Source organism: Rhinolophus sinicus, chromosome 9 (assembly GCF_057876585.1).
Source record: "Rhinolophus sinicus isolate RSI-liver-muscle chromosome 9, RSI-T2T, whole genome shotgun sequence".
NCBI classification, from domain to species: Eukaryota; Metazoa; Chordata; class Mammalia; order Chiroptera; family Rhinolophidae; genus Rhinolophus; species Rhinolophus sinicus.
In genome coordinates this window covers 9882886-9954974 of record NC_142509.1, presented here as the reverse complement: position 1 = coordinate 9954974, position 72089 = coordinate 9882886, and the positions used below count along the sequence as shown (strand labels likewise).

The 72089-nt window shown below is 41.5% G+C and overlaps 1 protein-coding gene across 1 annotated transcript; it reads right to left on the bottom strand.

Annotated features, from left to right (window-relative positions):
• Positions 1-24300: 24300 nt before the first annotated feature.
• Positions 24301-62719, bottom strand: SNX19 (sorting nexin 19). Its single transcript, XM_019713974.3, has 11 exons — positions 60498-62719; positions 58581-58719; positions 57462-57562; positions 57225-57344; positions 55236-55366; positions 53708-53804; positions 53041-53221; positions 50461-50590; positions 26709-26893; positions 25602-25689; positions 24301-24534 (listed from the first exon to the last, which is right to left on the bottom strand). The coding sequence occupies exons 1-11, from the start codon at positions 62181-62183 to the stop codon at positions 24402-24404; spliced, it is 2991 nt and encodes a 996-aa protein (XP_019569533.3). The 5' UTR covers positions 62184-62719; the 3' UTR covers positions 24301-24401.
• Between the last annotated feature and the right edge of the window lie 9370 nt (positions 62720-72089).

The following is a 72089-nucleotide window of genomic DNA, read 5'->3' as shown; positions in this document are numbered from 1 at the left end:
TCCTATGGCTAACTTTCCCTCATTATCGTAATAAAAAACACTCTCCTAGTTGGAGATTAAAGATGCTAATGAGACATGTGATGCATGAAGTAGCATGTAGGTACACTGCACAGGCGCAGTGCAGGACCCGCCTCAACATACCTTGGGGAGGGAGAAGGGAAAGAGAAAAGAGGGGCCTCTAACCCCAAGAGCCTATAAAACCAGTGCACCTGTCGGTAAGCCTGGGAGCCACATCCATTCTCTTTCGGAGCAGGCGCCCTTGGTGCATCAAGCTTTCATTTTAATAAACTTTTCTCTCTGCAAACTGTTTCACCTACTCTCTTGATTTCTATCCTGAGTGGCAAGGAGCCCTGTGCTGGTAACATCTCCATGCTTCCTTTTCAGTAATGTCTCCCAAAATACTTGGCGGCCAGGAGGGGGGAAATTTTATGCTACTGGCATTGTTTCTTATTTGTTTGGTTTTTATTCTAATTAAAAATTATTTCAAAATTAAAACCAGTAGAAAATTAAGAGCTCAAAATCTGTTCAGATGAATTATCACATCAAAACAGGTTCTAGGAAGAGTTAACTATTAGACGTCAAATATATTAACTTTCCAAGTGTTAATTCCATTTATTTTCTCTCTCTGGGACTCAGTTTCCTTCTTTGTACAGTTGGAGGTTGAACTTTCAAAAGACCTTTACAGTTCTAATGCTCTTTGATTCTTTGAAAGGAAACCCTTCGTCCCAAGGGTACTGTGTGTCACACTGTCACACATGATGGTTCTTACTTTACAGAGAAATGTTCATTTGCTCATTTATTTTTTTCATCCATTCAAATTATAGTGAGGGCCTACAACATTCCTGATACTGCTGTAGGAACAGAGCACAAGCTGTGGATAAAGCGAAGTCTTGGTCCTCATGGAGCTTGCAGTCTGATGCCCCCCTCCCCCGCCCACACACACACTCACACACACACACACACACACACACACACTCACACAAATTAAAGATATACAAGTATAGTGTAATGTGATATAGTATAGTATAATAGAATATCATGGCAGCTGGTAGTAAATGCTATGAAGAAAAATAAAGCAGGATACGGATTATAGGACGGTATTTTTTAGGCAGAGTGGTCAGGCATGTCCTCTTTGAGATGATGGCGTTTGGGCAGAGACAATGGAGTGAGGGAGTGAGCCCCTGGAAGTCCAGGGAAAGACCATCGCCAGGCCTAGGGAAGAGCAAGTAGGAGGGCCGGATGCAAACATGCTTGGTGTGTTGGAGGGAGACACGGAGACCCGGGACTGAGAGGCCACATTACTCGCATTACTGGATTCCATCTTAGGTTTTGATGCTAAGTGTGAAGGGCTGCCATCGGAGAGCGAGTCCGTTCTGAAGGAAGAGTCAGTGTCGTGAGCATGTTGCTAGGCACTGGGACTACCGAGGGATAAAAGACGGTCTCTGCGCTGACGGACCCGGACCCCGGAGCAAACGCGCACTGACCCATATGTGTGACGTTAAAGGCCGGTGGGAGGCGCTGTGTACCAGGATCCAATGGACTGTGCAGACTCAGGTTCTGAAGGCGCTTCCAAGCTCCTTCCAAGGCGCCACGCCCAGCAGGGGAATCAAATCTGGACCTTGAAGAAAGAGCAAACTGCAAAGAGGAAGCCTGTCAGTTAAGGAAGCAGTGAGCAGTACGGGGTGGCAGTGGGCAAGGCCTAACTGGAAAACGGCTTGGTTGTAACAAAAGCGGCTCACAACAGAGAAATAGGAGAAAAGTGGTAAACAGGCTGACCAAAGAGGAAAGGACCCCTCTTTCTAAGGCTGGAGGAAAAGGTGCATCTCTTCATCCCAAATGCTTTATGATCAAAATGGTTAGGACTCCGATGCCTCTATTACTCTATGAGAGGGTTACTGGTTTCCTCTTGGGGTCTCATCCTCTCCAAGTGCTGAAAGGGATGGTTACCTCAGGCCACGGAGCCCCACCTGCTGTCTGTAAAGCAATCCTGTCCCCATGGGCATAGCTAAGGATGGCAGCTTAGCACTGCCTCGAGCGCCTTGTCTTTCATCATGTGAGTTGCTGTGCTCTGCATTCTGATCAAACCCTGCAGATGCTTCAGGGTCTCTCCCCCAGGGATCACCTTTCTGCAAACCAATGTGACTTGTCCCAAAACGAGCCTTTCTCCATCTCCGCTTGTATTTTCCTGCTGGTGTGAAGATTTGCAAGACCCCAATTTACTAGGGCACAGATTGGAGTCTGGGGCCTCAGGCTGTCTGCCCACTGAGAAATGTGCATGGGGACGAATCCCAGGGCAAGATTTTGAGCTGAGCCTGCCAGCAGCACACTGGTGTCCGTCCACCTGCTGCCACCATCTATGAGATAATGTCTCTCCATTTTGGGATTGTGACATAGTTACATCAGACCTCAATGGCCAGTGCTTACATTCCAGGCCTAAGACCAATGTGACAGCAGGGAAACCTGAGCTGTGAGGGGACATTCTCGGGCTAAAAAATCACAAACCCGACAGGGAAAGGCATTGGATCAGAAAACGACACCCTTCTGGTTTATTTTAATCCCTTGAATTTGAGCTGCCCTTTAAGTGGAGCCCCTTCTGTCGTAGGACTTTGGTGCCAAGTGATCCTGGTGGATGACTTTCACTTGTTTTTAACTGGAGAACAAGGTCATGTCTGGCTTGGATGTACTACGAGGGTGATAGTACAGACCGTGGGCAAGAGGGCAAGCCGCAGTTCAGGTGGGTGTTTTTCTGTGCACACAACATGCAGTCAGATGGCAGCATAGACCAGGTTCTGAGGCTTTGTGGCAGATGGCTTGGCATGAGTGCGGGGAGAACTTTCTCCCCTCCTCAACCCCTGCCCCTCCCCACAGCAGACAACTCCCGAAACTTCTACCCTTGTCCAGGGTACCACACTGTGTTGTCTAATGCCATCTAGGCAAGTTCTTTGATTATCCTGAACTTGCAACTAAAAGGTAGTGACAACTGTCAACCGCTTGGAGAGCCCACCATCAGTCTATCAAATAATCAATTAGTTCACAAATCTAGACTCTTTATGTACCTACTATTTATTGAGCGTTTTGCTATATGCAATGGAGAATACAAACCTACACACAGCATAGTCTGTACTCTCAAGGAGTACATAACGAAGGTGCAAAAAACAAGGCTTATATTCAGGGAGCCATTAAAAAATGGCCAATTTGACTGGTCTGGCACTGATGATATTTGCAATAGGAAGGAAGACAGACTATTCCAGTGGACAAATAGCAAGAAAAGGTCTGCACCCATCCCAATGACTCACCCTAAAACCTTTTTCTCTCTTCAGACCGAAGATAGAAGACCCTTTCCCCAGAAGAGTGGGAGAGTCTCCCTTCAGGCTGTCAGTAACATTGAATGAGAGTGTTTGGCTTATAAATTTTAAAAACTTAAAGAGGGCTGATACCTTACCCAGAGCAATGAAGGGAAGCATGGTTTAGTGGTGAAAGAACTAAACGGAGTTTCAGGCAAATTTCGTTCTAGATTTAATGAACAGAAAGGCTTTGGATGAGCTTTTCACTTAAACGTTGAAGGCTTTAGGTTCTCATCTGTATATTAAGGATAATACTGGTAGGGCAGCAGAAACATCATGGAGCTAGAACTTGGAAGACTCAGGTCCTAGTCTTGGCTCTGCCAATGACAATAACAAACTTTTATTATGCATTGTGTTGGAAGTTGTTCTAAGAATGCTAAGTATATTAACTCTTTTAGCTCCTTCCCTCACCCAGTCTCTATGAGGGAGTACCATTATTATTCACATTTATAACGGATGGGGAAACTAAGGCACAGAGATTTTAGATCACTTACCCAAGGACACAGAGTTCATCAGTGGCAGAGCTGGGATTCTCACCTGGTTGTTTGTTGGCAAAACCAATTTCTTAATCCCTGGGCTGTTGCCTCTTGAAAAATTCTGTGAGTGATCTGGGGCAAGGGACAAGCTCTCTGCATTTCAGTTTCCTTTTCAGTAAAATCAGGACACTAATAAATTAGCAAATTACCTTAAAAAGTGATTCTCAAGCTCTAAATAAGATATTGGATATGAAATACTTTGTGATTTAGGAAGTTCTGTACATGTATAAAGTATTACATTCTTCAGAGCAATGATGAAAAGATAAAATGAGACGGTTGGTGAAAAATACTCTGGAAAGTGAGAAAAAAAAGTGTAAACTTTGATTATCAATATTCCCATCATCCTGAGAAAGACTAATTGGAGGTGAATAGGTCCTTGGACGCCATGAAAATTTGGGGTGTGTGGCTTATTCTTCAAATATGTGTGGTATCCTTAATCAGTTTTGATTTTGGCAGACTTAAAGAGGAAAAATATAGTTTAGGAGACTTTTATCCTACGGGCCCAGAGAAAGTCACGACATTCTTCTTAGAAAGCCTCACTCAAAGTCTTTTCTTCCTTCTTCACTTTCATCATGCTTCCTTTCTTCCTTCCTCAAATTGAGCCCCAAATGAAGTGGAAGAAAATCTCTATTGAGATACAAGTCGAGATGAAATCTAATCATTCATTCATTTTCATGGTAAACAATCAGAAAGCATCATCACTGTTCCCAATACTGGCCAGTAGCAGAAAGATAGAGTCTTAACACTCTAACTGATGTTATAGACCTGGACACGGTCTTACTTATTATCCAATCCGACCTCTCTGTCTGCAGGGAAAGAAACCTAAGTCCAGGGACGAGAAGAGATCTGTCCACGATCACTATGACCCACCACTGAAAGACAGCTTTTCCGATGCCCAGGCAAGTGTGTGTTCTGCCCCATTTCACTGGGAGAGTTTGGGGTGAGTGGGAATTTATTCAAGAGCTGTATCACGCCCCTGGGACAATTCCAAGGAATGTCAGGAGATTTTTTTAAAACTCATCTTTAAGATGGCTCCTTCTCTGCCTTTATAGCCTGAAGTTAAGTAGGTGCAATCTGTGTGGGTCTCATGGATACCATTACCGTATTTTGCTGTGTATGATGCGCTGCTGAGTGTAACGTGCATCCACGTTTTTTGCCCAAACTTTCAAGTAAAAAAAGCTTTCATTTTAATTTTTTAATTCAAATTTTTATTTGTTTACATTAAGGTACTTATTTTTTGTCTTATAAAGGAATTCTAGCATTTCTTTCTTAACATATTATTGTACAAGAAAATTTATGCAACAAATAATTACAAAACACAAGACTAGATACAAGGTATAAGAAATTTTATGTACCGGTAACAAATTTATGATATGTACCCATCATAGAAGGCCAAGAACTCTTCGTCGTTGCAAGTTCGTCATAAGTTCAATAAAACTGATTATCATATTCCAGGGTATTATTTCTTTTTAAAATTTTTTTACTGAGGTATATTGGGGAGCACTGTGTTTTTCCAGGGCCCATCAGCTCCAAGTCTTTGTCCTTCAATCTAGTTGTGGAGGGTGCAGCTCAGCTCCAAGTCCAGTCGCCGTTTTCAATCTTTAGTTGCAGAGGGCACAGACCACCATCCCATGTGGGAATTGAACCAGCAACCTTGTTGCTGAGAGCTCCCGCTCTAACCAGCTGAGCCATCCGGCCACCCCCCAGGGTATTATTTTGCATACGGATATCATTATTGATTTCTAGAGTTACAAGTTTAACTAATAAGCATAAACAAAAGAATTAAACACATTTATAGAGATACAGAATTAGTACTACCCACGTATAATGCACATCCTTATTTTTCCCTCACAAATTTGGGTAAAAAAGTGTGCCTATTCCTGTGGCAAGGAGTGTGTCCCTTTAAGACTGAAATCTGCACCCATTTAGAGTGTTGTGTGTTCCTGTGAGCTTAAACAGTCTATTAGCATCATTAAATATCAACAAAGCTCCATGAAACTGACTTTCTGCTCCCCTCCATCCGTCTTCCCTCTTCACATAACTGGTGGCAGAGACTCTCCCCCACTGACAGGAAGATAATTCAAATCCTTTGATGTTATTACTCCCTCCCACTTTAGTTTAGCATTATGCACACCACAAAATGTAATCAAAAGGTGTGTGTGTGTGGGGGGGAACTTTCACCAGTGGTTAGGTTGGAGATTGAAGAGTATGTCTCTTGGGGGGATCAACACCATTTTTTGAAGCCAGAATTCATCAGATTCCTCCTGTGGTGATAAAGAGGCCCTTTTTGCTGCAGCAACCAAGTGTTTCCAGCTGAATATATGCTTATGAGATGAGTCATGGTTACGAGCGGCCAGTCTGGGGTCTACTTCTGGGGACATGTTCACCTTAGATTAGATAGCAAGTTTCCAAAGGCATTAGAGTCAGCAGTGAGCTGGTTACTGTGGCAACAGGTCCCTCAGAGCTTCCCCAATCTCAGGTGAGGCTGCTGTAGCTGTGAACACACTCAGGATGCCCTCCTTCAGGATCCAGCTAAGGAGCTGGTATATTTTCATAGCAGGGGAGCAGTTGCAGGAGACGAAAGCCTAAGGCTTCGTTTCCCCTTGCTCACGCGGAACTCGGTGTTCTTCCTGTCGTCTGGTTTAGTTATGGGGACTCTGAGGGGTGTGGGCTCTATTGCGTGTGTAGGAAGATGGGAAAAAATTGCTAGATGGTGACAAGGATTCCAAGCCCAGCAGAAGGAAAGAAAAATGTTACTCACTGACACAAGAAGGCTGCCAGCTTAGTTTGTGGATCGAGCAACTGTGTGCAGGCAAAGTCTGTTATGAGCCAAGGTGGAGAGGAAAAAGGAAATAACCACGGCTTCCAAGAAATCCTGAGGTGATAGAAAACAGTGAGGTGCCATGGTGTAGTACTTAATGCTGGAGAAAGTACAGTAAACAAGACAATCTGCCTTCAAGGGGATTCCAGACAGGCATGTTGTAAGGGGCAGGTTAGGACAGACGCCTGACTACTCTGTGCTTCTCCATGAAGACAGCTGGGTATGTTTCAAGCAAGCTGTGCTAACTCCAGCCCATTTAAGATAAACTTTTGTTTAAGTACATTTTATTTTTTAAAAAGGGACTTCTTTATTACATATTGCTTATCAGTGCAGGTAGGTAAAAGCCATATAGTACTATGAACAGGTGCAATTAGCAAGTGCTTTTTTCTTTCTTTCTTTTTTTTTTTCTTTTACACATCATCTTTCCCCCTTGAGCATTAATTAATTACTCAGTATTTTCTCACCGGTTTTTAGGAAGTTTCTCTAGGAGGCTGAACTTGTAGAGATGATTTGAGGGAAAGAAAAGCTTTAGCAATATCTCCAGAAACTGTTTTATATTTCTTAATGTCTGGACTGTTTTCACAACAGGTTTTCCATGGAAAGCTCAACAAGTTACTAAATTCTGAGTCTCAGAATCTGGATTTAAAATTGAGGGAAGAGATTGACGTGGCTAAACTTTCTAGTTGTTTGTTTAGCTCAGGCTGCCATTAACAAAACACCATAGACAGGTGGCTTAGACAACAGAAATATTTTTCTCACAGTTCCAGAGGCTGAGCAGAGCAAGATCATGGTGCCAGCAGGGTAGGTTTCATTCTAAGGCCTCTTCTATTGGTTTGTAGGTGGCCACCTTCTCACCATGTGCTCCCATGACCTCTTAATACACGAGGAAAGAGGAAGCTGTGGTGTCTCTTCCTCTTCATATAAGGGCACTAACCCCTTCATGGGGACTCCCCCTTCATGACCTCATCTAAATCTAATTCCTTCCAAAGGCCCACCTTCTAATACCATCACCTTAGGTGCTAGGGTTTCAATATATTAATTCGCGGTGGGGGCGCGGGGGTGGGGGGTGGCGCACAAACATTTAGTCCATTATACAATGTACAGAGTTTGGAACATGTAAAGAATTTATCCAAATGTTTAATCTTGGAGTTGGTGGTTATTCTGATTTTACAGAAGGGAATACTAGGGCAATCTTCCTCATAGACTATCAAACATGGAGTCAGGGACAAGAAATATATATTTAAGGTTTACATGTAACCTTAAGTAGATTTCCATATTATTTGCTCCAAAAGACCATTAGACTAGTGGCACAGTCAGGTCAGCCCATGGAGATTGGTAACCTACTACAGGAGAGAACAATTTAGGGATAGAGAGAAAGCAATTTTGAGCTACACAAAAAAAGGAAAAATGAGAGACATATGAAGTTTTTTCAAAAGTTTTCTTTTTTTCTGTTGTTGTTAGTTTTGTTTTTAAGAAAAGAGTTTCAGAAATAAACATAGAGAAGGAGCTGAATGAGGCAAACTACTAGTCCAAGGCTTCCTGCTATGAAAGATACTAGATGAGGAAAATTTCTATCACTTGGAAAAAATCCACAGAAACCCTAATCTTACAAAGAACTCAGGTCATCCCACCCCAAAAGTGAGCATTCTTCCATATCTAAAACCTCAGTATGTGGAGCTTGCTGAAACCTAAGCTCTTGCCCCAATTCCCTCCAGACTGCTAACAGGAGGTACATAGTAGATAGGCCTGCTCCTCAAGCATTAAGACCACAGCTATTACTACCATATCCACAAATACACACTTATCTCCCCCGTTATCTGTCCAGAAAAGCTTTTGCCCTGTAAATGCCATATGCCATTCACAAGCCCACATCTGACCAAGACACACACCTGTACCTGGGGACAACTTCTGTTTCAAGTATTAGAGCACCAGCTTTCTCTATCTCATCCAAACAGATCCCCAAAAAGGAAACTTTTTGGGTCCTCACCCATATGCAGGATGTACATAGCTGTTTGGAACAGATCTGGTGTTAATTATCCGGTGCTCTATTTTGGAATAAGTGGTTAATTCCAAAGAGGTTTACACTGGAGACTGACCAACCTGCCCCAGGGTTGATATAGAACCAATCTTGGCTCCAGAGACTATTGCATGTCATGTGTTGTGCAAACACACACTGGCACAAGGCGTGGACTTCATTCCACAGCAGATGGGACCCTTCTTATGCAGGCCTACTCTAAGATAATATATGACCCAAGCATTAAACTGTCTAGAGTTTCCTTCTTTTCCTGACATGCATTAGTTTTCATTCTCAGACTGAACTTCCTTCCTCCTTTGCTCCTTTACCTGCTCTTGCCTTCTTTCAAATCATGGCCTGGAGGCTTGATCGAGGTCCCCATAACAGCAGGAGATTTTATCCCTACATGGCCAACACACTGACCTGCAGCTAATCCAGATGTCTTAGATTCATTAGTTTTCATTCTTATTGCAGCTGCCTAGTTTTGATCTGCTGTGTTTGGGAAAATAGTTGCTGCAGCAAATGTGGTGGGGATGATAGCAAACACCTGTATAACAAGGAAGAATTTACTATCCTTCCTTTTCTTGAAGGTTATTACTTTATCTTTAAAGAATTTTCCTTGTAGTGTCTTAGACATGGCTTAATGAGCTGTTAGAGAAGGTGTGAAATAAATAATTTTAAATCTGGGACAAAAGGATTTCCAAAATAACTAAAGAAGTCAGCAAGCAGAAGAGAAATTTCTCTTCATGGTAATTACATTTCTTATGAATTTGTGTCTTAGGTAGGGAAGGAGTTGAGAATACTTTCTGCATGCAGATTTTTTTTTTTCTATTTTCTGATCCCAGTGGGAGAGAGTAGGTGAAGGTCAAGGACTAAGGAGCAGACAGTGTATGTTTGGTATCCTTATTTACTTTTTAAATAATTGTTTTATTTTTCAATTATAGTTGACATACAATATTATTATATTACTTTCAGGTGTACCACATAGTGATTAGACATTTATATAACTTATGAAGTGATCACCCCGATAAATCTAGTACACACCTGACACCATATATAGTTATTACAATATTATGAACTATATTCCTTATACTCTACATCCCCATGACTGTTTGTAGTTACCAATTTGTACTTCTTAATCCCTTTCCCTTTTTCACTTCCCTCCCAACCCTCCTCCCAGCTGGCGCTCATCAAAATGTTCTCTATATCTATGAGTTTGTTTCTGTTTTGTTTATTTTGTTTTTTAGATTCCACATATAAGTGAAAGCATATGACATTTGTCTTCCTACGAGTTCAGACAATTAAGTTCGTGAACTTGTTGCAACAATGTTGCTAATCTTTTTTGATATCAGAGGGATTATTCGTTATGAATTTGTACCAACTGGACAAACAGTTAACCAAATTTACTATTTGGAAGTGCTGAAAAGGCTGCGTGAAGAAGTTAGATGACCTGAACTTTTCGCAAACAACTCACGGCTCTTGCATCATGACAAAGCACCAGCTCCCACAGCACTGTCTGTGAGGCAGTTTTTAGCCAGTAAACAAATAACTGTACTGGAACACGCTCCCTACTCACCTGATCTGACCCCCAATGACTTCTTTCTTTACCCAAAAATAAAGGAAATATTGAAAGGAAGACATTTTGATGACATTTAGGACATCAAGTGTAATGCGACAGCAGCTCTGATGGCCATTCCAGAAAAAGAGTTTCAAAATTGCTTTTGAAGGGTGGACTAGGCACTGGTGTCTGTGCATAGCTTCCCAAGGTGAGTACTTTGAAGTTGACCATAGTGATATTCAGCAATGAGGTATGTAGTACTTTTTCTAGGATGAGTTTGCGACCTTAATTGTCAGATCTAATATGTCTGACTTACTCCACTCAGCACAATACCCTCTAGGTCCATCCATGTTGTTGCAGATGGCAAGATTTCGTTCTGAGTAATATTCCATTGTACGTATGTACCATCTGTTCTTTATCCATTCATTCATTGATAGACACCCAGGTTGCCTCCATATCTTGGCTATTATAAGTAATGCTATAATGAACATATGGACACACATGTCTCTTTGAAGTAGTGTTTTGAATTTCTTCAGATAAATACCCAGGAGTAGGATTATTGGGTCCTTCTTTGTCTCTTATGATAGCCTTTGTTTTTAAGTCTATTTTGTCTGGTTTAAGTATTGTTACCCCACATTTTTATTTTTGTTTCCATTTTCATGAAATATCTTTTTCCATCCCTTTACTTTCAGTCTCTGTGTGTCTTTTGATCTGAACTGAGTCTCTTATAGGCAGCATATGTAAGGGTCTTGTTTTCTTATCGATTCAGCCACCCTTTTTATTAGAGGATTTAATTCATTTACATTTAAAGTTATTGTTGATAGATGAGAGATCCAAGATGATGGAGTAGATAAACATTGTGTGTGCTTCCTTCCATGAACACAATAAAATTACAACTAAATTATAGAACAGTCAACATGGAGAATCATCTGAAGTCCAGCTGAACATAAGTTTTATAACTAAGGATATAATGAAGGCACATTGAGACTGGTAGGATGGGCAGAGACATGAAATGGGCTGGCCCCAAACCTCCATGTGGCAGCTGAGAATCAGAAGGGATATCTCAGCCACAGAGGTTCCCCCTAGAGAAGTGAGGGACCCCAGGCCCACATCAATCTCCCCATCTGGAGTACTGGTACTGAGATGAGGAGACCCCACATCGGCTGTGAAAAACAGTGCAGAATTCCGACTGTCTGGGTGGCGTTGAAAGCTGGGGGAAACCCATGTCTTCCTAAGGGACCTGCACACCAGACTCACTCACAGGCACTCACCTGGGTTCCAGTAGAGGGACAGTGACTTAGGGGGCCTCAGGGTGAGGGCTGGAAGACAGTCACCATTTTCCCTGTGAGGAGGCCTCATCCCATGCAGCCAGCAGGTGGGCGCCATCTTTCTTGTGTTGAGCCCTCCCACACATGGCTAAATCTGAATCTGATTGGTCTGGTGAGCTCCACTGCTTCATCTTGCTGACTCACTGGGAACCCACCCTAACCAACAGCCCCAATGCCAGAGGCACTTTCTCGGCAAGCAGCCTGCCCCGCTGCATTGTACACTTTTGTGGAAAACTATCAGAGTCCACAGGCTTCAGGTGGGTGGCAACTGGCCTTGGTGGGCTCTGAGACTTTTGCTGAGTAGCTCCAGGCTGGGCACTGGAACAAAACCTGAATCTACATTAATCTGGTAACCCCAACTCTTCCCACTCTACTGACTCCCTGAGACCCTGCCTCACCCAATTTGTGTACCACATGAGGCTTTATCAGTGGCTGAACCTTAAGGGAGCCAGCAGGTGGCAGCAGGCCTTAGGGTATCCTGGCATTTTAAGGAGCTACTTCAGGCCAGGTACTGGTGGCAGACATCCTCAGTTCATGTCACGGCCTCTTCCACGTGCCTCCAGATTTAGCACAGGCAGTGAACAACTGCAGAAGCTTTGTAGCTCCTACCAGCTGCTCACAGGCAGTGGGTGACCTGGGCCTATGCTGGAGCCCCTCCCAAAAGGCCAATACACTTGGGGGTTGACTTCAGACCACAACAGAGCACTGCCCAATTAGTCCCACAAGCAGCACACCCAAAGGAAGGTATTAACAGGCACGAGAGACCACTGGGACGAATCCCATTCAGTGGGGTAAGCCCCCTGCATAGCAGCCTGTAAGCTGTGAACATGACCAAACCCCACAGCCAATCAGTTTGAAGGTCAATCCCACCCACTGACATGCCAATAGCAATCAAGGCTCAAGAAGAATAGGAGGACACACATAACCTACACAAGGGACACTTCTGGAGCACCCAGAACAGTGAACAGGGAGACTGTGCTAGGGCCCCACAGGGCACCTACTACATAAGGCCATCAGCCAGGACTTGGAGACATAGTCGATCAACTTAATACACAGAAACAAATACTGAGAAGCAGCCAAAATGAGGAAACAAAGAAATAGATCTGAAATGAAAGAACAGGAGAAAATTCCAGAAAAAGAACTAAACAAAATGGCAGGAAGCAACCTACCAGAGACAGAGTTCAAAACAATAGCTATAAGGATGCTCAAGAAATTTAGTGAGAACTTCAACAAAGAGATAGCAAGCATAAAAAAGGGTGTATAAACCATAAAAAAGAACCAGTCAGAAGTGAATAATACAATAACTGAAATGAAGAACGCACTAGAAAGAATCACGCACTAACTAGATGAAGCAGAGAATTGAATCAGCAATGTGGAAGACAAGGTAAGGTAGCAGAAAACACCCAATCGGAACAGCAAAAAGAAAAAAGAATCCCAAAAATGAGGACAATTTAAGAGACCTCTGGGACAACATCAAGTGTAACAACATTCACATCATGGGAGTACCAGAAGGAGGAGAGAGAAAGCAAGGGATTGAAAACCCACTTGAAGAAATAATGACTTAAAACTTTCCTAAGCTGGTGAAAGAAATAAACATACAAGTCCAGGAAGTGCAGAGAGTTCCAAACAAGATGAACCCAAACAGGCCCATGCCAAGACACATCACAATTAAAATACTAAAAGTTAAAGACAAAGAAAGAATCCTAAAAGCAGCAAGAGAAAGGCAACTAGTAACTTATAGGAGAGCTCCCATAAAATTGTCAGATGATTTTTCAACAGAAACTTTGCAGGCCAGAAGGGATTGGCACAAAATATTCAACATGATGAAAATCAAGGACCTACAACCAAGATTACTCTACCCAGCAAAACTATCAATTTAGAATTGAAGAAAAGATAAAGAGTTTCTCAAATAAGAAAAAGCCAAAGGAGTTCATCATCAGCAAACCAGTATTACAAGGAATGTTACAGGGACTTCTCTATAATGGGGAAAAAAAAAAAAAAAAAAAAAAAGATCAAAATTATGAATAATAAATAGCAATAGCTACATATCAATTACTTTCAATTTAAATGGATTAAATGATCCTCTCAAAAGACACAGGAGGGCTGGATGGATAAAAAACCATGACCCTTACATATGCTGCCTACAAGAGGCTTGCTTCAGGTTGAAAGACACTCACAGACAGAAAGTAAAGTGATGGGAAAAGATAGTTCATGAAAATGGAAACAAAATCAAAAATCTGGGGTAACAATACTTAAACCAGATAAAACATACTTCAAAACAAAGGCTATAATGAAACCAAAAAGGGCCCAGTAAGCCCATTTCAGGTTATTTATCTGAAGAAACCCAAATGCTACTTTGAGGGGACCATGTGCATCCATATGTTCATTGTAGCATTGTTTACAATGGCCAACAGGTGGAGGCAGCCTGGATGTCCATTGATAGAATGGATACATAGGAGGTGGTACATATATACAGTGGAATATTGCTTGACCATGGAAGAGAATGGGTTCTTGCCATTTGTGGCAACATGGATAGACCTGGAGGGTATTGTGCTGAGTGGTGTGTCAGACAAAGAAAGACAGATGTAATGTGATTTCACTTATACAAGGAATCTAAAGAACAAAACAAACAAAACAGAAAGAAAGTCATAAATACAGAAAACATTTTGATGGCTGCCAGATGGGAGGAGTGTTAGGGGTGAGGGTGAAAAAAGGGGAAAGGATTAAAAATACAAATATGTTATTAAAGTAGTTATAGGGATGCAGGGTGTAGCATAAGGAATATAGTCAACATGGGTACTACATTTGTTTGGATGATAGATGGGAGTGGGTTGAGGGCAGGGTGAAAAAGGTGAAGAGATTAAGAAGTACAAATTGGTAGTTACAAAATACTCATGGGAATGTAAAGCATAGGGAATATAGTCAACAACATGGCAATAACTATTTATAGTGCCAAGTGGGTACTAGTCAGGGGAGGTCATGTCTTAAATTATATATATATGTCTAAGCACTGTGATATATACCTGAAATTAATATAAAATAATATTGAATTTCAACTGTAATTGAATAATTTTAAAAGGGTAAAATGTGAAGGGAAATAAGAGGTCCAAAATTCCACGTATAAAACAAATAAGTCATGGGGATATAATATGTAGCATAGCGAATACAGTCAATAATATTGTGATAACATAGTACAGTGTCAGATGGTTGCTGGACATATCATGATGATCATTTCTTTAGGTGTATAAATGTTGACTAACTATGGTGTACCCCTAATATACTATTGTATTTTACCTATATTTTTAATAAAAATCTTTTTAAAATAAAGTAATTGTTGATAGATATATACTTATGCCATTTTATTATTAATATTTCGGATATTTTTTTCCTTCTTCTTAAAGAAGTCCCTTTAACATTTCTTGTAATACTTGTTTGATAAAATCCTGTAGCATTTTGTCTGGGAAGCTCTTTATCTGTCCTTTGATTCCAAATGATAGCTTTGCTGGGTAGAGTAATCTTGGTTGTAGGTCCTTGCTTCTCATCACTTTGAATATTTCCTGCCAATTCCTTCTGACCTGCAAAGTTTCTGTTGAGAAATCAGCTGATAGTCTTTTGGGAGCTCCTTTGTATGAAATAACTGCTTTTCTCTTGCTGAATTTAAGATTCTCTGTCTTTCAACTTTAACGTTTTAATTATGATGAGTCTTGGTGTGGGCCTGTTTGAATTCATCTTGTTTGGGATTCTGCTCTTCTTGATCTTGTATGTCTATTTCCTTTGTCAGGTTAGGGAAGTTTTTCTTCATTTTTCCTCAAATAGGTTTTGAATTCCTTGCTCTTTCTTCTTCTGGTATCCCAATAATGTGACTGTTGGTACACTTGATGTTGTCCCAGAGACCCCTTAAACTATCATTTTTTAAAAACCTTTTTTTCTTTCTGCTGTTCTGATTGGGTATTTTCTGCTACCTTAACTTCTAAATCATTGACTTGACTCTGTTTCATCTTACCTACTGCTGATTCCTTCTAATGTATTTTTTACTTCAGTTATTGTATTCTTCATTTCTGACTGGTTGTTTTTGATGTTTTCTATCTTTGTTTTTATGTTTCCTATCTCTTTGTTAAAGTTCTCACTGAATTCATCTACTCTTAAGTTCACTGGGAATCCTTATAACCAGTCTTTTGAACTCTGCATCTGGTAAAGTGCTTGTGTACATTTTGTTTAGTTCTTTTTCCTGAGCTTTGTTCTGTTCTTTCATTTGGGCATGTTTCTTTGTCTCTCCATTTTGGTTGCCTCTCTGTGTTTGCTTCTGTTTAGTATGTAGGGCTGCTATGTTTCCTGGTCTTAGTAGAGTGGCCTTATGTAGTAGGTGTCCTGTAAGGCCAAGTGGTACAGTCTCCCTGGTCACCTGAGCAAGGAGCTCTAGGTGTATCCCTTATGTGAATTGTGTGGTCCCTCCTATTGTAGTTGAGCTTTGGTTCCTGTTTGTACGTTTATGGGAGGGAATGTTCTTTGGGCTGATTGGTTGTGAGAAATGACTGTGACTACAGTGGAGGACATGTTGTGCAGGGGCTGACCCTAAGTAGCAGGATTCATTTTAGCAGGGCTCTGATGCCTGCCCAGTCTACCCTTTGGGTGCGTCATCTGTGGAGGCAGGCAGGTGGTCCTCCAGCTGGGTCTGAAGCCATCCACTTGGTGTGCCGGCCCTGCAGCCTCCTGGAAGAGGCTCCACCCCAGGCCAAGTTCAGCCACAGCTTATCCCTACCTGGGGCCACCTGGCATGAGCCACAAAGCAATCCATAGGTAGCAGCCACCTGTGCTAGGCTTGGAGGTACCTGAAAGAGGCAAAGCCATGAAAGAAGAGTGGCTGCTACTAGTGCTGGATTTAGGACCATTTAGCAAGAGATATGGAGCACATCAAGGCCAAGTGCTGCTCATTTAGGTTTTGTGAACCTTTGAAATATCTTAGGGAAGTCTGCAGCATGAGCCAAGACACGCTGTTTGGATGGAAAGCCACTGGAATGGCTTGAGTGGGCCCACCAGTTGGGTGGATCAGGGTTCCAGAGAATCACCAGGGCTGGACAAAGGTATGGTGTTAGTCAGGTTGATGAAGACTCAGATCTGGCTCCCTGCGTCTGCACACTGGGAGCAGAGAGGGCTCAACAAAGAAACAATGGATTCTGCCAGAACTTTTGTCTGTGAGAAAGCTGCCCCTCCAGCCCTCACCCTGACTCCAGACAACTTAGTTCCTCCCTGTATGTCCCTGGAGCCTTTTGAGCTGCTGCCCCATCTTTGGAGCTCAGAGAAAGTCAGTCCACCAGAAAGTAAGTCCATGTGGGGACCCTTTAAGAGGAAAGCCTGGGACTCCTGCTGCTGTCTCACTCAGCCACAATCTCTGCTGGTTTTCACAGCAGTTGTGGGGACTTCTCTTCCCGGCACTGAGACCTTGAACTTAGGAGCCTCATACAGAGCTGGGACCCCTCACTTCTCCAGGGGCAGTTCCAGAGATATTCCTCCCAATTTTTAACTGCCAGACACAGGTGTGGGACCAGCCCTTTCAGTGTCTCCACTCTTCCCACCAGTCTCAAAGTGGCTTCTTCTGTATATCCTTAGTTGTAGGACTTCTGTTCAGCTAGACTTCAGGCAATTCTTAATGACTATCCTATTATTCTATAGTTAGTTGTAATTTTGATGTGGTCATGAGGAGGCAAACACAGCATTTACCAACTTCACCATCTCGACCAGAAATCTATGTTGGGTATTTTTGTGACTGAATAATTTTAAAAACCATTTTGAAATCAGCACCAATTTTCTTTAAAAGCATACAACTTTACAACCTTATGGTCCACATACTTATGACTGCAAACAGTACTGTTATAAATCTGTGTGGATTTTGGCATAGGAAGTATAAAAACAAATTTCTTTCATTTGACATTTGACATTTGATATAAGGTCCTAAAAATATTTGTCTCCCCCTCATCCCTCTCTAAACTTTTTGTGTCCAGCAAATTCTTTTTACTACATTTATTCACATATTTTACCTCCTCGAAGTTAATAAGCATAATCTTCTTTAATTAAATGAGTTTCAGTATTTATTTTGTGCCTCCTATACAACTATATTGAGGAAACATAAGAATATAATGGTAATAAAAGAGATACAAGACATGTTCCCTGCCCTGAAAGAATTGTACTAACTGAAGACTTCATATATATGCACATTGATCTGTGACGCAGTGTAAATAACTCAGAGGAAGGAGAGAGTTTTAACTGGCACAGTCAGATAAAGCTTCATGGAGAAGATGGAACTTGAATTGGCCTTGACAGATAGAGGGTGTCCACCTGTGCACAGCTAGAGGAAGGAAGGTGCAAAGAGGAGGATGGGCCAAAGGACAGGAGCAGGAAAGAGCAGATAGAGCAGGCCCCTAGATTTCTGTGAAACCATCTCCATAATGTAATTTTACTGACAATCGTCACCGCAATAAATTTAATTAAAAAAAAATAATAATTGTCACCAAGTTAAAGTCCTACTGCCAGTCAAGCCCACGTGATTTTCGTAGAGACATATGAAGACTTAATGAAAGGTGCCCTCGCTATTTCTTGAAAGAACTATTGCATTCAGAGATTAATAGATGTAAACTTTTGACACAACCACACAAAACAGGAAAGGAACTGGCTTTCCATCACTTTGCTCAATTTGGATCCCATGTGAGTTATTTGTAAAGGCTATAAACATCAAGGGGATTTTTTTTCTTAATAAGGTCTATGAAATGCAAACACTTTGCTAAATAACATTTAATCTTTTTAATAGGTACAGGGGCAGGATGATTCTTTAACATGGGCACAGGCAAAAGGGCTGTTTACCCAGGTTTACAGATCACCAAATCCAATTCAATTCAGTTCAGAGAAGTCATAGCTTCTAACGACGTTAGTGCCTTTATTGGCAATTGCAGACTTTTCTGTTTATCTAGCTTGGTCTTTACCCTCATGGATTAATCCAAGTGTCTGGGAGTAATTATAACCAACTCTCCATTGCTCATAATAACAGGAGGCAACAGTGACATGGAACATAAGGGAAAGGGGGAAAAAGTCAAAGTGTGGATTTATATATAAGCCCCAGACTTACATTCTTAATAAAAATTAGCTTGCATTTTCTAAACAAACACTGACTGGTGACAAAGAGGTCTGTTTTGGGTCAAAATGAGTAGATAATGTTACTTCGAGAAATGTTTTCTAAGTTTGCATCTTGATAGTATTTTTTTAAAGAGTGTTCCCTTCCAACCTTCCACAGCAGTGCCTGCAGGTAAGGTTTGAAGAATCAGGATATGTAGAGAAACCAGATTTTGTCATATTGGTGAAGAAACATCAAAGCCAGTAGATCTTTGTTTCATCACATGCTTAGTTTCACTTCCAAGAAAGCAGAGTTCAAATATACTTTCAGACCAGAAACAGGTGAGAAGTGATAGGGAGGCTGTAAGAAGGGTCACAAATCTGAGGACAGCACAGTGTATCTGCCAAGGTGACTGCTGGTGCCCAAATTTCCTCCACCTCTTCAGAGCTGCTCAGTTTCAAATCCTGTTGCTATTGGGTCACAGCAGAAAAAATTTTGACTTTTCACTTATTTTTTTGCTTGACACATTCTGGATTTATGTCTTTTTTGTTTCTTAGACCAGCCACTGTTGTCTTTGTGTAATAAAAGATATCAGACAAGTCTTAGGATGTGGAAGTAATATTTGTTGCAGTTTCTCCTCATTGGCTCTCTCCTAAGAGATACTATTTTGTTTGTAGCAGCATGTCTCATTCTTTATACCACAAAGAAGTGATGGAGGTTTGCTAGCTGAAATTCATCCTTCAATGGTTTCATTCGCTTGTTTGCAAAGGCAGTACAATCAACTGTTGCCCTGTGATTTCTGGCACTCCCAGTGGAAAGGAAACAGCAGTGCCAAGTTATGGCAGGGCTTGCCCAGTTGGGCCTTCCACTACAAAAGCATCATGGTTTCCTTTCCTCCCCAATTACCACTCCTTCCCTGGTTCCCATTTCCATTTGTATCCAGCAGGATTGGCTAACCTTCCTTTCCTCATCCTGGGAAAACACATCTTGCTCCAGTGCAAAAAAAGACTGGAATAAACAGGTCGAAGGGGGCTGTGGAACCTAAGGCTTGCCAGAGGACAGCTTGGCTGAATGGGTGCCTGAAGTAAGGCATCTCCAACTGCTCCCAGACAGAAGAGGGCTGGGCTAATGTCATGGACATTTTTGGAGCACAGTACTTGTACTTTATAAAGCTTGTTCTTATATTTCATTCCATTCTCAAAGTGGTTGAAATGTATTTGTCCCTTTTTCAGAGAAATTTAAGTCTCAACGAAGCTAACTGACCACATCCTCACAGCCAATTAAGTGGCAGAGCAAGGATTTCAATCAACTCTCAATTATCTCTTCAAGTTCATTTATAGACCCCTGAAGCCAACTCATATATAAGAAAAAGTGGGAACAGACTTGAAGAAATTAAACGGGGTCAGAATGTGACTAAGACAGCAGTCAAATCCGCAGGTGTAGGGCTGAGCTATTTACACGTATGATCATCCCCACTTTGTTTCCCATGAGCTCCTAAAAGCTGTCAACCTTGATGAAAAATCCTCTTCAGGAATATTCTTCAGCGATTCCCACTGTGTAGAGGTAAAACAATCCCAGGCTCCTTAGCACGCCAAGCCAGAGCGAGCCCCTCCCCTCTAACTCCACACAGCTTTCCAGCCTCTCTTGCGCTCTCTTCCTGTATGCTGTTCCTACTGTGCTCTGCCACTTGCAGCTCTCCATGTCTTTTTTAATTTTTAAATTTCTTGATTATAATAAAATATGCATAACATAAAATTTACCATCTTAACCATTTTCCAGTGTACAGTTCAGCAGTGTTATGTATACTCACACTGTTGTATCTCCAGAACTTTTTCCTCTTGCAGTCAAAACTCTGTACCCGTTACAAAACTACTCCCCATTCTCCCTCCCTCTAACCTCCCACAACCACCATTCTACCTGTTTCTGAGTTTGACCTGAGGTACGTAGGTACCTCAGGTAAGTGGAACCATCCAATATTTGTCTTTATGTGACTACTTTCTGTCTTTACACATTGTTCATTGTTTCCTCCATCTGGATATCCTCCCTATGCGTTCACTGGCTACTTATTAATCCTGTAGGAGTCAATTTAGGTATTATCTCAGGCTTTCCATGGTCCCCCAATCTCAATGAAGTGCCCTTCCTATATATTTAGTGCATTAATCACACCCACTTGGAGTTGTTCATGTTCTAACCCCTTGATAAAGTGGTGCAAAGCAGCATTCTCCTCGGCATACACCTGGGAGCTTGTTAAACACGTAGCACACTAGGACTTTAACAAGATCCCACGTAAATCACATGCACACTCAAGTTTGATAAGTACTGTTCTCCCTAGACAAAACAGTTTGCAAACCACTCTTGAGCCAAATCTGGCCCGCTGCCTGTTTTTGTAAATAGTTTTATTGGGACACAACCAATCGTTTGGATATGTATTGTCTCTGCTTTTACGCTACAATGGAAGAGCTGAGTAGCTGCAAGAGACCACCGTATGGCCATAAAGCCTAAAATATTTAGTCTCTGGTCCTTTATCAAAAAAGTGTGCTGGCTCCTCTACTCGACTATGGGCTTCTTAAAAGTGAAAACCTGGTATTATTTTGTTTTGTAAGAAAGACAGGTTAGTATAATGATTATAATGTAGGCTTGAGGGTAGACTTAACAAGATTTGCAGCTGGCTCTGCCATATCCTTGCAAGTGACTGTGGGCAAGTCATACCCTCTCTGTGCCTCGCGCTCACCTACAAATGGGGACATAGAACCTACCTTAGTGCTGACGTGTGGGTTAAGTAAGTTAACGTATGTGAACTGCTTCAAGTGGCACCTTGGGCAAATGTTACCTCCTAGCTAGTACCAGGTATTTTTAGAGTTATCTATCATGGGGGCTTTGTTGAAGCTGGCAGAATGAGCCCTGTAACAGACACTGTCTATTAACATCCATCCGTTCTCTGCTTCTTTCTTGCTAACATCTAACGATTATTTTAGGTATGTAACCTTCCTGGAGGGTGACCTTCTCTCTTGGGGGGTAAATACTATTGCAAGTCAATCATAATGCCATTCTCAATGTCAGTGGATTGGCTTATGGGAGGGCAGTTCTGGCCAATGAGTCATAATTTTCTTGATGGGCTTCTGGGAAAATGTTTCCTCATTCTTTAAAAGAAAAAATCAAAGAGATGCCCCTATTGTTTCACAGATACAGATTTGTAAAATGTGATGCCTCAAACTGAAGCAACACTAAAGGGGGATTATCTGAGAACACTTACATGTTTACAATAGCAGAGCAGAAAGATGGAAAAAATCTGGGCCCTTTATGAGGTCAGAGTTGCTGACTCCATCAACCCGAGGCTTACCTACTCAGGTACTAATTTAATGGAAGAAAATAAATTTTCCTAGTTTAATTTCAGTCCAAAGCTTCCTAACTCCTATTACCATGGACAATGTTTACACATATTTTTACTCCACCCAGGACCTAACAACTGTTGTTGGCTGCGATGAGGAAAGAAAGAGCAGTGGTTGGAAAATGAATGGACTGGGTAGGACAAAAAAAAAAAAGATAAAAAATGTTCTGGGTCACTGCAGGCCCAATTTTTCATTGCCTTTTATCACTCTCAGCTGGGAGTATCTTTTCTTGATAGCAATGGCTCTCTTCCAAATGCAGATCTCCCTTGTTGTCTGAACTTGTTACCCAAGTAACAAGTTGGCAGGTTGTTTCAAAGCCAGATGGGTTTTGATGATTTCCTTGGCGATATCCATTATTTCCCCTCTGGGTAGATGGAGGGTATGAGGACACCTTATCTTTTGGGGGCAGAGACTATGGGTGGGGTTTCTTATATAACATGAAATACAAGGAAGTTTTCTTTAGGGTTGGAAGTATCAACAGATTCCTTAAAATTTATAGCTACAGGAATTTTTGGTGTGTCAACTTACAACTGGTTTTATACCACTTCTGAGCCAAAACTAGTAGCAGAGATTCAAAGCATAATAGGTGGCTAAGTATGGGGAGAGAAGGTAGCAGAAAACAGGACTCCACCTGTCCCGCAGAGCACCTTGGCCCTAGAGGAAGCAGGTAAAGGGTCAGCTCCAGTAAGTCGGCTGGATCTCTACAGTTCCATACCCAAGCAAACACTCCCCAAAGACAGGCATGCTGAGATCCTTCTGCCTTGAGGGTCCAAGGTGGGAAGATGCTTGTAGAACTTTGGAGCCATAAAGTCACTGTAACAATCGAGTTTTAAAGCTAGAAGGGTCCAGGAGACAGTATTTCATTCATCTCCTCGTCTTTAGGCAGTAACAACATATCTAAAGTCTCTCAATAGCAGCTGCACACATTTTCTGGTTAAAAGCCTGGGGGTGGGGGTGGAGATGAGTAAAAAGATTTCAGGATTTCTTCCATAAACCACTTTAATGATGTGCCCATCAACTACTTCAGGGCCTCAGAGAAAGTTGACGCTTGTTCTAGACTCACCTGTTCTTGTCAGGTTAACCCCAAGCCCCTCTTCTAAATGGGGAGGAAGATCCATAATTCAGTGAAAGCGGGCTCTAACAGGGGAGTGCTAAAGCATGAGGGGTGAGCAAAGGTCTTGCAGTGATACCCTTTAAACCCTTTTTGTCAGCTCACATTCACATGCATTTAATGTGCAGCATTTCCTCGTGACTTTCCCTCTGCCTCCTTCTCTACCAACATTGTATCCTAATCGTTCCATTTTCTGATAGACACTGCAGCCTGACACAGCACCTCTGCCTTCATTACTGGTGTTCCTAAAGACTAACTAGATCCTTAAGGAATAGGAAGTAAAAAGCTTTATGGGGACAATCAATTCCCTGCAAGTTTGCTGATATTATTGGTTCCGATTAAAAGTTCCCCACCCGACTTGTGCAGAGAGAACCCCATCATTCCTGGGGTTCCTATTCTTTGTGCATTCTCAGCCATGGTGCAAGTATTTCCCTTCCCTTTGGAAGCACTGAGTTGAACATGCAAATTGTCATAGGATTTTGTTGAAGGAAGACAGAGAGAAGGTCACAAAGGCCAAAACTCAATTGCTCTTAGGGAAGGGGTTGTGAAGAAAGCTAATTAAATAAAATCTGTGATGCAACTCTCTTTCAGAAAAGGCTGTGGAGGGTTGGGTGGATGTACCAGCAGCCTTGGCAGTCTGCTTTGAAGTCTTCTGGACAGGAAAAGTGTAGCCACCCAGGGAAGCAGGCTTCAATGATATCCTTCACAGGTCTGATGTGCTGGAAAATAGCCAATGAGCAAGAAGTCCCTTGAGAAATGTGTCCCTCCCTCTTCTGGAATTGTTGGGAACCTAGATAGGACCCACGGGTCTGGCTTTCAAGAGCAGTCCTGAATGAATTTTCCGTTTTCTAGTGGGAACAAAGAGCTCAGAAGATTGTTTTCTTCTCCAAGGAAATCTGGCTATCTTTTTTTCTCTTGATTTACCTAGAGTTTGTGTGCTGGCAGATTAGGTACACGCATGCACAGGGCCAGGCTATCAGCAAACAATCTTATGGCAAACGGGCTCATTCCTCTACTTCACAGATTCCTTTTTCAAAGGAAACAGGATCTACCCACCAGCAACACTAACCACCACAAAGAAAGTACGGCAATGGATATGCGTGCAATTGGTACATATATTCTCCCATCGCCTGACTGGTCTCTGAGTGGCACAGTAACTCCTTTTCAAACCTTCAAAGAATGGGTGAATAACCTATGGCTAAAGGGAGACACCCGTCCTCTTGGGGTTGCTTGGGGTATCTGAGGCAGAGGTGGTTGTGGCAGACTCCTCAACTGCAGCATTGAGATCCAAGAATTCCAGGATGATGTCCCAAAGGCAGTAAATCAAATGCCTGAAACAAATGGACACAACTTAGAGGAAGGCGTGGCTCACTCAGGAGACACCAGATTCTGTTTACGACATTTATTTTCCCTCCCCACCCCCCCACTACGGATATAGCTTGATGAAGCCACTGACATGACACACGTTTGTTGAACTAAAAAAGGCTATGACCCCAGTAAAGGTACAAATAGTACTTGAGATTAGATTTTAGAAAATTCTGTATTTGTTTATATAGCTACGTTAGCACATCGGCACTGCTCCGAAGAACTGTGAGGGAGAGAAAATCCCTGTGATATCAACTTACTAAGAATTTTCAGAGCTTCTGACTACTGCTATTTCTCATCACTATAGATGTACAGGCTACCTTACAAACAATGAGGCAAAGGCCAGGATCCTTGAGGAGTGGGAGCTGGTAGATGCCGTCTGCTTTGGGACAGGGTTTGAGAGAGGAGGGGAAGTGCTCAGTACTTCTCAGAAGCGTTCTATCCCAAGGTACCAGCCAGGAAATACTTAGCTCTTCTGAATTATTCTAAGAGTATTCACCCAGCATTTCTGGTGCTTTATCGAAGCCCAACCTCATTATCTGTCTACCTCATACAAAACAAAGACCCTTCCTGATCCTAACACTAATCATAGCTTTGCTGTGAGGCCAGGCACCTATGGGTGAAAATCATTACACGGCCTATAACGCACAGGCCAGGGGATGTTCTCAATGTTCACAGGGGCTGGCAGATGTTGGAAAGAAACATTAAGCACACAAAACAAGCCTGCAGGGTGATAGCGCACTTTCAGTAGCTCAAGTGGGGGCCTGCACCAAGTTCTGCCAAATATAAACACAGAAGAGGCTGGTGCAACACTAGCTTCTGCTCACATGACAACCTGTAGGAGCCAGTAGTGTGTGGGTTTTACTTGGTGTGTGTGGACCTGAGTGTCACTCTCTGCAGTCAGGACCCAGGGCAAGGAAAGACTGTAATCCCGTTCTTCTCAGTGTGGGTTGTTCACTTGGAAACCGTGGGCACCTCTGAGACCACAGATGGCTTCAGCTATGCTGATGTTGGGTACACACTTTTCACCTACCTATTGATGAGGGGTTGCTGCAGTGATTCCAAGACTAGACTCCAGCTCAGCCGGCATTTATTCACCCCAAGGATTTCTACCAGGACATCTGAAGAGGAAAATACAGATGTGGTTTTAGTGTTACCAGTGAAGGAAGGCTTAGATTCTAAGGAGAGTTTCTCATGATATCTGCTCTCTGTATTCAAATGAGTATTTCTGGCATACCTCTGAACTACACAGACAAACTAGAAATCCTCAGAAAACAGAAAAATTAAGGAAAAATGTTTCTTAAGTTAGGTGTCTAAATAAGAATGGGCCTCAAGAAATGATTTTGTAACCTGTCACTGAAGTGCAGGTACCCTGATGCAATGGCTTAGGTTGGAGAACAGAGGTTACTGACAGTGAATAACATTGTCCTGAGCTAAGACTTCACTACCACACCCTGGGGAACATAGACAAACTGCCCTCTAAAAACTGTACAGAGCAAATCAAAACAAACCCGCTTCAGAGTTTGTTTTTATTTACTGCCACAGACCATGCACCTTACTCAGTGGCCCCAATTTATCTAGGCTGAGCTTCTGTAGGACACAGATTTCCTTCCCTGGTCCGAATTCTGAGTTGTCAGAGAACTCCAAGTCTCCATCTGGTAGGAATGGTTCTGAGACCTGCCTCTGTGGTGCAGACAGAGCTTCCCCAGATCTGCCCCACAGTTACAATCCCAAATATCTGCAGGATTCTCACCTACTACCATGTTTCCCCGAAAATAAGACCAGGTATTATACTAATTTTTGCTCCAAAAGGCACATCAGGGCTTATGTTCAGGGGATGTCAACCTGAAAAATCATGCTAGGGCTGATTTTCCAGTTAGGTCTTATTTTCAGGGAAACACGGTATCTGTGATTGGTCATAGCCATCCTTTTCATTCCCTCAGCATCACCTGGGTGAGGGGTCAAAAACATTGCAGCCCTGATCATTTTCCTATTAGTCTGAGAATTGGTGGGTCAACAGGTTTTTGAGTCTAGCCACATTTAAGGCCCTTTGAAAATGGGGAAAGGTATGGGGCAATGGTAGCAAAGCAGGATCAGAAAGAAATAGTTATTAGAATAATCAATCTCACTGTCCAATTACCTGGCAGGACTCCCATGAGGCTCTCCAAAGCTTGTTTCTCAGCAGTCAGCTTCTGCTCCTTCGTCCTTACCAGCCGCGGATACTTAGGTAAAGCCCCACCAGGCCAGATGGATTCCTGAAGAAGTCGGAGGTACTGCACCCAGCGCTGTGGACATGTTAGGTTAGCTACTTGCACCTCTAGCCATCTGTGGTGGAAGAGAGAAGAAAGGTCAGATAAATCTGAAGGAAAGGGCACTCCAAGGTATAAATCATGTGAGCGATCCAAACAGGGCAAAGCAAAGAGTACCAACACTCACAAATTAAACCAGGCCAGTTCAACAACTTGGGATCACAGAACTTGAAGATGAGTAATAATACTGATATTGTTATTTACTGAGTGGCCACTATGAGCCACTCATCGGATTAAGGGTTTCACAGAACACAACACTTACAAGCACCACAAGAGTTCTGTCACACCTCTAAAAAAATGTCTCAGTGCTTTGGTGCTCAGGAAATGTTTGTTGATTAACTGGCAATTGTTCTTATTATAATGAAAAATTTCCTTTGTCTAAAGGGGTCTCTGTCTCTGGGCAAGGCTGCACCTTTCCAACTCTCCTCCAGTGGGAAGCAGTGTAACTTCTCAGTAACACATGCATGCAGCCTGTACAGTCAAGGGTTTGATGATTTGACACAAATCCCTCTCTCTTGCCACCTTGTCCATATCCAGTTGGTCTTCACGTCTTCATAACCTGTCTTGAGCATTTCCTATGTTTGCACTTTGCTCATAACAGTCCTTTCACTGACAAGGCCCTCTCCTTTGTAGTAGCAGAAGTCCACCTTCGGCAAGACCTGTTTAAATCCCACCTCCTCCACCAAATCCTTGACCACTCCAGCTAGAAGTACTCTCTTTCCCCTCCGATCTCTACTGGCACTTAGTTCTACAGCACAGGATTGAAACTAATATTACTTTGGAATATAAATTATTTTCTCATGTGTTTACAGCTTTACTTTTCCAACTAAATTATAAGCACAAGAGTTTTATGACTTTTAGCTCTAAAAATAATTCCCACAGTGCCTTGGTGCTCAGGAAATGTTGGCTGATTAACTGGCAATTGTTATTACAATGAAAATTTCCCTTTGTCTAAATTTCAAAAATGAGTCAATAACTCTGAGGGGGCAGATATACCAAGTCTGCAGTTCCTGCACGGTGTTTCCACCTTATTCTTTATTTGTCCCTGCATTTTTTTTCAGAGCAATGTGGCTACTAGCTGAAGTTCAAGACCACCGAGGCCTCTGTAGTGTGTACCATGGTTGAGACTGGCATGGCTGTGGCCATAACGGATGGACCACCAACCATGTCTAACCATGCATGGAAGACTACTTGGTACAGCACCACATGGCAGCTCATGCTGTCGCTCCTACGGTATACCCGAGTTACTTGTCACCTATCCAAGAGCAGAGGGGCTGCCAAGGCAAACTTTATTTAACCTCCACTCTGCCAGACAGTCTGCATTCCACTCAAGCTAGGCATTCCAGCCTTGAGGGCTGCAGTCCCCCAAGTCCAGGGCTCACAACTGATTCTAAGAATAGGAAGTCTAAAAGGTAATGGCAGGGCAAGAATGGCAGACATCGACGGAGATCAAGAGCAGTATAAAGCTGCCCTTGCCCCAAATAGCCATCACGATAGTATTTGGTATTATTAGGGCTGCATTGCCTTTTTATAGGGCTTTTCATTCAGCGAGCCTAAGACGCCTGATGAAAGGGATCCTGGATCAAGAATTCCGTTTCTGTTTATAGAAGAGGGCTACCAAAGAGGGTGCAATGACCTGAGTTTTCTGTAGGGAAGCAAGGGATCCGATTCTCTTACCCCTAGTTCTCTGCTTTACCTCAAGCCACATATACTTGTGTGACTTTTGCTAAGGGTGAATGATGTGTACTAAGGTCTCATCTAACTGACTGGAGTCCCGGGAATACAAGAAATAGAATTTGTGCAAACTGGCAGAAATAAAACAAACTTCATGTTTAAATAGAGGAATATAGTTTAGAAAGTGGCTTCTATTTGCTAGTTTGTTTTTCTCATTATTTTTAATACCCTGAAGGTAAAAGACACAAACCACACACACTTGTACCACAGATTTAAACATTCATTCTTTTCAGGTTTCTCCTCTTGCCCAGGTTCTTCCCTCCTCCTCTAAGAAAACAGAGGCTTTCTCCTAGACATTAGCCTGACATTAGCCTGTTTCATTTCTTAGCCCCAGCGAGCCCACACGGAGAAGACTAGGGCAATAAATCTTTCTTGTTCACAGAACTTGTGAGATTTGGCATCTCTTCATGAATGATGAATCTCCCAATCTGTAAGGAAAAAATGATAAAGCCCAAACCAAGAAAATCACCACCACCGTTACTACCATTGCCCAAACTGCCCTGCCCCACAGATAATACAAAAAACAACAACAAAAAATCTATGCGCTGTAGAGCCATTTCTAAGGCACGCTGTATTATTACAAACAATGTCTTCCTTAGGTTGTAAATGGCCACATTCAGGGATTCCGTTTCCTTTGCTGTGCCTAACACTGAGCACAGAACCAGTAACACAACCACGAAGAGGGTAAGGGTTTCTTCATCCAACAATCTCTTCCCCCCTTTCCACCTCCATATTCCCTTCCTTTTATTCTCTTGTCCTGCTCTAAGTGAAGCTCCATACACACCACCAGTGCTTTATCTAACTTTATGAATTCCCTTGGTCCTGCTCCGTTTATCCTGAAACTGAGCTAGAGCAGAGAAAGCAGAGAGATCAGGCTCTGGAGTATCAAAAGAGAGACTGATGTCTTAACTCCTCATTAGTTCTCTTCATCTCTCTATTCCACACGTTTCCTTTCTATTCTTAACCTAGGAGTGAGAAGGTTAAAAAGAAATCCATATCCCTATAGCTCTCTTGAAGCAAAAGGAATGAAATTTATGTGTCCGGAGTCCAATGCATAACAGCTATTCCAGCATCAATTTCTGGAACCTATGGGTGCCACTTACAGTTACACTAACAGAAATCCCAAGTTTCAAGGTGGATACACACACACACACACACACACACACACGGTTCTGAAAATGTATTATGAATTATTTATAAGAAATCACTAAACACAAATTCTATTGTTTATGTAACATAAGACACATGAGGTAAATATGCTAAAATACAGCAGAGAAGAGTTCCAAGGTTTTCTTTTCTACTACTATTCCAGTTCTGATATTTGATTTAAAGATATCTCTTTCTACTATCCTACCTTTTTCCCAAAGAAAAGAAGAAGAGAAAAAAGCCAAACCAGGTCTGTTCCATTAGGCCATCTCTGAATGATTCAGTGCAAATGGAAGCCTTACTAGTGGGCCCAGAAATAGCCAATAAAATGAGAAAAAGGCAACAACAGATTGACACTGACACACTGAAGAGCTTCTCTGATGCCAGAAGTGGAAGGAGGAAGGATGTAGAGATTAGGGCTTCCCACTGCACTGAGAGTGCATGTCTTGTCCGTGTTCAAAAGAACTTGGTCTGAAACAGCTACTGATAGAGGAATGAAGCAGTGGCTAAAAAATAAAAGTTTAATACTAGGGCTTAAGATGGCACTTCAAGGTTAGCAGAAGGTCACTTTCCATCAAAACAGCAGAATCAAATCTCACAAGAAGGGGAGAAAACTGTAGGGACCATGTCTAATCTAATTAGCCAAATTCCTTCCACTTTTCTGAGAGTTGCTATGGCTGAATGAGCAAGGGCCCTGAGTTAAGTATGGCTTAATGCGGAGGACAGGGGGAAAAGGACAGTGAAATCATAACACAGAAAATATTCCTAAGAGCAATAAAAATATTCTAACTAAAATGCCTGGTGCAGTCTCAATGAAATAAAATAACAGACTCATTCCTTGTACCCTTTTTATCCACTGGGCTGTACCTCTGTAGACAACCCAAGTGTGATTACGCTCCAAGCTCATCCTAACGTACCAAATACAGGTCAAAGAAAAACAGAAAAGAAAGATCAGGTTAAAGCTTCCATCATTCTAAATAGATACATAGGACATTAAAAGTATCAACTTATTTTATTACCCTTAGAGCAGGGTTTTCCAACCTTGGCTCTACTGACATCTTGGACTGCTAATTCTTTGTTGTGGAGGGCTGTCCTGCACACTGTAAAATGTTGAGCTGCATCTCTACCCCCCACCATACTAGTTGTGTGACAATCAATGATGTCTCCAGACATTATAACATGTCCTCTGAGGGACAAAATTGTTCTCAGTTGGGAATCATTGCCTTAGACTTAGGGTCTTTTGTATATAGTGTATCAGGCCACTTTTACAGTAATTTAAAAACTGGTGGTTGTGGCACAATATTTTTCAAACTGTGGGATGAACGGCATTAGAGGCCATGTAATCAGCTTTGTGGTTTGTGATATTTAAATACATATAATTAGAAATAGATTAGAAGACATAAAAGTGCATCTCATGTTTTGGGACCCTTCTGCTTCATATACAAGATCTGACAAGTTCACAAACTCATCCTAGAAAAAGTGCTACATACCTCATTGCTGAATATCACCAAGGTCACCTTCAAAGTACTCCCCTTGGGAAGCTATGCACTGATGCCAGTGCCTAGTGCACCCTTCAAAGCAATTTTGGAACTCTTTTTCTGGAATGGCCATCAGAGCTGTCGTCATATTACGCTTGATGTCCTGAATGTCATCAAAATGTCTTCCTTTCAATGTTTCCTTTATCTTCGGGTAAAGAAAGAAGACACTGGGGGCCAGATCAGGTGAGTAGGGAGGGTGTTCCAATACAGTTATTGTTTACTGGCTAAAAACTCCCTCACAAGCAGTGCTGTTTGAGCTGGTGCATTGTCCTGATGCAAGAGCCATGAATTAATTGCTGGTGAAAATTTCAGGTCATCTAACTTTTTCATGCAGCCTTTTCAGCACTCCCAAATAGTAAACCTGATTAACTGTTTGCCCAGTTGGTATAAATTCATAATGAATAATCACTCTGATATCAAAAAAGGTTAGCAACATTGTTGCAACAAGTTTGAAAACTTAATTGTCTGACCCGGTATGTATGTATCTATGGATATATATCTGATACGTGTGTGTGTATGTGTTTGTGCCCGTGTGTGGGTGTTCATGTGGATCATGATGTAAAATGTATTTCTTACAGTGGGTTGAAGTTTAAAAAAAGTTGAAAAGCATTGATATAGTACAGGGAATCAGGAATTACAACAACAGGGGGAAAAAAGCCTAAGCCACATTTTTAGCCTCCTGGAAACACTCCGCAACCCACCCACCCTCAAGCACCCTGTAAAATGTTTACAATGGCATAAACCATGAACACTGTATCCACACTCCTAGTGCATTACTTTGAGTATGTGCTCATTATATCAGTTGCCTCAATCTATGGGGTAGAGAGAAAGGAGATCTGGAGGGTGATGGTGTGGATCCAGGGCATTTTCCACTAAACCAGTTGTTTTTGCCAATTTCATACCTGATAAAACACTTCTCTTCCCTCTGATTCCTTTTCCAGGCCTCTGCCTTCCTGCCAGAGCCCCTTGTGTTTATGCAGTCACCCCCTGGCAGCTCTCAGCTCTAGGCTTCTCAGTCCTATAACTAGCCAGACCCAGGTTTCTCAGCTGTGTCTGAGAAAGTTCATCACTGTTGTCCTCTGTGTATCTACGTCACCATCCTTTCCTGCCTGTATTGGGAGAAGAATGAGGAGGAAATGAACTTCAAGGGCAAGATACTCTTCTTTCTTTCTCCCAATGACTACTGTAAAATCTAAAATGGCTCATGGTGTCTACATAATTTCTTCTTTGATTTTTACATTTATGTTTTAAATCACAGATCCATGTTTAAAACACGAGCTTCAAGGGTAGACTATATAGTGCCTAAATACCATGATTTAGGAATCTGAGTTCCATAGTTTTATACCTAGCCACAAAGAGTTTTTGTTTTTGATTAGTAATGTACAAGTTATGGATATAAAATATGTGTTAAGAATTGAAGCATTCTTAATCAAGGAAGGAAATTAAAGAAATCATTTGTTGATCTGGTCAAGATAGGAGAATAGGTAAATGCTGTGCTCACCTCTTCTCAGGACATCAAAATTGCAAATTGCAACTAAACTACAGAACAACCATCATTGAGAATCACCTGAAGTCTAGCTGAACCGAAGCCCTACAACTAAGGACAAACAGATGCAGCCATCTTGAGACTGGTAGGAGGAGTGGAGACACAGAATGGGCTGGTCCCACACCCATGTGACCATTAAAAATCGGGAGGGATAACTTGGCTGTGGACGTACCCCCTCCAGAAAAACGAGGGGTCCTACCCAGCCCCACAGCAGGCTCCCCAACCCAGGGTCTCAGTGCTTGGGAGAGAGGTACCCGTAACTTCTGGCTGTGAAAACCAGCGGAGATTGTGGCTGAGTGAGATGGAGCGTGGCTGGAATCCCAGGCACTCCTCTTAAAGGGACTCGGCATGAACTTACTTGCTGATGGAGTTACTCGCGCTGAACTACAGTGCTAGGGCAGCAGTTAGAAAGGTGCCAGGGACATAACAGGGAGGAACTGAATTGTCTGGATTCAGGGTGAGGGCTGGAGGAGCAGTATTCTACCTGATGGAGAAACTGGAGGAAGCCATTGTTTCTTTAGAGGGCCCTCCCCTCTCCTGGCATGCAGACACAGGTGGCCATCATATCTGAGTCTCCTTCAACCTAGCTAACACAATTCGTTCACCCTGAGTCCCTAAGACCCCACCGTACCCAACTTCTGGGCCTACCCAAGCTGCTTCCAGTGGCTTTTCTGTATGAATGGCTTGTCTTGGTTCATGCTGAGGACTGCCCTAAAATCTCTCAAAGGTTCACAAAACCCAAAGAAGCAGCACCTGGCTTTAGCATGTCCTGTACCTCTGGTTGAGCTGCACTAAGCCCAGCACTAGTGACAGCCGACCTTGGTTCATGGCTTGGCCTCTTGAGGCATCTCCAAGCCCAGCATGGTCAGCGGCCATTTGTGGATTGCTTTGTGGCCCATGTCAGGTGGCCGTGGGCAGGGCATAGGCTGCAGCTGTACTTGGCTTTCGGTAGGGCCCCTACCAAGAGACCCTGGGGCTGGCATGCCTGGTGGCCAGCTTCTGAAGGGGTTGGAGCATCACCCAGCTGCCTCTGGAAATGACACACCCTAAGGGCAGACTGGGCAGGCACTAAAACCCTGCTAAAGCGAATCCTGCCCCTAGGGTCAGCCCCTGCACAACAGCTCCTCCACTGTATTCACAGCCAGTCCTCACAAAGAATCGGCCTGAGGGTCAATCGCAACCATTGACATGCAAACAGCAATGAAGGCTCAACTACAACAGGAGGGCACACACAACCCACACAAGGGACATACCTCAAGTACCCAACACACGTGACCAGAAAGACTGTGCCACTGAACCCCACAGCACATCTACTACATGCGGCCACTCTACTAAGGCCGGAAGACATAGCAGCCCTACCTAATACATAGAAACAAACAGGCAGGCAGCCAAAATGGAGAGACAAAGAAACATGTCCCACATAAAAGAACAGAATAAAGCTCCAGAAAAAGAACTAAACAAGATGGAGACAAGCAATTTACCAGACACAGAATTCAAAACACTGGTTATAAGGATGCTCAATGATCTCAGGGAGAACTTCAACAAAGAAGATATAGGAAACATAAAAATGGAGATAGAAAACATAAAAGAGAACCAGTCAGAAATAAAGAATACAGTGACAGAAATAAAGAATACTCTACAGGGAATCAACAGATTAGATGAAGCAGAGTATCAAATCAGCAATTCAAGATAAGGTAGAAGAAAACATCCATTCAGAACAGCAAAAAGAAAAAAGAATCCAAAAAAAATGAGGATAGTTTAAGGGACCTCTGGGACAACATCAAGTACAACAACATTCTCATCAGAGGGGTACCAGGAGGAGAGAGAGAGCAATGAATTGAAAAACTATTTGAAGAAATAATGACTCAAAACTTCTCTAACCTGGCAAAACAAATAAATATATAAGCCCAGGAAGCACTCAGAGTCCCAAACAAGATGAATCCAAAGAGGCCCACACCAAGACACATCACAATTAAAATGCCAAAGTTTAAAAACAAAGAAAATCTTAAAAGCAGCAAGAGAAAAGCAGTTACCTACAAAGGAGCTCCCATTAGACTGTCAGCTGATTTCTCAACAGAAACTTTGCAGGTCAGAAAGGACTGGAATGAAACATTCAAAGTGACGAAAAGCAAGATTACTCTACCCAGCAAAGCTATCATTTAGAATCAAAGTACAGATAAAGAGCTTCCTGGACAAAAAAAAAAAAAAAAAAAGCTAAAGGAGTTCATCAACACCAAAACAGAATAATAACGAATCTTAAAGGGACTCTGTTACAACGAAAAAAAAGAAAAGATAATAAATATGAATAAAATGGCAATAACTACATATCTATCAATAATTACTTTCAATGTAAATGGATTAAATGCTCCAATCAAAAGATTGGAGAACTGGTGGTTGGAGAACTGACTCTGGGTGGTGAACACAAAATGTGATTTTTAGATGATGTAATACAGAATTGTACACCTGAAATCTATGTAACTTTACTAATAATTGTCACCCCAATAAACTTTAATTTAAAAAAAAAAGATCTGGTGGTTAAATGGACAAGAAAACAAGAACCTGACACATGTTGCCTACAAGAGACTCACTTCAGATTGAAAGACACATACAGACTGAAAGTAAAGGGATGCAAAAAGTTATTTCATGAAAAAAAAAAAAAAAAAAAAAAAAAACTGGGGTAGCAATACTTATATCAGACAAAACAGACTTTAAAACAAAGGCTATAACAAGAGACTAAGTACCCATTCAACCCACTTCTGGGTGTTTATCCAAAGAAACTCAAAATGCTACATGCTACTTCGAAGGGATGTGTGCATCTGTATGTTCATTGCAGCATTATTTACAATGGCCAAGATGTAGAGGCAGCCTGGGTGTCCATTAATGGGAAAATGGTACATATATACAATGGAGTATTGCTCGGCCAGGGAAAGGAATGGGTTCTTGCCATCTGCAGTGGCACGGAAGGACCTAATGTTGTGCTGCATGGAGTGTCAGACAGAGAAAGACAGATGCAATGTGATTTTGCTTATATGTGGAATCTAAAGAACAAAATAAACAAACGAAACAGAAACAAACTCATAGATACAGAGAACATTTTGATGGTTGCCAGGAAGGGGATTGGAGGTCAGTAAAAAAGGGCAAGGGATTAAGACATACAAATTGGTTGTTACACAGAAGTCATGGGGATGTAGGTTATAGCATAAGGAATATAGTCAATAAATTGTATTAACTATGTATGGTGTCAGATGGGTACTAGATTTATTGGGGTGATAGATGGGAGGGGAATTGAGGGTGAAAAAGTTTAAGGCATTAAGAAGTAGAAATTGGTATTTACAATATACTCATGGGAATGTAATGTACAGCATAGGGAATATAGTCAATAATATTGTGATAATGTGGTATGGTGTCAGATAGTTGCTGTACTTATGGTGATCACTTCTTTTAGGTATATAAATGTTGAATAACTATTGTGTATGCCTGAAACTAATATAATAGTGCATGCTAGCTATATTTTAATGAAAATCTTTTAAAAAAGTAATTATTTGTTGACTCTTAGAGGTTATCCATTCCAGTCTCATTAATTCACACATTAAAACACTGAGAACTAAAAAGGAGCACTTCATAGCAAGAGGCTACTTTACTTTAGAGTTGGAAGAAAATGTAGAGGTTATTCTTATGTAACCTCCTCACAAGGAATCCCCTGTATAATATCATGGTATAGCTTGGGGTTCTGGCCTCTGAACCTAGAAAACTGGGCTCTTTATCTTAGCTCTACCACCAATTAGGAATGTGACTTTGGGGGAAGCTGCTTAATTCCTGAAACAGTAATTTCAATTCATTAGTGATATTATTAAATACCGGCAACCAAAATCTCCCTTTTGTAACTCCCAGTCATTGCTCATACTTCTGTCCACTGAAGTTAGGGTTTCCGGGCGGGAATTCCCGCCCATTCTCGTGATTTTTTTCCTTCGCTTTCCCATTCCCAAATTCTGAGAAAAGTTGGTTGGGAAATTGGGAAAATCAGCTCCTTGAACCCAGTAATACCCACAATGGGAAATAAACGTACTACTCACAATGCATCTCTTAGACATTTTTCCTATTTATCACTAGGGTTTCCGGGTGGGAATTCCGGCCCATTCTCGGGAATTTTCTTCGCTTTTCCATTCCTGAATCCCGAGAAAAGTTGGTCAGGAAATTGGGAAAATCGGCTCCTTGAACCCAGGTGGTTGGTAGTATTGGCCGTCACTTTGTGGAAACGATTCATCATGGAGAACAGAAAACAGTTTATATCTCGGGATTCAGGAACCAGAAAGCAAAAACAATTCCTGAGAATGGGCAGGAATTCCCGCCGGGAAACCCTAGCTGGAGCTAACAGGATGTATTGAAATTACCAAGTCAAATCTCACTTTCACCAGACAACGCTTTGTGTTTTTAAACACATCTATTCTTTCTTCCCTCTATATACCCTATGTATATACCCTCGATTCCACCAATGTCAAAGTTGAGTGCACAGAAGACACTCAATAAATGTGTGATGAATGAAGGAGAGAAATAAACCATTCGTCATCCTGGGTGTGTGTTGCTTTGTTACTCTCTCTTAAAATAGAGTGCCCAGAAGCAAACACAACCTCCAGATAGTCCCTAACCAGCAAAGAATGCAGAGGATTAGTGCCTTCCTTGATCCAGACACTATACTTCTATTGATATAGTCGAAGGTTTTGTTGGCTTTCTGGGCATACACAACAAAGCACTGACTCATACGTAGTTTGCACTCAACTAGAACCCTAAGTCTATATACACACTTAACACAAAATCATATGCCCCTCTGTTAAGCATAGTCTTGCCCTTCTGTACTTGTGCAATTTTTTAAAAATTTAAATTCTGATTTATAACATTTATTTCTACTAAATTCCATCTTGTTGGTTTTAGACTATCATTCTAGCCTTTCTAAATCTTTCAAATCTTGATTTCTGTCATCCCAAGTATTAATTATACCTTTAAGATTGGAGTCAGTTGCAAATTTACTGATGAAAGAATTTAACAGGATAACAAGAGCAACGCTCTTCTATTACTAGAAATTTCCCTCCAGATTGACATAAATTACTTATGAGGTAAAGACACTCAACTAGCTACAAATAACTTAAAAGTACTATAGTCTAGGCCACATACGAGGTGTGATCAAAAACTATGGTGAATGCTACTGCCGAGTGCCATCTGACAGAAAGGCAGGGATCTTCAACACAGGAAGTGGCGCATTGAACCTTAACAACAGTGTGTGACAAGTTTCAACCTATTTGGTGCAGTCGGTGTGAGCTGTGGTTGAGAAAAGGTGTGTTTTAAAATGTGCTATAAATCATGGATCACGAACAATGCATTAACGTGAAATGGGCAAATGGTTTCACCCTCCATCATGACAAGGCTCCGTGTCACACATGACTTCTGGCATATGGCAACTTCTGTCAAATAAAAACATTACGGTGTGTCCTCATCCACCTTATTCACCAAATCTGGCAGCGTGCAACTTCTGGCTCTTCCTCAAAGCCAAAAGGACCATGAAAGGTAAATGTTTTTAATCGATTCAGGACATGGAAGCAGCCACAACAATGCAAATAAAGACATGCATGAAAGAGGACTTCCAGACTACTTCAGAAAGTGGCAAGAATGATGGGATAAGTGCGTTCGAAGAGATGAGGAGTATTTTGAGGGGGATTAATGGCAATGTGTCTTTTACTATAATAAACTTTTTAAAATTTAAATATTCACCATATTTTCTGATCACACCTTGTATATCCATTTTGTCCATATGGATATTATGAAAATATGGCAAAAACTTGTTGAAATCCATATACAGTATAACAACCAATGCATTCCTTTTGTATAATAATTTAATAATCTTCCTACAAAAATTTAGAAAACAATATTTATCAGGCAGGACACGTTCCCATTGAAGGCATACTGGTTTCTAGAGCTCGCCATTTACCTCCCCTAGTGTTCACAAAACAGCTATTTAATAAACTGCTTCAGAAATTTCCAACAACCCGCATGATATTTGTCCATCTCTAACCCAACACATCTCATATGGCTATTTTCTTAATGATCTTATGTCTTTATGATAAATATAAATTTTTTCAGTTCCATGGAATATAATTCATCTGGATCAGGTACATGAGCTTTAAAACAGGTTAAATGCTCTCTTATTTTCATTCCTATTTTAGTTTTCAATTCTAGTTTAATCATGTTTGTTCAATTCTTGTTAGATCATTTTCCTTGATGGAAGAAAGAGAAATTAAATAGCTTAGCAAAAAGTAGACCAATTCATTGTTGAATAAATGAAAAAGTGTTTTCTCAGTGTAACCAGTTAATACTACAACATCTGTTCCAAACAATTTACCTATATTTTCTTGGTTCTTCTTGTTTTTAAGGTTTGTTAGTGTTTTAGTTTTTTTCTTTTAACATTTATCCACAACTTCAGCTCCTTCTGAGTTTAAGCTTACTGGACACCATTCTTATTCTATTGCTATTGTTTGGTGTTACTCAGTATATGTCCCTTCTCTTTATTTTTTATATATGTTCATCTACAATCTGATCTGTTAACTACCCTGTTTTCATTTGACGCTGATTCTTTTCTTTCCTCATTGAAATCGTGTTTGTTTACTCCATTTACTCAACACATACTGGTTGAGCTTCTTGTAACAAAAGAATAAGATTACAAGGTTTTGAGAGCAGGGATCTTTTTGGTTCATTTTGATGTCTTCCTCAGCATTTACCATTATAGTGCCATTCACGCAATAAGCAATCAAATATTTACTGAATGAATAAGACTTATTCTGCAACTCTCAGTGATAACTTCAAGTGTTATAAAATTTTAAGTTCATTTATTACTTCATTTATTTATTAAAGCAGTATTATTATTTATCTCCTACTGTGTTATTATCCTGTGAATTTGAGTACCTCTTGTCCACCTCCGTTTTCTTTTCTCTCTCTTAGCTGTTTTTCATAATATTCGGTTTTAGCTTTATATCAATTTTTTTTTCAGCGTCTTCCTCTTCACTGAGTTGGTGGGCCTCCTGCCAAGTATATATTTTCTACTATCTTTGAGTTTTGCTCTATCTGTAGTTGGGAATATACCATGTGAGTATCATGTGCCAAGGTACAGAAATTTAAAAACCCTTCCCTTTGTACCAGTTACACGGTTAACTATTCATTCCACATTTTCCTTTTTCTTCCCAAGAAAGGTCTTCCTTCTATCTAGAAGAAAAGATGAAAATATAGTCTGGGCCTCCGGTTCCTTAAGTTTTCTACCAAAAATCTCAAAATTTATTAGAGATATAGCCCACGCTTCCTTATGTGTCATTACTTATTTTTACACAAAAGCAGATAATCATCTATTGATTTAATGAGCAACAGCAGACTTTAAATCACAACTCAGATATACTGTTCAGGAAGATATTACACTATCTTATTAGTTACGCTTCTTACTCCACAAGATAGAAAACTGGGTCATTCTTGATTTCTCCTTTTCCTTGTCCCTAATCCACATGCCCCACCAGCAACACCACATAATTTTAAAGCAATTATTAAATCTGGTTGATCCTTCTTCCTCAGTATCTCATGAATTCACCATCCCTTTACCATCCTGTAGCAATGATCTTAGCTTAGGTCCTCATCACCCTTTGTTCCTTCGTTTCTATCAGTTCAATTCTTTCCTAATTAAGTCTCCCTGGTCCTAACTTTGCTTCCTTCAATTAATCCTCTACAACACTATTTAAGTTACAAAGTTGATCATGTCATCACCTGTTTAAATTTTGCAAATGGTTTCCCACCGAATGGGGAATAAACTCTATGTTCTTTGAATGGCTCACAGGGCTCTGTATGAGCTGGTGCCTATTAACCTCTTTGGTGTAATCTTTAGCCACTTTGTTGCACATCATAGATTCTAATCATGCCTGACTTCTTTGAGTACAAATACCGTATTATTTTACTGCTCTGCCTTTAATGCTCTGTTCTCCAACGTCTGCTCTCAACTTCCCTTCAGCCTTTAAACTCTATCTCGGATGTCTTGTCCTCTATAAGCTTTGCTTGGGCCCCTCATAATTGATTACTCAGCCCCTTCTCTGAATCGTATCAAGTTCTTTATAAAGTTTTAACTTATACTATAAGTCCTTATTTATAAGACTGCACGTCCAACAGAATATTAAATTTCCTAGGGTAGGAATTTGGGGTCTTTTTCTTTTGTATTTTGATCACTTAACATAGTGTCTGCCACAGAGTGGGTAAGCAATAAACATTAGTTACTAAGTGAATTAATGCTGTATGTGGGACAAACACTGGTCTTAAAGCATGACACACTGTTCAAAGTAAGCTTTCTTAAAGCAGCAGCAGAATAGTAAGCTCTTAATTATAATATTTGTGCTTTCGGAAGAGGACAATAATACATTAAAGAAATAGTGAACAATCTAGATATCCTTTGTATTTAGCATTTTATATGTATTTATATAAACATTTGTCAGAGTTATTTTCCTAATAGTTTTTCGTTCAGGCCAGTATTAAAATTCAACTGTGTGCCAATACACCAGTGGGTGGATGTTGTAAGACGTATACTGGGTAATAAGTCAGCTGAACTAGAACTAAGAATTCATCATGAATAATCCTTACAATTCACACCTGGTTATGCATACCCCTGGAAAGGAAAAAAGGTGGAAAGCAAGGGAGTGGGTCAGCCATGCTTCATGTCTGGCACACTCTATAAATCCTAGAAAAAAGAGACAGCTGCCAGCAGCCTTGGTTTTCATCGGTTTTCCTGGCAAATAGGCCCACAGAATAGAAGGGACTGAAAGTTAAACAAAAGCAAAGGGGTTATGAGGACTATGAATCACACTTGTATTTTGGGAAGTGCCCCTGATGAAGCACATTCAAACTGATTCCAATTCCATCCCATTACTTGAAATTATTAAGAAGAAAAGGAGGCAGCAGAATGTTTGGGTAATAAATGACCAAAAGGAAAGGTTCGGCTACCAGTCCAACAAGTACAAAATGAGAGGGAGACACTTGGGGGTCCTGTGTTCATGAGACAAATAAGACTGATTACAAAGGAAGATCTCTAGAAATTTGTTTTAGATTTGAGTATTGTGACAACCTTAGGATTCCAATTTGAAAGTTTACTATGCAAATATAGCGTGCCTCTAAAGACCTTCAGGTCAACTTTTCTCGGCCCCATACTATGCTGCTATCAAGGCACAATAATCCAGCTCTGAAAAATCAGGGCTGACAGACTTTAAAGCTAGCCAAATCAAAGTCGTACTTTTTGGATGACTGCCTGCTATTCGTTTGATCCAAGTGACATCTTTCTCACAACCAACAAATTCCTCAGTCTCCGGAATAGCCAATGTCTCTGCTCCAAGCCCAAGAGATCCCTCTGTCAGGAAGCGGCCACCATAGTTTTCACGCCAATACTGAGCATAAAACAGGTTCACACCTGTCTGGGAAAAAGACAAACTTGGTATCCAGAAAAGCGACAAAGGTTTCACAGAGGCAGTGTGTTGTAGTAAGTGAAACCAACACTGAAAAAACACAAACACGTTCGAACCTGGCTTGACCACTTAAAAGCTGAAATGAACTCTCTGAGTTCTGGCTTCTTTCTAATGAAATGGGCTCATTCTTGCCTTGTCATCTTCACAAGTTATCAAGATCAAATGAGAAAAATGAAGGCAGTTTTTTTTCAGAGTGCTTGTGTGTTTGTGGATGTGTCAGAGGAAGATCCCTTAATCCTTCCAGATCCAAGGACCTAAACAATGGCAGAATCCTGAGCTAGCTTTGCATTTCATGCCTCAGTTTCCCCCTTTTGTAAAACTTGCTCTACTGCTAGCAGGCTCAAGGATGTAAATATTAGAACAGTGAACCATTTTTGTAATGAGTGTTTAAAAAGACTGGCAAGCGACCGATCCCATGGGGTTATGGGTAATTTGAAGACTGTGTTTTGAAAACCTTCCGAAAACTAGATCTTTATATATTAAACAATCAAACTTTCACTGTAGGGACTGCAGGATCAAAACTGAATCTTTCCTTCTTTCCTTGGTCCCATGTGAACTGAAACCTGGCTCATTCTCAGTCACCAGGTAGTTATTCTGCTAATTAAAATGGCCACCCATTCAGAAGAATATAGAGTCTGGAGGAGGGGAAAGGGCAGGGAGAGGCAGAGAACTGCTTAAAGCTGCAGCACTGGGAAGAAAATAAGACACAAAAGAGGGCAGGAGGCAGGAATTTAGGGTTGTCTTGACAGCTAGACACCCTGTTGTTCCTGGTAAACTTACCTCACAGGAAGCTCTCCAGGCTCTGCTCTGGGCAAAAGCTACCACTACAGGAGAGGAGGGACAGGTGATAAGTATGTGCTGTACTGGAATGGGCAGGCCCCCAACTTCTACAACTAGTACTAATCCCAGATTTAAAGTAGGCTCAACCATGATTTGGAGGAGAAGAATTAGGGATTGTATTTAAATACGCACATGGTAGAATTCGAAATTATGCTGTGAAAATGGCTAGAGTAAGGTGGAAAAGACTAGCTTGGAAGAGAACAAAGGATAAACATAAGCAGCAGACGTTGAAGAAAGCAGGAAAAACACTGGGAGGAGCATGGCAAGGAAGGACAAGTGGGACAGAAGAACTACCTGAACATATTTGTTTCCAGTTTCCTGTCTACAAGCTGAATTTTGAAAGCTTTCCAAATACAACAACATCTATCCTGACACTAAGGATACAAGATGAGCAGCCACATCTTGGGGACTTTAGGGGCACTACTTGTGGTTAGAAAACAAGGGGAGAGTGAAGGTGGTGGTGGAGGGGCTTATCCTGGTGGATGAAAAAGGGGCCACATATGAAACTTGACAAGCTCAGGGGAGGCCCACATGGAGGGCTTTATAAACCCAGAGACCAAAGTAACCACAGAGGATGGTGTGAACTTAAAAATTCCTAACTAGGGGGCCGGCCCAGTAGCTCAAGTGGTTAGCGCTCCATGCTCCTAACTCCGAAGGCTGCTGGTTTGATTCCCACATGGGCCAGTGGGCTCTCAACCACAAGGTTGCCAGTTCGATTCCTCGAGTCCCGCAAGGGACGGTGGGCAGTGTACCTTGCAACTAAAATTGAATATGGCACCCTGAGCTGAGCTGCCGCTGAGCTCCCGGATGGCTCAGTTGGTTGGATGTCCTCTCAACCACAAGGTTGCCGGTTCGACTCCCACAAGGGATGGTGGGTTGCGCCCCCTGCAACTAGCAACGGCAACTGGACCTGGAGCTGAGCTGCGCCCTCTGCAACTAAGACTGAAAGAACAACAACTTGAAGCTGAACGGCACCCTCCACAACTAAGATTGAAAGGACAACAATTTGACTTGGGAAAAAAAAAGTCCTGGAAGTACACACTGTTCCCCAATAAAGTCCTGTTCCCCTTTCCCAATAAAATCTTAAAAAAAAAAATAAAAAAAAATTCCTAACTAAAGCGGGAATCTATAGGAATACACTCAAAGAGGGGACTTTCTGGCAGTACACTTTACTCAGAGAAGCAAGTGTATGTTGAAGACCGTTCAGAACAGAGAGGAGAAGGGTGAAAGATGAAAGAAACTGGGCTTTTCTAAAAGTCAGTGGCACTGCTGGAGAGGACAGACAAGTAGCCTTTGAATCATGAAGCAAGAGAATTAATGGTTTTAATTACTATCACCCCCTAAGGCAAGGACCTATTAATTACAAAATGAACTCCGCTCCCTCCAAGGTGAGTGGGTACTGTTTAACCTGCAGCGCCTCCTGGTGCCCAGAGAGAATTATTCTTATCTTAACTCCCCGAAGCAGCAATAGCCTAGTGGACATCCCATAATGTATTTAACACAACAAAAGGATCTCTCGCTCCCTGTCTGTCAGAAAGAAGCTGACTGAAAATATTCAAAATATATTTAAAGGTTAGTTACTTTTATTTTAAAAGTAGAAATAATGCCCCATCCCTCTCTTTAAGTATGTTTCAGTGCCTGAAACATTCTTTACCCTAAACCAGTCTAAATGATATGTATAAAAGAATCCTGTTTTTTTTTTTTTTACTGTGTTTATGGTCTATACCGTGTCATTTAACCTCATATTGTTCAATATTTCTAACTGATTCTATGGGTTATCTCTTCTCAGGCTAAAAGGACCTTAAAGTAGAAAAAAATGTCACACTAGGTCTGAAGAGTTAGCACACAGCAGGTACTTAATAAGTACACATAGGCATCAAATTTTACATTTTTCAAAAATTATTTGTAAAGAGGCTACCATAACTAGAACTAAATAAAGTTAATTTCCTAGAAAGAAAAGCAAGAGGGTTGGGAATACCTGGGTTAAGGGGTAGTTCCCTGGTTCAGAAGAAACTCTGAGTTTCTGCTATGGATGTGAGTGGGGGAGAGTTTATGGAAGTGTGTAAGACAGGCTGCAGTGCATGGATAGATAATATGAGGGAAGACACTCTGATCTGAAGGACGCAGAAAAGACTTTCTGTCTCATAGGGTCTTTGTTACTAACAGATCCCCAAACAAGTTCACTACAAAGATTTCTCCCAAAACCCATCAAACTGTAAACATATTATGTACTCTACATCAGATGTGTTACTGCCTCAGCAAATAAGAGTCTCCAAGGGGATGGAATATGGAGCTTGTAAAGATGGACGGGAACGCATATTTATTGAGTGCTACCATGCGCCAGGCATACACCAAAAGGCTTTCATTTATTATGTCTTATCTTCCAACCAACTTCATGAGCTAGGCACATTTGGAGAGGAACTTGAGGCAAAGAGAGGTTAAGTGACTCGATCTAAGTTACACAGGTAGTAGCCTCAAAGCAAAATTTGAACTCAGGTCTGTCTGACTCTAAATCTCATATTCTTATTTCCCTGTCTGGAAAGAAAGAGATTAAGAAGGCACAAGAGCAGGAGATTCTTCCAGAGAAGACACGTTTAAATGGAGCCTCCAAGCAGGAGGCCCATGATGGAAGAGGGCACTGTGTGCTTTGGGAGAGTGTCACAAGAATGGGAGATGGCCTGAAGGGCCCAAAGGAAATCTCTTTGCTCAGGCCCAAACATGGCTCTGGAAATTGGAGCTGTCCCATTAAAGAGCTGTGGGGGAGGGATGTAAGAGAGATTCAGTTTACATTTGAGTTTCTTATCCTCAAGAACTGTTAAGAATCTCTGAGATTCTCACTAGTGATGAGCAGAGGGACTGCATCCATTGAAATGGCACGTAAAGTTCATTCCTTTGACACAAATTTATTAAGTGCCTTCCAAGCATACAGCTAGGCGCTTGCCATAGAATGGGGAATAAGACATAGTCCCTGCTCTCAAGATGTGCATAATCTGAAATGGCTCAAAAACTGTCTTGGGTTCCTATTGGTAGTTACAGATGGGCAAGAGACACCAATAACTTGACTTGGAAAAAAAGATTCTGAGGTTTAAATACCTCATGATAATTGTTTTTTTTAACTGTTACAATGACCAATTCTGTATCTCTGTTTGAGTGTATGAGAATTGAAGCCAGGCACCACACACAGAAGTGCAAAACACACATGCACAGGCACACAACCAGTCAGCTAACACCAGCTGTTACAATCTTAACTCTTTCACTGTGTTAATTGATTTCAAGTTTTTTTCCCCTCAAAATGTGTCAGATGTCCATAAAAAACAAGAAGTTGATATTTTGACTATTTTATGCATTTAGTAACAATTTGAGCTGCTTTGTATATAAATGACATGATTTTTGTGTATAAAAATTTTGGATATATTCCTTCTGATATATCCGACTGTTGTGGCAAAAGGGTTAAAGATGTATCCAAGCAGAAACTGTCAGTACACGATAGGGAACACATGATGTCTTTATCCTAAGATGGGTGTAGACTATGTGACACCCAAAAAATATTAATAGGAAGGCCAGTCATACAATAGGAGAGACTGTAGGGACCCATCCTGGCCCAGTCTATAGAAGTCAAGAGCTTCCCTTTATCAAATTTTAGTGCAAGACACATGGGACGAGCAGCATTCCTTTATCCGGGAAGCACAATACAACCAGAGCAAAGTCATCACTACAAAAAAATTACTTTCAGCATCTATTAAAACAGCCCAAGTCAATAATTAGAGGGCCAGGAAATAATCTGACAGGAAAAACTAAAGATTTAGTTTGAGATAACTTTGTATCTGGGGCTCTTGCAAAGGTACACAGTTTTCTACAGAAGCTGGGCGTAGAGAGAGATCAGATGTAAGATACGACAAGGCACCAGAGGTAAACTGAAAGAAAGACAAGTTTATGGAGCAAAGGAAAAAAACTGTAATCTGTGTTTCCTGAGAAACTATGAATGTTAACTCTGCTTATCTTTTTCTGAACGGGAATAGGATGTAGAAGAGATACCCAAGGAAGACTATACGATCTCTGACCCCCGAGTACTTTAAGAACGAAATCAGAATATGCAGATGGAAATGAATTTATATGGTACCATCATATATATGTGTCCCCGAGGCCAGTTAGATGGAAAGCAAGAGAGATTAGATGCGAATAAGGGGGCACAGGGACTTTCAGGTGAGGCTGGTTGTAGTGGCCACTGCTTAGTGAGAAAGCTTGCACAGTGGGAGGCAGCATGGAGTAGTAGCAAGTACATGGGTTTTGAGGTCACGATGACTTAAGAGGAATCTTGGGTGTGGATCTTACTAGTTCTATGATTCTGGGACACTTATTTAATCCGAGTATCATTTTCCTAACCTGTAAAATGAGAGACATATGTCTCTCTCATAGAAATGCACTGCACATTAGCATATAAAGTACATAGCTGCTTACCTGATATAGTTAGTATTTAATAAATGTCAGCTCCTGTTGCAATTGCGTGTGCCGTTTTGGTGGTAGGTCTGGAGTTTCCCTTCAGATACAACCAATATCAGAAAGACCCTTTTATCCATGTGTTACAGAGATATGCCCACAGAGAAAAGGCCCCTGAACGGTCTCCACTCAGAGAACACCTAAGATTCTGGAGTAACCGAAGGGAATAGTGGAGGCAAAAGAGTTCATGGTCACCCACTCCTAATTGTCCTTAAAGAGGATGACACTCCCACCTGGCAGCACAGCACTCTCCAATGGCCCCGTACTCTGCCCACAAACCTTCTCCTGACCTTTCCTGGGAGACGGTTTGTAGAGAGGTCTCTTTTGTAAGAAAATGGTTCCATGGCCTGGCTTAAGGTCCAGAGCTGGCCACTTAATTTTCTCCCGGGCGCACTGCTTGCTGGACTCCTTAACCTGACATTCTTTTCCTCTTCCTCTCTATACACACCCTGACGACATACTTTTCTACTCTAACTTTGCCCGTAGATCACAGAAACGTCTCCTGTTTGCCCTACTTTTTGTCAAACATTCCATCTCCACGTGCCCTGAACACACACACACATACTAGCTCTCTCTCTTACTCTCTCTCTAACTAAGAAATCCTGACGCAGATGCCAGGAATGCGTCTGCTGCCCTTTTGACACAGACTCTGATGCCATCTTGGGGCCATGGGGAGGGCAGAGCCACGGGACGTGGCCTTCAGCTACTCTCCTGCTGGCCTGGCTCGTATTTTTATCCTGGCACTGCCTGGGTACCCAGGGAGGGCACTAGTCCAGCTTCTCCTCATTCCTTCACTCTGTATCAGGACTCCATAGTAATCTTACCTCGTACCTTGGCTGCATCTTCCTGCTCAAAACCTTCTACCATCAATGGAGCACAGTACATTTCTCCTCTTCCCCTCCAACCTAATCTATGTCTGTGTACTTGTCCAATTTCCTGAACCTGATTCTGATGCATGCAGGGGTATTGTCAAGTTTCTTCTGTTTTCCGATGTGAGCAGTCAGCACAAGCTGGATTTACTCCTTTGCTTACATAGCCACCTCCACTTTCCTCCCCTCCCTTTGTCTCTAACTCCAAATAAGGAGTGTTCCTTCTTACATAATTGGATGTTCCCAGCACAGAAGCTGACATACGAGGTCAGGCGCGCATGCATGCAAGACTACCCTTTGACTTAACAATGCCTTTTTTGGGTATCTAACTTCTCTTCAGCTCCCCTCCCCCACTTTCTCCTCACCATCAACAATCAAGGGAGATTTATTAAGCCTGGCTCAGATCAGAACTCTCCCAACCCTGGCTTAGGAGGGGTCATGAGGTTGAATTTACTCTCTCTCTCCTTTTTTTTTTCTGTCTGACATTGGTTATATCTTAAGGCAAACTCCGGGGGTGGAGTGGGGGGTGGGGGGGTGGAGGGGGTGAGGTGGGGAGAGGATGAACACTTATGATTTGGCAGCAGTCCCTGGAGTTCAACGCAGTCATGTATACAGATCTTTTAAGGAAGCAAAGAGAGTAAACAAAGCTGGAAGCAGAAGAAATTAATTTACCTTCTTGGAGATGATAATGCTGGAGGTTAGAAAATAGTAACATTTTAAGGAGGAGTTGCATCTAAATCTAGATGGCTGTACTATCCCTGATAACTGCAGTGTGTTCATGATAATTAGAGAAGTGGCAGTAGCCTACCTCACTTGGTTGCTGTAAGAAAATATATATAAACAGAGGTCAGGTGCTAGCATATGATAAGCACAGCAAATATAAATGCACCCCCTTCTTTTACTTGGTCTTTTTATGGTTCAAGCTTATTAAGCCTCCTGGTTCTATGTAACTTTGAGTATGGAAGAGGAGATTTAACTGCTTGTTGTTAATGGGTTTTCTACAGGTTGTAGAATAGATACACAATTCTTTTTTTTTAAAGAAGTTTTTATTTTTGGAGTGCCTATTAGCATGAGCCACATGCTAACAGAACAGGTCAGGATTTGGCTTCTTAATTTGTGATCTGACAGGATGTCTCATGAGAAAGAAATTTAAAAAAAAGAGTGGCCAAAGCTCAAGCACTATGTGTGTCTGTCTGGTTCAGAGCCAGTGTCTCTGGCATTCTTCAGTTTAGCAAAGTTTGCATCAATTTCATGCTTACTACAAAGTCAGCAGCTAAAAACTCCATCTGTGTACAAATCTTTCAGGAGATTCAAGTGGTATTGGGAATCACAAAGCCTGAATTATAAAATCCAAGTTTCAAATCCAAGTATCCATCTATTCCTTACCATCCTTACTGAAGAAGTCAGCAAGTACTTCTTCAGTTGTGAATATTTACACCCCTTTTGGAGAAAATAATCTTTGAGAGCACCTGTTTTTTCCTTCTTTTTACTATTTTTATTGTCATGGTGACTATATTTTGTCACTTAAGAGAAATGTCCACTGAAACAAGGTGAAGGGGCTTGGGAGTATAACAGGTGGAGAATTGATCCTGGAGTTGGGAAGAGTTTAGCTGAAGTATTTTAAGATCACAGGCAGTGCCTGTAACTCAGTAGATTACACCAGAAGTCTTGCAGAAGCAAACTCATTCAAACTTTAGACAACAAGGTGATTAAACAAAGCTTTCTGATACTCTCCAGACAGTCTTCATCCCTGGACCCGTATAACAGAGACTCTATCTTCCCTTACGGCCACCGGTTTCCTGGACTCTACCCTTACACTTTCTAGCGGAGAATTCAGCACCACAGCCAACACCTCTCCAATGTGAAGAACTCACCAGTCTTACCTCTGAATTAGGGTCCCAAAGATAAGATGAAGAACTTTCTGCATGTTTTCTGTACATAGCCATCTCCACTGTTCCATTAGCAGCAAGAGGAGCAGATCCAGGGCTGTGTCAGCTAACTCTGTCTCTGTTCCTGGGGAATGAAAAGGCATCAAAAGGAACTCAGAAGAGACCCAGATTTGAGGAATATGTTTCAACGCACTAGGTCTTCTCCATGTTTATCTCATCGCGTATTTTTGTAATCCTTCAGTTCTTAAATCAAGTTAAGAGATGTTTATTCCATATCTAAAAAGTTCGGTGATAGGCTCTGTATTTCTTTAAAATTCTTTTATGTTCCTTAATCACTTAGTAAATATTTTTTATCTTTGTAAAAGATTTTCCATTTAGTTATTTTGCCTACCCAGCTCCTGTTTCTTTTGTATTTCCCCCAAGGAGCTGAATATATTTTGTTCCAAGTAAGTGCTCAGAACTGGTGAGTAACTGGAACTGGCAAGGCCCAGTCTTCCATACTTGTATTCTACTCGCCTCTACAAAGCATCATGGAAATCTTGTGGGCAGCAGATTTGGGAAAGGATTTGGGATTCATTCTCCTGTTTAAAAAGTGCTTTGAAAGCATCTCCATTACACAGAGCTGTTGGGTTGGGATCCAGGAAGCTTTAGTTTGATCTTGAGATAACATACGGTTTTAGGAAAAGCACTACACCTTTCGTAAAATGCCATGACAATTTCTGATTTATTTCCTGTTTCAAGACTGGAATGGCCACAAATAAGCTCACAATCACACTAAGCCAAAGTCTCCTAAATAGATGTATTTTGTGGATGCAAGCATCTGTTTTCTAACCCCACTCAGGGGGTCCTGTATCACTTCTGATCTGGCTCCCAGGAGACTTTCCCAGGAATACATAATGTTCTAGAATGAATCTTAGCTATCTGATGCTACTGCTGTATTTAATGTTATCATTAATCAACAAAATAATTCTGTTAGTAGGACCAATGTGTACTCCCTTGGTTGGCTTGCTCAAGCTCTCCTCCCTTAAGGGTTCTTTAGAACATGAATGACCAGATTTGTATACATCTGCTCGAAATGTAACCTACTTTCTTCTTTAATCCCATCCAATATATATTTTCTTTTTTCCGCACAGTATTTCAAGGGGGCACAGAGCTGGTATGTTTGCTTTCTAGTAATTTGCTCAGAGATGGGATATTTAGTGCCTTGGGAAACAGCACCATCCTCAACCTCAGTCATTCTCTTCAATTCTATTGTTTTCTCAGGTTTAACATACATAGAGCTGCCACCATGTGGTGACAATTAGTTATAACAGTTAAAAAAGAAAGAGCAGACAAGGCACCAAGTCCTCTTAAAGAAAATAGTAAATTTTCTATCAATGAGCATCTCGAGTCTCTCATGGCTAGAAGAAAGGCTCAGGTATAAACTATTCCTCTATAGAGATATGAGGTTCAAAATTTACAGGCTTGACTTGGGCTAGAATTATATTTATACTGTTTTACTCATTCCCCCTTATAATTTCTTACGGTTTTCTGATGCCTTTGGTGTGAAAACACTTCATTTAATTAACAAGTGAGATATGTGTGAAGAGATGGGGTTGCAAACTCCATTTCTCACATAGTTAAGCTGAAGTACACAGAGCAGAGGTGAGGTGACTGGTCAGGGGCACCTGAGAAAAAATGATGAAATAAGCCTTTTTATTTTCCTTCTGAACCCAAGATTCTATGATCTTTCTTTTCAGCAGAAACCTGTGTCTTCGTGGAATTAAAATGTTTTCTTCTTATAAATTCTAGCTCAGCAAATGTACTAATATCCAGGGTTCCTAAATTTTCCTTTGCATTCTTCTGGGAAGCAAACCTGCCCTGCCTCAAATGCTTATAAGGACAGAGCAGTGCCCTCACCTCTTCTCCTTTCCTGCTCAACGATGGGTAACTAGGTGGTGTCACTTGCTATGACAATAAATAAAACAGAAGGAATAGATTCAGGAAAAAAAAGATGAATTCCATTTTGCACATCTTGTATTGTAGTGGCCTTATGGTATATCTCAATGGAGATTGCCAGTCGGCAATTGGAAATACAATACCTAATATTAGATACCATAGCATATGTATTAGAGTTGAAGCCGATAGTATGAATGAAATCACCCAGGATGTGTGATGAGTAGTAACAAAACCAAAAATAAAGCTCTGGAAGGCTAATAATGGAGCCAACAAAAGGGACTGAGAAGGGAGTGACCAGGAAAGTGGTACCAAGGCAGAGATAAAGGGAGTAGTTCAAGGATATGCCAACGCATGCCAAAAAAAGAACTTCAACAAGATAATGACATTATAAGCATGGATCTTATCTTGCTGGATTGGGACTCCCTGTTTTCATGCCCTGTTCCTCTGCTTGACTCAGCTCTGGGGACTTCTTTGCATCCCAGCACTCAGCACAGTACATCAAACTCTGGTATTTAACACATGGCTTGCTTAGCCAAACAGAAGAGAAATTAAAGTGACGAATCCTAACTATCGTAAGTACCAAGTGGACTGTGTCCTGGCTCCCTTCTCTGTGGGAGCAGAGATCTCGTCACTTACCTGGATCACTGTTGCTGAGGTCGTGGGCTGGCATGGCTGCATCTGACAGGCAATCATCCACACATTTTTTGGGGATATGTTCAGGATCTTCTTCTGGGGCTTCTGCTGGCTGCATTTCTAATAACTTTGTCTGTTTTTCAATAAAGGATTCCATCTCAGACATGGACAGGATCTCTGACTCCTGAAAAAAGAGCCAGCTGCACATCACAAAAAGAATGCGGAAGTAGGAGAGCAACCGAAGCACTTAGGCTTTCCCTGTGCCTTCCCTGCAGAAGTATCATGAGTATAGAACCCACGTGACTTTCTGACCAACTTAGGAAAGTTTTCATTTTTTACTGAAATTGCAAGAAAAACAATGCCTTTGTATTGTCACTTGCTGCAAACACTTTTGAATTACCTTTTCCAGGAACTGTTTTTCGTTCTTATTCTGTCATCCATTATCCCATACCCATAATCCTTGAGAAGCCAATCTACCAACCCAGAACAAGTAGGAATCACAAATCACTTGGAGAAAATACTTTTAGAATAAAAACGAGAGATCCACATGTTGGTAAGTCCTTCAGCTAGGCACGTAAGTCCTTTCTGACTTTGGAGGATGTCTCAGGTGCTTAACTGCAAGATCAACATTCCAGCTGTTAATTCCAGGAATTCTATAGGAACTTCTTACCACATTGCCTTCCTGGAGACAATAGAGTATCTTCTCATGTGCTTCAGTTATATTCAGTGTTGGAGCAATTTTACTGGATGAGAACCTCAGTCTGGACCTTGCATAGAAAACAACAACAACAACAACAAAGAAACAATGTAATTCATGATCTAGATTCCCATACAAAGGGCTGACAAGCATTAGTATCTCAAAACAAGAACACCTATACTTACTCTGGGAGCTTACTGTGGTCAGAGTTGCCAGAAGAGACCTGGCCCTGAAATCCCCGACAATATATATTCTGGCAGTTCTTAATATATAGTGCAAATCTTGCACTAAACAATGTCTACAATGCATTTGTGAGGGCTTCTGTTAATGTAAAATAGGAACCAGTCTGTCACGGTTGTTGTATTCCCATAGGCTAGAAGAGTAGCTAGCACGTACTACACACTCAGTAAAAAACGTGTTGAAGATTAAATAGACAAGTAGCATAAACTAAGGTTTTTGTTGTTGTTGTCAGTACCCTTTTTGCGTATTCACTTATTCCCCTTGTATTCCAAATAAAACCAGGGAAGGAACCACAAGGGCTAACCTCAGTGTTTCAAGGTATAGGGTTCTTTATTAGCACAGGCCCATGGGCCCCCTTCAACGTATGGGCCCAGTAAAAAAAAGGCTAAGAACTGTGTTATTGCTGGCCTGTGAAACATGAACATAGAAACAAAGATAGACAGCCAGACGGACAGACACACACATACCCTGAAAAGGCTAAGAACTGTGAGTCTGTTAGTGCTGGCCCATGAAATGTGAACACCGAGACTATGAGACAGATAGACACACACAACCCAAAAAGGCTAAGAACGGTGAGTCTGTTATTGCTAGCTCATGAAACATGAATACAGACAGTTAATCTGTCAGACAAACACACACAAACACTCTTCATCCCTCATGCCCCCACATTCTCTCTCTCTCCATAATGGTCCAGATACAGATATGACGTTTCTAGTAAGGGTAAGTATTGTGCCCTTCCCTTCCACGTGTTGGCGTTGAGTACTACCAGGGAACATCTGGGACCCTGGTGCAGGAGAGTGGCAGCAATACCAGTTACTAAAATGGGCCCTGCAGGTACCCATTTTAGTCCTTTCTTGTTTATTACTGGTATATGCAACTTCTAAACCAAAATTTCCAGAAATGATGGCAAATAGAGATCAGTTGTAAGACTTAATTCTTAATATGAGAGAAACACCTCAATTTTCCAGGAAAATAGAAAATATACATATTATAGAGTTTTCCTTCTAGTCAAAAATCCTGGTCAGTCTGGGTTCTTGGTTCCCATGGCAAGACAAACATTTAGCAGGGCTGCCTATGCAGGATCTCAGGCCGGTTTGGGATGAGCACTGAGGAGTCTGAGGTCTGGCATTGCATAAAAACTAGTATTATGACCCACCTCCTCTCTTCTGGGGCTTGAGAGCTGGGGACGGGCTTTAGCTGAGGATTGGGGATCAACCTGAGAGTTGGGAAAAGGTCCCTGGGCAACTGATGGGCTTCTCACTTGCTAGCCTTCTTGCCTTCTGTCTGGGGCTTGCTTTCTGTCTCGGCCTCACTCAGCTCTTCTGTGGGGCTCTGGGGTTCAGAGCGAGGAAATGCTGTCTTCAAGGTGTCCACGATAGCATTCACCACCATCTGCAGGGGTCAGAGGTGCAGGGTCAGACAGAAAGCACTGAATGAGCAGTTTTGTCATGGTGCTTCATGCAGTCAGGTCGGGTAGACAGCCTGGCTATCTAGTGGAGTCTTAGCCATCAGTATAGTCAGACACCAGCTATCCTCCCTTCTCTCTACGGCCACAAAAATCTTTTTTCTCACAGAGTTAAGACAAACAATGCCATAGAAAAAGAAACCGAAATAAACAATAGGATAAATAAAAACCTGGGAGTTCTGCAAGCTAGTGAAATGCTTTTGATTTTCAATTCCTTTGTACATAAAAGAATGATTTTGTTTCCAAATTGATGATCCTTTTACCAAGATGTGAATAAGGAGAAGTAACATAGGCAGGAATATGTGGAGAGTGAGGATTATCAAATAAGAAATACAGTCTAGAGGCATATATAATGTAAACATGCTCAGTAATTCACACAGAATAAAAAATTGGCTTTTCCAGTTAATTCAAATAATTTCTTTAAGTATAGAAAGAAAAACAAAAATCACTTGGATCAAAATTAAGAAATATGAAGTTGACATAAACTTCTCTACTCATAAAATCTAAATAAAACAATCCTCAATGAAAAGTAAGAATTATCTCTATTTTTCAAAATGGGAAAATGACATACAGATATTTGCTAAAAAAGAAAATTTGTACAAACAAATGAAACCCTAAAATATTGAAGAAACACTTACTTCTCCTTCAGTGTCTCTCACTAATTAATGCTGCTGGCTCAGAGCAGCATCATGATGTCTTTAACTTCCTCTCGTGTCAACCCTCTACAAGGAGAACAGCTAGCTCAGCTAAGACACAGCTGGGGTGGTGGAGTAAGAAGACACAAAAGACTAAGGCACAACAAACCAGGGAAAGAACACAGAAGGTAGCATGAATGTGCATAACGTAGCTTAGAAAATAACTTGCTCTCTAGGCTCACAATATTGTAGTCTGTAGGGAGGGTCCTATTCTGTCTTGTTCACTGTTCTATCATAAGCAACTAGTACAGGACATGGCTCTAAACAGGCAATCAGTAAGCAGATGCTGAAAAATCAATGAAATAACACGTCTGCCTGGAACTCTGCGATTTCACCCCGTGTATCACTTTCAAGTTTCCTCATAGCATTGAATGTCTCCTAACTCTTACCACATGAAATTCCATGTTATCGTTTTATCTCCTGAAGTCTAGATGAGAAGAGGGAGACCCCTCTTCTGCCAATGCGTCAGTGTTTTCTAACCTTTCAAAACATGCCATCTTTTGATAAACAGAAAACTCAGATGTCTGCCTTAGGGACTATGAAATCAGTTGGTAATCATTGCTTGTAGGCTTCAGTCAGTTACACAAATGTTCTCCTACCATCTCCACAGGTCCTAAGACAGCCTCTTGAAGAAGGTGCAAGTCTTCCCATACTGCTCTCCGACAGAGAATCATTACATCGATCTACATCCAGCTTAGTGTCCTGTCTTAGGGCTCTCGTTCCTGAGTGACCAATGCTGGGAATGACCTTCAGCTCCAGAACAGACCTTCCGGCCCCCACCTATCTATGGAGGTATAGATCTATCCTTATATACCTCCACTAGAATAACTATGTCATGTCACCCACAGGGAATATGTGTACACTTACAGTGTCAGGGGTACTGTCTCCTCAGAGTTGCTCACTATCACTCAGCAGGTGGATGATCCAACCAATATTTGGGAACAGGTCTAGCTGAAACTTGTAGTCATGTCCTACTGACTCCTCTGTGCCGCCTCTCACCACCGCCCCAACGCCCCACCGCCCTTAGTTTTCAAGCACTGCCTCCACTCTGATGACAAACTACGGCTGAGCACGGTGGCCCTGCTGTTACCTTGTCTATTCTGGAGACCATGAATGGTTTCTTGACAAAGGCAATACGAGCATCTGTGTTCAGAGCCAGGAATTCCTGTACCTCCTCACTGTTAGCAATCTCAGGAATGGCACAGAGTTGCTGCAAAAGACACAAGAAAGACTTCACAAAGAGAAATTTCAGTCCCCGGATCTCTATACCTTGGCTTGGAAGTCTGTGGGTAGAATGAAAGCAAAGCTCCAACAGAAGGATGCTGACCTTTAGGAATGATTCCAGGAGGTTTTTACGGGCTTCTACTCTGTCACTGTCCATGTTTCCAAATGGAAGATCTGGAAAGAGCTTTTTAGGACCCTTCACATCTTAAAAAAAAAAATAAAAGTTCATTCACTTAACATTCACTGAGAGCTATTCCACATAAAACACGTCATCTATGTAAAAAAAAAAAAAAAAAAAAAAAAAAAAAGAACTGTTACAATATATTTCCCTGGGATTTTATTTCAGGAGTTTCAAATATACTCCAGGGATATAATACAACTTACTCTCATTATTGTTAATATTAAGTTGTAAGAGACCAAACGAAGGAGGGCCCTGAAGTCCAGTTGCCCAAGTTTACATTGAGGCTCTAATTATCCTATAGTAATGACCTTAGAAAAGTTGCTTAACCTTTCTTTGACTTTCTTGTCTGTAAAATGAGGATAATAGTATTTATGTCATAAGCTGTGATAAGAATTCAGTGAGCTAATATGTATAAAGTGCTTAGAAGAGACCCTGGCATATATTTCAAGCTTTGCTCAGTATTAGCTATTGTTATTTAAAAAAATGCATTAACTGAAATCCACAATTTATGCCTAGACTTATTAAAATGTTTATCTGGGTGACCATCAGCTTTAAAAAAAACAACAAAATAGCTGCTTACTAGCTTATATTTAGAGTTAAATTTCATTGTATTTCTTATTGTCAATGTGTTTATGGCACACACAAAAAAGCATGGTTGTTACAGGAAAGTAGGCAAGGATTTCTGGATAATATTTTAATATTTAAGAGAAATCAATCTATGAACCTGGAAAAGTTAGTTTAACTCTTCATGCTATCTCGTAGACATAGGTGGAAATGTGAGTTTCTTTCTTAAGCTCAAACTAAAGGGGACCCCAGAACAAAGCATTCAGTGGCAAAGGAGTACCTCAGAATGTGACCACTGCTGTCTAGCACTAAAACCTAAAACACATGCATGCAAAATGGAGGGAGCACAAAGGACCCCTGATGCTGCACTCTTCTCCTCCATCCCTCCCCACGAAACAATAGGCCACCAGCCTCTCAGATCAGGGTGGCCAGATGTGAAAAGCAAGCAGGCAGTTCAGGGCTGGGGAAATTCCTGACTTTTGATGAACTTTCGTAGATCTGATTTCTCCTCCAGACGGGTCTGCAGATTCAGGAACTCGCGGTAGCGGCGATTCACAGTGTGGTAGGCCAGCTGTTGCAGGCCGCTGCTGTTCTCACCATCAAGGGCTGTCTCATACTGTTGAATGAACAAACTTGTTTACTACATCAACTCAATGGCCACACAGTAAGAGGCGCAGGGGTAAAGGAAGGGAGATGTTCTTATTCTGTTCCTGAACCTACTAGATCTGAAGGCTGCTCTAAATTGTAATGAACAACTCAAATTCCAAGGGTGGGTGAATTAAGGAATGAGATGCATTTCCCAACATACATGGCCCAGAAAGTAGAAAGTGAATGTTACTGCTCTCCCCTCCTTCCATATCAAAGCTCCTTCCCATACTTTACTTTCACTTATAAAAATGGCTGAATAAATGTTTTTCGAATTCTAAAGACAGGGAATAAAACAGAAGGTACAACACTGATAAAAATGATACTCCCTTACATCCCTCAATTATGGGGTTGTACATTATAAAGGGATAACCATTTTGCCATTATATTCAACCTGTAATTATCTATATTAGTTGGGGACAGAACAAATTATTCAAAACAGCTGATGAACAAAAATAATGTGTTTGCCTGTAATGCACTAAAGGGACATGTGTTTTTGTTCTGCTCAGGGCAGGTTAATTATTATTCTTGGAGCTAAACTGAAATTTTTTCCCCTAAGTACATGTCATCGGTATGATTAGAAGTCATGTGAAGATTGGAGATGTTGTGGGGGGTCAAGGTTTGCTGTCTTCATAGCTTGGAGGGTCAGTATGTGGGAAAAGACAACTTGTACTGTATGCTCCCCCAGAGACAACACCCTGAACAGCATGAAAACTGCAACTTTGTACAGGGGAAGACTTTTTGACTGAGTAGTTAAAATACAATGAAATACTGTGGAAGAACTATGTTCTTGTTCTCATTAGGAGCAGGTTACCATTGTTTGGTTGAGGTCATTATACTGTGGGCAAGTGATGGAAGAAACAATCTCCTTGTTGGTGGGACTTGAGGCTGATGTTTTAAAAATTTCTAGAGCCAGAAAGAAAAAGAGACATATGTGGTACGAGCTGACACGAGCAAAGTAGTCCCTCAGACCAGTAAAAGGCCTAGGTAATAGACAGGTGGAATTCCAGGTGGGGCTGTCAAACTTGGAGCATCTTGGAGTTATAATACTTTCTGTGGAATATTCTAGTCCTTAAAGGACACTCTCTGATACTGATTAATTCCCAAATCTGGCTGCACTTCAAAGTCACCTGGGCTTCTTTTTAATTATGCAGATTCCGATAGACTCTGATGGATTCTGAATGACAATTTCCAAAACAGGGTCCCAGAATTTAAAAAAAATGAAACTCTCCAAGAGACTTGGAGGCAGCCTGTTCTAAAGCCCATTTTAGGGAATTGCTGCTCTAATCAAAACAGCCATCTGATACATGAATCCCTTTACATCATTCCTGCAAAACAGTTCCCACTTCTGTGCTTCTGTGCTTAAACATCTCTAGGAATGAGGAACTTTCTGTTTTCCAAGTATATATATGGGAAAAAAAAACGTCCTTCCTAAAACAAAGTAAAAAAGATAGCAGTATTTTAAAAAAGAAAGAAATTAGCAAGGAAGAAGTTTGGAAAGAGAATTTCTGGACAAGGCTCCATACATTGGGAACCACTGAAAAATATGACCCTCGATATCCTAACCACCCTGAGGTTCTAAGATTTGCGTGAGTATTGGCTAGAAGTCTACTCTGCTTCACAAATGAGCTTCAGACTCATAGCAAACAAAGTAAAAGTAGCCTCTCTCCCTTACTCTAGCTTCACTGACTCTGCTTTCCAAACCAATTCCAAGCTCAGAGTGTGTGACCACAGTTGTAAACCTGTTACCTTCACTGTGTAGAGTGTGTAGGGGTGAAATCCGGTGCCACTGTGCTCTCGAGCAGTAATGGTGCCAGTGATGCGCAGGTTCTGGATGACAACTGGGCCATCCGGGCTGCTCAGGGGCTCAAAGCTGAAGGTGGCTGAGCTGAGAGGACCAGTTGGAGACGAAGAAAGCAGAACCTGTGGTAGACTAGGATCTAGGGAGCTGACACCATTGGTAAGATCCTTCTGTAAGCATGAGGGTCGTGGTGGGCAGGTCCTTTCTGGACTCGCCAGTAAAGTTGTAAGAGAGGTGACATCCCCTCGCTCTACCTCTTTGTCTGCTGTGTCAATCTGGATCTCTGGGCAGGAATTCAGCATGGAGACCAGCAAGCCTGTCTCTGTTTCTGTTCCTGGACCTTCCTCAGCCTCTGCTCCTTCAATTCCTTCAGATCCCTCACCATCCTTACACTCCAGAGATTGGGAACCCCCTAGGGCACACAGGGCGTCCTGGATCCTGTCAGACAGGAAGTTGTCTGGGGTCATGAGCATGATGGTTTCTTTGCCCAGTTCAGACAATGGAGACTCCAGCTCTGTGTCTTCACATAAGAACAGAGGGCCTCGGATATCTGGCTGTAGGAAATGAGATGCATTGTTTCCTCCTTTTCTTTCTTCTGGCACTGCCCCCAAATCTCCCTGTATAGCTTCATGGCCTTCTTCAATGTCTGGGGAGGGGTGTGAAGGTCCCTCTGGCTCATTGCAGGTTAGCAGCACTGGGGCTGCTGCTGGAGAAGGGGCTCTCACTTCTGGCAGACTCTGTACCTCAACAATCAGTGGCAAAGATGTGGGCACTGAGGGTTGTTCTGGGGCACTGGCTGGGCAGAGTGCGGGATTACTGCTGGCCTTGGAAAAGATGCCCACGAGCACAAGGTGGATCCAGTCAGGGTCTGACAGCTTGCTGATCAGTGGTAAGATCACATTGCACGTAATGAGTTCGCCCACTACATAGCGTCCTGTCCGAGTCTCCAAGTGGGGCTTTGGAACCAGTCCTTGCAGCAACAAATTCACTATGCCACGTGTATAGGTGACCTCAGCACTGGGGCTTTCCACAGCAGGATGGGGGGCAGTTGCCTGGCAGTAAGCCTCCCAGAGTCGGGCGGGCTCGACTGTACCCCTCTGCTTCCCTGCTGTGGCCTCCTTTGCCTGAATATAGCTCTGCAGGTGACAGCCACAGAGCGTGAGAACCCTTTGGGCAAGAGCGTGCCTGTCCACCATGCCCATCCTCCTCCGCAACTCACGGGCCAGCCCTCTCATGGCGGCCTCCATTTCTTCCTCGAAGGCTGGCTCCTGGCTCACTGAGCGATACCAGGACGACACAAAGTCCCGAATGACCATCTGGATGGTGCGGTTGATCTCCTGTCCCAGCTGCCTCTCCGCTTCAGGGTCTGGAGGACAGATGGCCATTGGGATGAAGCGTTCCAGGTGCAGCCGACCCGAAGCCCCCACAATGGCGTCGGAGCCCAGCCATCCTCCCAGCACCACCAGCAACGCAGACAAAAGGCAGAGAAGCCACACATTGACCAGAAAGTAGATGACGAGGAGCCAGCCGACCACAAACCCCAGAGCCATCAGCTTTCGGCTACTGCGGTGACTGCGGCCACAGCTGGACAAACCCGGGGTCTTTTGTAACGAGGATAATGCCTCTGCCTTCATGGCTGGACGGACCAGGGGGCTGCCCGAGACGACAGCCCTCCTTCTATTTTACCTCGGAGTCAGGGAATGGGGCATCGCTGTACCCCGGATACGAGAACACCTGGGTGCTATTCAGGGCCCCGTCCGCGGCTGTGGCGCTCGACGTCCTCGTCACCGCGAAGCGACAGCAGCAGCTCTGCGTCTCGCTCTCGCGCCGGCCCCTTCAGGAGGACACGGTGCCCGCGAGGAAAGCTCCGCGGCCTTCATAAGCCCGGGTCGGAGGGCTTCCACGCTGCATCAGGAGGGCGGCGCAGGTCTCTACAGGACCCCTCCCCGAACACTTACAGCCGCCGAGGACGGAGAGGGGAAGGACCGGGGTACGCATCGCCGGGGCGGCGCGCCCAGACTGAGACCGGGCATGCAGTGCATTCAATGGTGTCTTCTCCGCTGGCCTCGCAGAAGTCCTCCGCCCGGCTGGGGCAGCCCAGGCGGGTGACTGCGCTCCGCGGCCCGGATTCCGTCAGGGCTGCCGGCCGGTGGCCGGCGGCGACAACTTCCGGGTCGCGGTGGGCGAGCGCAAGGTATGCTGGGAGAGCGGCCCAGCGCCTTGAGTCTCCGTGCTGCCTGGCGCCCCCTGGTGTTGAGGAGGCGCCGTTACAGCACTATCGCAAATTGGCTTCAGAACCTGAATAGAATGCAGAGCGCCGAGTCGCCAAGAATGTGCCCAAATTTCCAAAGTAGGGAACTCTCAGAAACTCAGAGTTCCAGATCTAATTATTAAATGAAGTCAGACAACACCTTTTACTGCGTAGGAAAAACTCTCAATAATTCAGGTTATTTTCATCCCTTGTGGGCATTTTTTCAATGGCCTGACGCATTTTAGTATTCATCTCTCTTCCCCCCATCGGTGTCAGTCCCCCACCCCCACGCCCGCTGTACTCAATACTCAGCTCTCTGAACTTCTCAGGAATTGCAGAATACAAGGCATAAAACATTAATACAGAGATAGATTTATTTCTTAATTTTCATATACTGTATAGCAAAATCATATTTGTGATTTGGAATTATTTGCTGGTGGCATTACCCAAGCAACCAAATATTTTGAGAATATGCTGTATTCAGTCACTGTGACAGGTAGTGTGGAGGAGCACACCTTGTCCTCTAGGACCTTGCAGCTAATGGGGGAGAGGAGTTTTTGGATGGTGAGTGGATAGCTAGCAATGTAAGTCACTATGGAATATAGTGAAATGCAAAATCTTACAGGTATTCAGGGGAATGAAAGATCACTGTGGGTTGCAGTGGTTAAGGGGGACTTCATAGAGAAAGCTTTTATGCTTAACCTTCAAGGGTGAGAGCTTCTTTCTACTCCCCTCCATCTCTCTTTCCCCCTTCCTCCCCAAATATATAGGAAAAGAAAGCAGAGGTAGAGATGTCTTTTCAGAAAATCCTCTCATATTTCCTTTGGAATGTGGCCTATGTTTGATTGTCTTTGATTTTAATAAATTGTCCTTTAGTGTCTACACAAACTAAATTACCTATAGGAACATTAAATATCTGACCACGCATAAGGCTTCATGTGAAGCCGGCTTCCTTCCCCATCTTGGTCCCTAGGAGCTCTGTCTGCAACGTGGCTATACTTTTTATTTTGGCACTGGACGTACTTCATTTGTATAGAGCTGCTTATGGTTGCCCATTTTCAGCATTCTCCATGTTGTTAGCAGCCTTTCATCATTATAGTATTAGTCCCCAGATACTTTAAGGGATCTTCAGGCAAACTCCCACCAAAAATTGTACCAACAAAAAGCATATTTCGGCTTCTACTCTCATCTCCATTTCTACTGTTGGGGTAAATATATACATTAAACATATATACATATATATATATACATATACATATACATATACATATACATATACATATACATATACATATATATATATATGTATATATATATATATATATTTAATGCAGAAAGAACCATCATTTAGATGTGGGACATAATTAATGACTGTCATTACTAAAGCAAAAAGTTTGATTTAGGATCAAAGTGTCCACGAAGCAGACTGGACACATCCCTGAGATTCCAGAATGCTAGACAGTATTTCCAGCATTTCTGAGATTGCAGAATGCTGGTCACTTCACTGCTGCTCTCCTTCCCACAGAAAATGAACATAAGAAGTGTGTACTACCTGTATTGGTGCTCCCAGACCATTCCACGGTGCCCAGGGGCAGTCAGAAGACCCCAATAATGCTCTGGAGAAACATTCCTGCTACCTAATTGAGAACTGAAATAAAGAAGTGGATAAAGGAGGGACTGACAATGAGTCTGAGGACTTCCCATGACAGTTCAGAGAAAAAACGGCGCTTTAAAAAAAAGCTCTGCATCATAATCTGGAATGTTCAAGAAAGTAAGAAACTGACCTTGTAAGTGGGCACTGTGCCACCTAACCAGATGGTCTGAAGCACCAAGGTAGCCAAGAGTGCCTTCCTGATTCTGAAGTGGATTTGATGAAGCAGGACTCTCAGATAAACATGCCAGTGCCCTTGCCATTTTGATTGGTGTGAGTTTCTGCCTAGGGGTCTGGGTCAAACCCCAGTCTCCAAACAGCCTGATCATTAGGAAGAGGTGAGAGGCAGGCCTGACGTTTAGTGGTGATGATGGTCTGTACACGGTATGATCAAGAAATACAGTGAATATTTAAATTTTTAAAAATCACAGTAAAAGATATTGTCATTAATCCCCCTCACTTCAAACACACTTATCCCGTTGTTCTTGCCACTTTCTGAAGCAGTTCTGGAAGTCCTCTTTCATGAGAGTCTTCAGTTGTGCTGCCTGCCTCAATGTCCTGAATCGATTCAAAACATTTACCTTTTATGGTCATTTTGACTTTGGGGAAGAGCCAGAAATCACATGATACCAGATCTGGTGAATAAGGTAGATGAGAACACACCGTAAAGTTTTTATTTGACAGAAATTGCCGTACCAGAAGCAATGTGTGACACGGAGCATTGTCATGTTGGAGGATGATGTAAGGACACGCATGAAAGAGGACATCCAGAACTGCTTCAGGAAGTGGCAAGAACTATGGGATAAGTATATTCGAAGTGAATGGGAGTATTTTGAAGGGGATTAATAGCAATGTGTTTCTTTACTGTAATACATTTTAAAAATTTAAACACCGTATCTTTTGATCAAATCTCATATGTGGTGGGGGAGGCTACTTGGCCACATCACTCAGTATCTCGATAGGTCTTTCCTTCTTATTTTTTCTCAAAACATTATAGGCATAGTGCTAGAATGCTGGGAATAACAAGACAAATCAGACACTGTAATTCATCTCAGGGGATTCTCAGTCTGGTTAAAGGAGAGAGACACACAAATGAATAAATATAATTGAACATTATCATGTGTGGTATGATAGTTGCAATAGACGTTTATACAATAAAATGGGAACACAAAGCAGGGGTGGTCAGCTGGAGAATTGGGTGGTGCCAATAAAGATTAACCTTAAATTGGAAAAAGAAAAAGAAGAAAGTTATTTTAAGTGAATGTAGGTTAGAGAGTGCAAGGGGAAGAGGAAAAGAAGGACTTTTAGGCAGAGGCAGCAGTGACAAAACAAGCAGGGACAATGAAAATAAGGGGGACTGCAGCAAGAGGCCATGCTAGAGATAGCTCATGCCACACCTCGAATTTCTCTCAAAAACAGAAGTCAAAGTAACTTGACTAAAGAGAGGGTTACTAATGGGGTAGGTGACTTGAGAAGAATTGAGGGTTTGGAATTACTGCTATGAGAATTAAAAGAAGGAACTATTGAAAATCATGTAAAAGAATAAAGAGGGACTGAGGGCCTATCTGAGGTTAAATATGAGTTTTTAGAGACACCAAAACATAGTGAGTTATTTTCTCCTGTGACATTTAGCATTTTCAGTATAGGAGAAAAGAAAGCAGCAAGTTGGTCTTTTGCAACACTTGATGTTTCAGAGTAAATGAAATAAAAGGATAAGTGGTTAGGACCTTGAGATTCTGAGAACAGAGCTGTTAAAACTTAAAATCATGATGTCTTCATATCTAGGAAAACAAATGAAACCAGGAGAGATATAATCAGTTGTGAGAAGAGAGTTAGGTGTTCTGGAAGAGTGAATGAGTCAGGAAAACAGTTTGTGGTCATAGTTTCATCTGTTGGAGACTGTGTTGGTTTCCTTTTGCTGCTCTAGCCAAATCACGACAAACTTACTGGCTTACAGCAACATAAATTTATTCTCTTACAGTTCTGGAAGTCAGAAGTCTAAGATGGGTTGGAGGCTGTATGGCACAGCCTGTTTTCTTGTCCTTCCCAGCGCCTGCATTCCCTTGCTTGTGGCCCCACATTACAGTGATCTCTGCTCTGCTGTCACATCCCCTTCTCTCACTCTGACCCTCCTGCCTTCCTCTCATAAGGACCCTTGTGATTACATTGAACCCTCCTAGATAATGCAGGATAATCTTCCCATCTAAAGAGTCATAACTTAATCACATCTGCAAAGCATTTTCCCATATAAGGTGACATAGTCACAGGTTCTGGGTATTAGGATGTGGACATCTTGGGGGAGGGGCATTATTCAGCTTACAGAGTATTTAGAGATGAAAACATATTTGTGATGATGAAATCTGGGTGTGGCCAAGTAATAAGTTCCTGAAGTAGGGCATGGATTACATGTTAGGATTGAGGAAAAAAATTTGAATCCGTTTTTGAGGAGGATGATATATATACATGGGATTAGAAGTTGCTGATGTTAGGGTAGGGAGGAGGACTGTGGTCTTGGTACAAACGTTCTTAGTAAATGAGAAGACAGACCAGGAGTTTGATAGATGATGTAATTAGAAGAGTAGAGTATGGTAATACAAAATAAGAGGAGGAAATTTGGCCTAAATTGGAAAATAAGTCATTGGAAAAAAGCCATGAAGAGCTTGAATGTTGCCAGGAGCATCTCCACACTCTGCTGGAGAACATACGGCCACTAGAGGACAGCAGAGAGCACGGCATCTTAAGGAGAAATTGTATCTCATTTACTCATTCACTCGTCTATTCATTCATCCAACAAGCATTAAGCTAGAAATTGGAAATGCAAAGATGGGGTTGATTTGGTTGCTCTTTTTAAAGGATTTGCAAGCTAGTACAAGAAACAGATACTGACACAATGTAAAAAGTGCTATAAAAGAAATATGTCAAAATATGGGAATGCAGAGAATTAGGGAAAGTTTTACAAAAGAAGTGACATTTGAGTTGGCCTTGAAGGATGGGTTAAATTTCCCATGAAGACAAGAGAAACAAATCTCTTGAGGACTAAGAAAAATATGAGGAATACTGAGTAAATTCCTGTATTAGTTTTCTAGGACTGTTATAACAAAATACTATAGCCTCGGTGGCTTAAACAACATAAATTTATTTCCTCATAGATCTGAAGTCCAGAAGTTCAAAGTGAAGGTGTTGGCATGTTTGGTTCCTTCTGAGGCATCTCTCATTGGCTTGCAGATGGCCAGTCTTCTTGCTGTGTCTTCATATGCCCTTGCCTTTGTGTGTGTGCCTCCCAGGCGTCTCTCCCCCTTCTTTAAAGATAGCATTCTTATAGGATTAGGCCCCACCTATCTAACTTCATTTAACTTTAACCACCCTTTTAAAGGCCTGTATTAGTCAGAGTTCTCCAGAGAAACAGAACCAATAGGATGGGGAATTACATATATAATGATGTATATCTACACATATATACATATGCAGATGTGGATTTATTACGAGGAATCGGCTCATGCCAGTGAGGCTGCGAAATCCCACTATCTGCCTTGGAAACCTGCATAACCAAGAAAGCTGATGGTATAATTTAGTCTGAGTCTGAAGGCCTGAGAACCGGGGAGTCACTGGTGTAAGTACCAGTCCAAGAGCCAGAGAAGATGAGATGAGATGTCCCAGCTCAATCAGTGAGGCAAAGAACAAAGGGGTGAATTCCTCCTTCCTCCTTCTACCTCTTGTTCTATTCAGGCCCTCAATGGATTAGATGATGCCCACCCACATTTGGGAGGCAATGTGCTTTACTCAATCTACTGATTCAAATGTTAACTCTTCCACAAACACCCTTACAGACACATCCAGTAAATGTTTAATCTGGGCACCCTGTGGCCAACCAAGTTGACACATAAACTTAGGCATCACAAGGCCTTGTTTCGAAATACAGCCACATTCTGAGGTGTACTGGGTGTTAGGACTTCAACATATGAGTTAAGTCCATAACAGGTCTTAACAATTAAGACCATAACAGGTCTTTTCTACCGGTAGGTCATCTGAATGGTCACATTTTGATAATCAGGATACCGAAAAAAAGATGATAGTTTTAATAGTTCTCAAGATTTGGTTTCATGGTATTTAAAAAGGGAAATAACACTGAGCTGAAAGTTACAGAGATTTAGACTTAAATTCCATGTCTGGCTGTACAGGATACTAAGTGCTCTAATAGACCCTCCCACTGCAAAACAACTAGATCCTGAATAGAAAACACTTTTTGGTGAACTAATAGGCTCATAAAAGGACAAGAAGTAGTGATGAGTTCAAGGTACACTATCTTGTCTCCTCCCCAAACAGAACAGAAAACAGAGATTAGGGTGGAACTGGTAGTAGTGGGTAGTGGGCAGATGGAAAGGCCGTAAGGACAGCTGTCTTTAGCAGTAACCCAGCTCTAAGCTTTGTTCCAGTGGAAGGAGGTGGAACTGAGTCCCTGACTCCCATGTTACCCATAATCCTTGAGGGGGAGTTTGAAGTGTTTCCGGGTTAGTCTTTCCCTAGCTCCTAGAAGACATAGATGCAAATCCTTTTTGGAAGAATATATTCTCATTTTAAGCCCCAAGTTACCATGAATTTAATATAGAGTAAATATGAACTCTAAGTCCAAAGTCATCAAGTGCATGGGAAGGCAAGCCAACCAACTGAGCATAGGAAGAAATGACAAACAACATTTTAGACCACCAGGACCATAGATATGGGAACTGTTTGATGCTTTATATAGAAGATCTATGTGTGAACGCCAAAGAAACGAAACGCAAATATGACCTGGCGATTGCAGTTTATCAAATATGGCCATACAGATTCCAAAAAGAGCCAAATAAAATTTTTATAAATGAAAAATATACTACTAAAAGGGTTTAGACCATGCCACCCCAAAATATGTCACATTGGCATATGAATTACTTTGAGCTAAAGGTAAAACAACTGTATAAAGTATAAATTTCTCATTTTGTAAAGAAAATTTACACTGATAAAGGACATTTCCATCAGTAGATGTACCTATACCAGGAAGAGAGCTATTCCCAGAGTCACCCTTTTTTCCTCAGAGGCTCTTAACTGCATAACAAGGCAACCTTTATTTACCGTACATTTCCTCCCCTTGCCTTCCCAGAATTTGCCTACTCTCATCCAGAAGCCTGAAACCCCTATTCCTTTCTTTAGCTCAGGACTATATATAACTCTCAATCATCTGGCTGCCTCTTAGAGTCTCAGGGTTTTGTGAAACTCCTGTGCATATGTACATAATTAAAATGTGTTTTTTTCCCTTGTTAGTCTTTTTAATGTCAATTTAATTCTTAAACCATCCAGATAACAAAGGAGGGTAGAGAAAAAATTTTCCTCCCTTACACCATTGAAATAAAAATCTTAATAGATGTATTTAGTAGTTGATGATATATAGTTAAAGAGAAAATTAATTACCTGGAAAATATGTTTAAAGAAATTACTTAGACTTCACAGAGAGCAAAGGGATAGAATATATGAAAGAGAAATTAAGAGAAGTGTGGATAGAATAAAAAATTTAATATTTATCTAATTAGAGTCCCAGGGACAATAACAGAGAGAATGAAGAAGAGGAAACATATAAAGAGTGTTTTGGAAGAGAATTTTCTAAAACTGGAATAAAAACATAAATCCACAGATTCAGGAAGTACTAATAAGATAAAGTAGATCAACAAAGCCAAAAGTTGATTGTTTAAAAAGACTAACAGGAAAGAAAAAAAAAATCAAGTGAAATTGATTGAGAATAAAAAGGAGAGAAACAATAAAATATTAAGTTGGAAAATGAAGACATAAGTACAGATATAGGAGAGATTGAAGATAAAATAGTTTTATGACAGCAAATTTAAACTCTAAGATAAAAACGAAAAAATTTTAAATGTAAATTATGAAATAATCTCAAGAAGAAATAGAATGTCTATATCTACTACAAAATTAAATATTTTAAAAGTTGACCAGGAAGAAAAATGTGGGTAGTTTTACCAGCCAGTTCTCTCAAACCCATTCCAAATGGAATATGGTAATTTCAAGTTTATATAATCTTATATAAAGCCCTTATGAGGATAAAAAATGCATATTTTGTAACTCATGAGTATGATATAGACTTGAAATCAAACTTGGACAAAACAGAGAAAGAAAGAAAATCTATGGGTAGCTTCTCCCATTGACATAGATGCAAAAATGTCCTGAAGTATTAGTGAACTAAATGCAGCACTGTGCGCAAGGGCTGACAATTAAGTTCGCGAACTCATCCTAGAAAAAAGTGCTATGTACCTTGCTGCTGAATATCACTACAATCACCTTCAAAATACTCTCCTTGGGAAGCTATGCACCGACATCAGCCCCTAATCCACACTTCAAAGCAATTTTGGAACTCTTTTTCTGGAGTGGCCATCAGAGCTATCGTCATATTATCCTTGATGTCCTGAATGTCATCAAAATGTCTTCCTTTCAATATTTTCTTTATCTTTGGGTAAAGAAAGAAGTCATTGGGGGCCAGATCAGGTGAATAGGGAGGGTGTTCCAATACAGTTATTTGTTTACTGGCTAAAAACTCCCTCACAGATAGTGTCATGTAAGATGGTGCAGTGTCGTGATGCACCATCACGTGTGTTGGCGAAAAGTTCAGGTCATCTAACTGTTTCACACAACCTTTTCAGCACTTCCAAATAGTAAACTTGGTTAACTGTTTGCCCAGTTGGTACAAATTCATAATGAATAATCGGTCTGATGTCAAAAAAGTTTAGCAACATCACTGCAACAAGTTCTTGAACTTAATTGTCTGAACCCGTAAATGGTAATGTGAGAGTGGTTAACATTAAAAATTCCATAGACATCAGCTATGACATTAACAGTTAAAAGAGAAAATCTACATGTTACTTCAGTAGATGCAGAAAAAGCATTCAATAATATTCAATACCCATTTGTTATTTCAAAATAAAAATAAAGCAAAAAACCTCATAACACACTATGATAGGAGGGTATTTCCTTAACTTACAATATCACTCTGAATGGGAAACATAGAAGCATTTTCCCATGTAATTATTTTCTTACACTTAAATATTTTTAACAGCTCCATTGAGGTATAACTGACATAAAATAAATGGCACATACTTAAAGTGCACAAGTTGATAAGTTATACACACGTATATACCCATGAAACTACCACCGCAATAACTAGCACATCCACCATCTTCAAAAGTTTCCTTTTGCCCTTTCAGCATTGCCCAGGCCCCTCACGCATACAACCACTGATTTCATTTGCATTTTCCCAAATTTTATATAAATAAAATCACAAACAACATACTTTTTTTGGTCTGGCTTCTCTTATTCAGCATAATTATTTTGAGGTTCATCCATATTGTTTCTTGGATCCATTGTTTATTCCTTTGTTTTTTACAGCTGAGTAGCGTTCCATTGTATGGATGTATGATAATGTGTGTATTCATTCATCTATTGATGGGCATTGGATTGTTTTGTGTTTATGACTATTACGAATAGATCTGCTGTGAACTTTTGTGTGCAAGTCTTTGTATGGAGTTATTTCGTTTCTCTTGGGAAAATGCCTGTAGGGGCCTCCCAAAGGCTCTAAACAGCATCCCTATCTGCCACTCATAT

Excerpts from the sequence above, each read along its gene's own strand:
- SNX19 (XM_019713974.3), bottom strand. The coding sequence starts at position 62,183 with ATGAAGGCAGAGGCATTATCCTCGTTACAAAAGACCCCGGGTTTGTCC. Across the intron at positions 58,720-60,497 it reads ACACACTCTACACAGTGAAG|TATGAGACAGCCCTTGATGG; the intron begins GTAACAGGTTTA and ends TTCATTCAACAG. Across the intron at positions 25,690-26,708 it reads CCTCATGGGAGTCCTGCCAG|ATGTCCTGGTAGAAATCCTT; the intron begins GTAATTGGACAG and ends TTTCCTCTTCAG.